We start from the raw sequence: 68,331 nt of genomic DNA on the forward strand, positions 1-68,331 counted from the left end.
GGCCTGTATCGGTTGAAATGTTGGTCAAAGCGGAAACAACAGTTGACAATGCGCTAGGCAGGACAGGCGAACAACCATAAGTTCTCACCTGAGGTTTAGGCCGTCCTAGGATCCGGTATGACATTTTTAAAAATTTACTATATGTAAACAAAGGGAAAGGATAACAAAATTGGTAAATCAACGTTAACGTTCAAAACGGGTACACCAGTGGGTTCAAGTAATTTTTCAGTGAAAACATAAAAATAGGTAAAAGTTAATTTTATTGCACAATTTTCATTGAGCTTTTCGTGCTCTACAACAAAACAATAATGAAACAATGATTACGACAAGGACGGATCGAAGGTAAAAGACTTCGAATGTGTTTTTCAATGTCTACGTTTCATTCTTAAAGTTTTTGTTCAAATAGAACATACCATTAAAAGAAACAGAAGTATGTATCTCGTTTGTTTCAACTGTGCAACATGTTGGATTCTGGAACAGTAAAGTATTATCGTAACATTGAAAGATGGTTTTTTCACCAACTGTCCAATTTCTCTTGGAAGCAACTGTAATTATCAAATAAGAAGCTGGGAAGAAAGTAGTAGCACCGAAATCACATTACAGCACGCAATTACGTACGAGCATTAGCAGTTTATCGAGGCATCGAAACGTTTATCTGACAGCGTTCGGGAAACGAGAAGAGACAAATTTTAACGACTCCACGCCGCCCCGATCATATACCTTCAAATTCCATCCGCCCCAAGCGAACGTCGGCAGCGCGGACAGGAAGGGTTTCCCACGAACAAACGACGTCCGCTCGTCCGCACGTCAAGCCACATTACGGTTACGGCGTGCGATGCCGATGGCGCCAAGCTTTCCGGTTCGAGAAAGGTGCGACAGGGAAAACATTTGGTACGCGACCACGGCGGTATCGGCGGGTGCGAAAAACGTTCCGTTTTTCCGTGCGCCGGAGAAAAGAAAACGGGGCCATGATCGGGACAACAATCGGTCGACGGTGAATGGTGGACGCGATTCGGTAGTGTAACCGCCCACCCCGGATGACAGCAACCGGAACGCATCGGGCCACGCAGCGAAAACGCACTCGCCGAATGAGGTTAGCTATTCTTGGAGCGGCACAGCTTCCCTAACTGGTGCGCACTGTGCGCCGATTCTTCTCGTCCACCCAACTAGATACCCCTTTTTCTTGCCGGCATCGCAAACATTTTTTTTTTGCTCAGAAAACGGTGCGTGCGTGGAACTGGGCCGCCGTCGTTGTCGTGTCCGGCTGCATTACGTTTGGGCCGGGTTCGATCAACGACCTTGCGCGCCGGTTCAAGTTTCCCCTTTCTGCGGGGGAACCACGCAGTGCGGGTGGTCAAGAAAAATACGGCAGCCATCACGGGCAACGGAAGGGAACAATTTGCCAATTTTCACCTGATATGTCTGATACACTTTTCAAGTTTCTGTCAGCAACCGGGTTGCTTGACGCCCTGGCCATACATTGTGAATATAGCGTACAGAGGACCACAAACCTTAATTATTCGCGACTCCGAGCTCCGTGGGGAGTCTGACATCGGCGAGCCCTCGGTAACCCCTTCGATGGGAGTGCTGTCCTCCATTTCTTTTGACATTCCATTTCTTCCCTTTCTGTCCGGTGATAAATCGAATGAAATGCCTCCCGGCAAGGTCGTCGCAAGCGGTGGACTTTTTCAAGGCGCTCAAAATTGGTGTCTACCTGACGCATAGACGGAATGCTCCTTCGACGGTTTCGATTGTGGAATTTACGACCAAAACAGGAACTCATGCAGGAGGTACTTGAGAATGGCGATCGTTAATGGCGTTCCTTTTAATTTTCGAACGAACGAGAGCGAGGGTAGAACAAGTAAACATGAGACTTAGTTATTATTGTATAGCAACATAAGAAAAGTGGCAGATAATGCTCGCTGCTTTCAACAAGCAGAAATTGTATCCTATCTGAGACATACCCACCAAGACCTCTCTAGTCCACAAGCTTGAAGGCATCCACCATCTCTTTTCACATCGTTAAACAACGACCAATCGTTCGTAATAGGCTCGAGGGACAGATCACTTTTACCGATTGTGAACGATCTCTGGTCAGAAGGCCTGCCGCCGCGTTCCACTGAGTTTCAAACTGGTCCGGACATGATTCATCAAGGCCAAACGCCATCCGCCAAGAGCTCCCGCTCCGGAGGAAAAGTATTCGCTTTGGACCGCCAGACTCTTTTGCACTCCAGACTTTCAAACTCTTCACCATCGGTGCGCGCTATGCCGCGTTTTACGTAAGTTCGTTCTTATCCATTCCTTCGGGAGAAAAGCGGATGGCGGTAGAGGAAGGAATTCGAATGGCACAACATTACGTCACTCGCCAAAATTTACGATCCGAAGAAAGTACTACCACCTTTCGAATTGTTGCTTTGCCTCACGCTGATGCGGCCGCTTAACACGTCATGCATACACGCTGGTTACCTCAGCGTCTGGGACAGGTGAGTGTGGTGACCTCGTCATGGGACTGGTCAGCCGATGGGCGGTTAAACCAGACGCGCATAAATCAAACATAATCAAAGTCACGCTAACACCGGCCGGACTACCGGACTGTTTGTGGTGATCCACTCTCATTTCGGCAATAATCCAAGCTGTCAGATCGGCCGTACCGGTTCGATCTGTCAACGATACTCGGCCGAACCACGATAGGAGCAGGCGAGTTATGCGTAATAGGTGCACTTGATTGATACGGTCCATTAAACACGCGCGTAAATGAACCAATCAATCTGACGGCAGGCTATCTGCAACCCTTCGGAGGTGTTGGCCGAAGCTCGATGCCCTTAATCCACATACGGTACGAACCGGTTAGCACCTTATTTCGGCCTCCGGCTAGGGATCTAGTGAGGTGGAGTTCGATTTCTCACACATGACCTCACGGGTCACAGATAACCCTCGTCCCGAGGCAGAGATTATCCTTCATTCCCAGCCGTACGGATGTTGTTCTCCTTGGATGCATCGGAACCCTTTTCTTGCGAGGATCGCGAAAGCGAAACAAAACCTGTTAATTGGTATTCAATGGTCTGCTTGGGTGACTTACGTCCGAACAGGGGGCTTCCAGCCAGTGCGCACCGGGTCCCTCTTTTGCTCGCATTTCCCCGCCACTTGCCGGTCGACAGTCTTTCTCTTTTCGAACTCGATCGGTCCGAAAAAGGGGAAACCAATCGCACTAAAGTCCAGGGCAAGTTCACTTCAGTTCGGGCCCCCGAAGGGTTTCTTCAAGCGCCCAGGAGTAAGCAGGAGCGCAAAACCGATGACGGCATGCCTACGCGCTACAGTTTTTCGGTTTTTCGGGGGCACCAACGCCGGTGAAGTTGGCTATTATGCAATGCCCGCCTGCTGCATGTGGACCCGGCCGGCCCATGATGTCCTTCCGAGATCGAAAAGACACAACCGTTAAGACAGACGTGGGGAAAGGAAGAAAGAAAGAAGGAAAAAAAGAAACAGAACAGCGCGAGGTAAAAGCCCGCCCGAACCGGTGTCGCGAGCGGTGATAATCGGGTGCTTGGAGTAAGTCGGCGGAGGACCTCCACGGCGGAGGACGCCTGGAGGACGAATTCGGCGTGCGCCGTATAAAACTGGAGCAGTGGTACCTTTTTTTGGACAGTACCCAGGGAGTGTCGGTCGGCGTACGTTGGGGTTCAGATTTTGGCGATCGGTTTTAGGGCGAGCGATTCGACGCGGAATCAAAACAGTGACACGCACCATCAAACAGTGATCTTGACCATCGAGTGATCGAAGGCTTCGAAGTGAGGCGAAGTCATTCTTAGTGGATAGAACCATCAGAACCGCACGATGCGTTGCTTTGTGGTGTTCAGTGCGCTAGTACTTGCCCTGGTCAGTGCTCGACCGGAAGGCTACAGTTACTACACTCCGCATGGTGGTTCCGGCTCCGGCCATGGCGCCGCGACCTCAAGTGCTAGTTTATCGTTCGGGTCCGGGTCGGCGGTTGTGAGCGGCCCGAGTGAACTGGAAGACTGTGAAGAGCCTAGCCACGAGCAGTTGAGCCCGTACCAGCACAGCCAGCTACATTACTTCACGCCTCAAGTGACGGCTGGTCATTCGGGATCGTCCTCTTCGTCTTCATCATCCTCTTCGTCGTCGTCGTCGTCGTCGTCGTCGGCGGGCCTGTCGTCGTTGTACCTTGGAGCAGGAGCAGGACATCAGCAACAGCACCATTCCGTGCCGACCGCCCACGTCCAAGAGTCTGTGTCTGGTGGTTCCTCCGCACTGTACCACTATCAGACACAGCCGAAGGTCGTCACGCAGGAGGTGCACCATCATGTACAGCCTCAGGTAGAATACTTCACCGACGTGCATCAGCATCAGCAGTCGCACTATCACCATCAGGACCACCATACACCGGCCACCGTGCACTACGTACAGCAGCCCGTCGTCAAGGAGGAGGTCCACAAGCACGTCTATGTGCACGTCGCGCCGGAGGAGAAGGAAGAGATTCACCAAAAGGTGGTCCTGCCGACCTACACCAAGCAGAAGCACTACAAGATCATCTTCATCAAGGCACCAGCGCCTCCTAGCGTCGGTAAGGTGGTCCTACCGCAGCAGCCGGTCAACGAGGAGAAGACCCTCGTCTACGTGCTGCACAAGAAGCCCGAGCTCGAGCAGGAGATCGTTGTTCCGGCACCGGTCGCGGCAAAGCCCAGCAAGCCCGAGGTCTACTTCATCAAGTACAAGACCAAGAAGGAGGAACAGCATCACCACACGTATCATCATGAGGAGTCGCACAAGGCGTCCTCAGGCGTATCGTACGGAGGAAGCAGCACGGCCAGCAGCCTCAACGTCGGTGCCGGATTCGAAGCCTCGGATCTGACCGGCTACGGAGGTTCGTTCAGCACCAGCTTTGCGCCGATCGTCGTGACGGAGGGCTCGTACCATCATCACAGCAGCACGCCGGCCCCGGTTAAGGTGACCACCGTCCACTCCGTCCTATCCTCGTCGGCTGCCCCGTCCGCCCACGGAAAATCGCAGAGTATCAAAGTGAGCAACGTCGGACTTTCGGGCTACTCGGCCGGTGGTGGTCGCCAGCGCGGTACCAAAAAGCCGTGCAGCAGCAAGTGTAGCAAGTCTACCAGCGCTCCGCTCACGGTCAACGATGGAGGCTCGCTGGATGCCTTCATTTCCAACGTGTTCTGAGCGCAGTCGGCAGAACGTCCTTAGTTACAAGTAGCGATAGTAGCATCCTTTCTAGTACACTTCATGAGGTTCATTAGGAACCAACAGTAGACGACCAACCTCAGACGTACCTTCCTGCTGTAGGAGCTTGTTCACAGTTCTATGGCATCTCCTGCCCAGTTTTCCTCCAGCCCCACGAGTCCCATCTACATTCGTCGTCCATTTCGCGAAGGGTTATGAATAAAATCCTAGCTAATACATAAGTCTTCTGTCACTTCTTCTGCGCTAATCGTATTGACTTGCATCCAGTAGCATCTTCACCCTCGGTACGGTTACGCAATCCGAACCGACAGTTGCACGTGCGTTAGCTACCCAAACGCCTTCCACCGTACAAAATCCACCTGATCCACGCCGAGCCGAGCCGAGTCCGGTTGTGAAAGGGCCCAATGATCGATAACAACCATCCTTTCGGACGAAAGAGAATGCAAGCATGTATGATGACTCGCTAGCCTCTCAACTGTACCTCATCTACCTCGTACAACATACGTACTCTCCTTCCACTGTCCCATGTTGATAATGTTGATGTCCTCCACTTCCCCCCGGACCATTGCGCCTCGTCACCATCCCCGCTTTCCCCAGCCACAGATCGGTAGGTAGGTAATTAGTGGCGCGAATTGACCACGATTTGTCGCCTCCGAAGGCGACGGTGTACAACGTGCGGCCCGACCACGCTTCGGAGGTCATGTTGGTTTTTGTTTTGCTTTCTTTCACCCGTTAAGGGGGTTTTGTTTTTGTCTTCCTCCTCCCCATTCCAGATGACGATTTTTCCAATTAACCTCTCCGAGCTCTTCCCGGGCCGAATCGAATGCCTTGTTTCGCCAATTTCGCTAATGTTTTACTGCGTCCTTCTTGTCGCTCGAAATTGACTGACCTAGCGCAGCCAGCACCCAGCGTTCCCTTCCCGTGTCAGCCGGCGAGCCTTGACGCAACAGGTGCCAGATAACCGAACGACGTTCGAATTTGATGACCGATCACCATCGAAGGTGGCCGCGGCCGATGTACAACTTACTTCACATCATACTCGTCATGTGTGTTTTGTTTCTTTCCCCTTCACTCTGTATCTCTGTTTTTTCGCGCCAAACTCCTTAAGCACGGCGGCCGCAGTCACTTCGTGGCAGTTTATGCCAATTAAACTTCTTCAATTTAGAAACTGATTTTAAAAGAAGCATGCCTCTCTCAACTTTAACCAAAAACCAAATTTTCCATAATACGTTAGTTTATGTAATATTAAAACATTTACGCTCCGTCTTAACGTGTCTTTAGCACAGACCTAAAATATTTTATCTTTAATCTCATTATGAACACTTTTTCAGCTTCAAAGTATACAAAACGAGTAAAACAAATGCAAAAGATTAAGCAAAATATCAGAGAAGTAAAATGGAAAAAGTAAAATGCTAAAATCATGAAACTTTGGTAGATTAGACTACCCAGAAAAAAAATCAATTAAAAGAAATGAAATCATAGTATTAATAAAAAATCTAAAAAGTTGTAAATCAAAAAGACTTGTACAAGCTTTATAAACCTTTGCAAGATATATACAAAAGCTGAAGCAAAATATTGCATAACAGCTACATAGAAAAAAAAAGCTGAAATCATGAAACACTAACACATTATACTATCTAAATTTTGAAAGGTGTATCTTGGCATTGTAATTCATCACTTGAAAGTAAAAGACCAAGCATGTCTATTGAATTTTACCATCGGGTCATAGGTTACCCACTCGCACGCGGTAAATGCAAACAGCCGTACCGTGTTCTAGGATTTTCCAACCATTTTAATTGGAAAAACACACTCACGCATATCCTTGAACATCCATTAACGACACAATCTTTCGGCCGATACAAAACACTCCAATAAGTGCTTCCAATTGGCAACGAATAGAATTTATAATCCGTCCCTCGTCCTCTTCCACCCTCCTCGTACCCAGCGGGCGATCAATCGAGCTTTCAAGCCGATGACGGCAATAGGAATTACACTTTTCCTTGACTCGTCGATTGTTTGCTCTACTGTGATTTGTTGCTTCTTCTTTGTATCGAATAACTAGTTTTCTCACGTGTTGGCCCCAAACGCAAGATATGTTGCGGTCATGCGGTCACGCATTGCCATGCCGCATCTTCAGCAACTTAATTTGACGAAGGTCGGTGCGGGTCGATTGACGTAGAGCATTGCGGAACGCTCTGTCAAGTGCCCTGAAATAAAGAAGTTTATTACCATCCCAAAAAAAAAGGCAGTAAAGAAAACAGAGAAACATTTGTGTTTGTTATAAAAAATTTGTCACCGTTATTTTTTTTATTCTATTCGAGGTGTGCCAAGGGATCCTCCGGAAGGTCGAAGAACCGCCGGCACATCGCTCGGCGTATGCGATATCCTTACATTATTAAATAACAAAATGGTAACGACTATGGCTTTCTCTCTCGCTGATGTTCTTTTTCTTCTCTTCCCCACCTGCCGCTCGAATTAATCGGAAACCCAGTAAGCTGCTGCTGTGGTGTTATCCTTTCGAGATTTTGTTTGTTGTTCTTTCTCCTATCTGACCTCCTAACGTTTTTCTGAAAGCAAGCAGTGCGTAGCGAAGAAAAGGTTCGATCGAAGAAACCGTTGCATGTCAATGTTTTGTGCTTTACGTGGTCTATATACAGACACCAGTCGTAGTCCTTGCCGCTCGTTGACACCGGGAAGCGCCGCAACGAGCGGAAGGTCCACCAACTGACGACCGATCGGGTGCACGGACCACTTCCGTCCCGCGCACCGCGATCGTTTAATCTCGTTAGTCCATTCGGCGAACTGCGCCAAACTCTTTCGCTCTCGCGTGTTCTCGTCCTGAAGTCCGTTCGTGCGTTGTAAGTAGGTTGTGCGGGTGTTGGGAAGGGGACGGGTATACACTGGCCGCAGGGGCGTAGGGATGTGCGTGCGTGCGTGTACCACTTTAGTACGGTCCGGACTGGCCCGGGGGTCCGTACTCGGGCTTCGGCTGCGACTGCTTCTCCTTCTGGGTCTTGTACTTGATGAAGTAGACCTCCGGCTTGCTGGGCTTGGTCGGGGGCGGCGTCGGGATGACGATGTCCTCCGGCTCTTCCGGCTTCTTGTGCAGCACGTAGACGAGCGTCTTCTCTTCGTTCTGCGGCTGCACCGGGATGATCGGTGCCTTCGGGGCCGGCGGGCTCGGCGCCTTGATGAAGATGATCTTGTAGTGCTTCTGGGCCGGCGCGACCGGGCTCACTCGCGGGTAGTAGACCTCCTCCTTCTCCGGTGGCGGCACGTGCACGTAGATGTGCTTCTGCACGACCTGCTGGGCCGGGCTGTAGTTGTAACCACCGCCGCCACCCGAGTTGCTACCTGCTGGCGAGAACGGAAAGGGGCTTAGTTTACGACTCACGTCAACTTAAAAAACGTAGCACTAGTTATTTTTTCTTAAGAGGCTTTGACATTACTATTCCTGAGATTAATTTTACATCACAAAATTTAACCAAATCAGAATGTAATTATTTCTTTTCTAATCTTTTTTTTCTACTATCATTTCCTTAGTTTTGAATCGTACACATATGTTTTTCACTATTCTATTACAATGCCTTTGGTTGGAATTATTTTCGCTGGCACTTGAATGACACTCTACGGACCTGAGTATGGACCGCCGAAGTCGCCGATCGAGGTGAACGACGGTGCGGACGAGTACGACGAGAATCCGGCCTCCGGACGAGCGGCGGCGTACGCCAGGACCACACTTAACACCACGAACACCTTCATCGTTCTGATTCCGAGGGTATTTTTTTTCGAAACGCACTGGAAAACCGATCACCACACACAGCCTGCGACCGAAACTGGGCAACTGTAGCTAATGTTACTGGAACAATGCACAATATGAAACTGTTGCCTAGTCTGGCGGTGCACTGATTATTTATACCTACCGAGGCGGTGATTGTGCGGGGAAAAAAGAAACGAAAGAAAACCCTCGAAGCCCGGCCAGCATCCGAAGACGCGACCCACCGCCGAACCGAACATCGCTGGCTACGAGCATCGTCTCTTTCCCCCCCCCACACAGCACGCGGGGCATCATCTTTGCGCACACAACCACACGGCCCTCCCCGCTCCCGCCACCCCTTCCACGGCGGATTTTCTCGCCCGGCCGGACACCGAGGATGCTGTTGAAGATGGGCTCGGGATGGCATCCACTACCATTCGCGAACCCATCCACCACCATTGCAGCGTGGTATGGAGCGAGTGAATTTGTTTGTGTACCGCCGCGGTGACCCTTCTCCGGCTTCGCTGGGAACCTCTCTTCCCCTTTCCCCCGGTATTTCCCGCCCCCCACTGGCGAAACTCCAAAACCGCAACACAACCGAATTCTGCAAGACGAATCAAACGAAACGGGCTTCAACGGTGAGGAGCACATCACGGCTCGGGGAAGCTCGAAAGATGAATCTTCCGGAGGGTAGGCACTCCACTCCACAGATACCCGCTTCCCCCTGGTGAGATCAGAAAAGAAACGCGCAGGTGGAATTAATCGGATAGTTTTGCTAATCACCACTGACAAATGCGATAATGCAAGCGGGCCAATAAAAGATGACGGCTGTCCGGGGCTCGCCAGTACCAGGTGAACCACGGTGAACGGAACAGTAGCCACCACTGAACGAAAGGGAATCTTCTTCTCACTTTCCTCGCGCGCGCGACGGCGCACGGTGGTTCTCGGTGGTTCTACGGTCGCGGACAAAAAACAAAAAGCGCAACCAGTGGCTCCCCGCTTGCCAAGGGCAGGAAACCTGCTGGCGCGGTCCCGGGTGCGAATTCCCGCCATTCCGACCACGCTTTATGGCTTGCCGTTTCGGTGAAAGGTAACCAATCTCTTCCGTCCCCGACGCGCCGGAGGAGAATGTGCGTTATGACGAGAGACGAATTGGGAAAAAAACGCACACACAAACTCTGCGCGACGCGGATTTAGCATAGACTAAGATTAGGCCGACAGACTTGGACAAGCGGAGAGAGAGAGAGAGAGAGAGTGACAAAAAACGGGCCCAAGTACCGATTACCGATTACGACACAACGATCAAACCCAGCATGTGGATGTTGGATGAATGCGTTTCTAACTAAACGTGCGCTCGCCCGGGCCCACCGGCAACCGGTCCGGCTAATCGGGTTGACATTACGCGATGGTCGGTTGATTGATCACATTCCAGCATTCGAACGCCGCATTCTTCCATGAGGCAGTGTACCAAGTTGTGCCCGTCTCGTCTTCAGCGATTTTGCGGTTTTTTGTTCTCTTGAGAAATGGTCATTAGATTTAGGAAGCATGCTGTGGTTGAACAAATTTAAGTAAGTTATATTTATTTTTCTTTAATTAAGATGTGTCGGTCACTCTTTAAAATGTTTTGTTCATTACGTTTGGCCCGCTTTCAGATTAATGATTGACATCTTTTCTGAAAATGTTTTATTATTAACGTCTAACGTAGTCAACGTTATCAGCGATTAAAAAACTAAATAATTGACCGTATCACGCAACGTTGCCTATAAATATTTATTTTGATTACTCTGAATCCATACAGTTTAATAAAGATTATTTTAGGCTCAACGGGATTCCTTCGAGAGCCTTGTATTAAACGTTAAAATTATCAAACCTCATAGTTAGATCCTGAAAACCCATATTCATTCAAATATAATTTGTATAAGCATGTTTTATAATTAAGGATACTCCGATACGAAGGACACGTTTTGTTAAATGGTATGCGGGGTGTTCACCTTGAAGAATGAATCGCATTCACTTCGAGAAACATTTACGGGTCTTGACACAAGTTATTAAAAATTTGTCTTTGATTTGCCAAGAATATGATACTATTCAGCTGATTGAGCTGCTGAGCCAAATAACATTTTCAACAATCATAGAAGAACTTATACCACGGATAACAAAAACTGACCATACAAATAGTTTATATAATTTATTGTTCATATTACATTAAATATCGGTGAGCTTTCTTTCCTCAGCGTTGCCGGTTGAACGATGCTAACATTTAGAATTGATCCTAATGGATCGATGTTTTATTTGTTTTCCGTCAAATCTCCTTGCCACGCTCTCGTTAACTCCCATTTTCCTTGTCTTTGCCCGCCCATCAATTACCTTCGGTCGCTTTTGTATTCCCTACATGGGCGAACCTTCATTGCAATATTACATTTCCTTCTTGAGCAACCGATTTCCCCAGCTTTTCACTTCCTCTATTATGCAAGCCAGCGTAGGTTCATCTTTCCGTCGGGCACACGAACGCGGACACGGCCCGGTCGGCTAAAGGTCGCCCTTCGAGAGCACTTATCGTCGCGTAAGGGCCACGGTGCGGTATACTTATGGCGTCCAAACACTACCCTGCTCGTCCTCGCCGTTAATGGTGCACCCACGGTCGAGTTTATACATTTCCCGAAGGTGACTTAGATTTATACGACCATCTGACCAAAGGGACCTGGTCCTACAGGCAACTGGTCCTTCTGTTTGCCAAACCGGGTTCTGCTGATGGTGCCATTTTCCTAGCGCTTTGGGGGGAAAAGAAAGATCATTCGCTCTGGCCGAAGCGAAAGATCATTCGCTTTCCCGAGCGTTATGGTGCTGGAATCGGATTGAATAACATCTTTCGAAGCAATGCCAGCCTGTCAGTCTGGCGTGCAGTGGATTGATCGCGACTCCGAAAAAAGACTCCGTTTGCAACAATTCAATCAAACTCTTCCGACCGCTTGGCTTGTATGGGGGGGGGGGAATGCATCTCGTACTGGAAACCGAGGCAAGCGGTTCGACGAAAGCTGGCAGAAAGTTGGCGGCACGAATCACGAGATCTCCCCCTGAGACACCGTGTCCGATTTGCGTTTTCTGCCGGTTCGTGGCCGCCGTTTGACGAAGGGTTCGCCAAACTGACTGGTTCAAGGCGCTGCTATTTTCAGCCAGAAGCAGAAGGAATCGATTCGGGGCCGACCTCGCTCGAGATGAATACCCTTTTTTTTGCACCAATCGCTCCGATCCGGCAGCAAAACACTTCCCGATCTTTTGCGGCCTGCGGATGGGCCGCATTTCTGGCGCTCAGTGCGGAGGCCGCATCGTTTGGGAGACCCCATCCGTCACGCCACCATCGAAGGGTTGTAGAATTTACATAACGCCAGGCCAGGTTACCGGAGCGGACGCTGGAGGACTCGGTGCTCGCCTACTGAACTGATTTTGCTGAAGCCGTAAGTTACGAGTGCAACGCGAACGGTTAACCTGAAAACAACCCTCCAGGTTAACAGACGCACACACACACACACTCGGGCCAAGCACGGTGGCACGACCCTCGGACCGAATTTGGCGGACCCGATCCGCTACGCAAATCATCACTTTGTTCCATCAATCTTTCTTCGGGGGGGATTCACTCTCGAGGGCGCCGCTCGGAGCGAGGATAGGCGCCCCGGTCGGGTCAAACAAACTCAAACCGCCGATGCCGCCGATGCTACCGACGATGATGATGATGATGATGGTGATGGGGATGCCTCCTCGGCTCGCAGTACGCCGTTTGAAAGCGAGAGTCTTAACCGTTTGACCTTGCATAATTACACACTCCGCGCGCTCACCTCTCCGGCTACGCACTTGCTGCGGTGGCCATTTCCCGTGTCTACCGTTTCTTGTTGCTGCATTGTGGTTTTATTATATGTTCATTTCCCTTCACTTGGAGTCCCGCGTTCGGCACCGGCTCGTGCAGGATCTTCCAAGTCGGGTCGGCTAGAATGGCGTAAGCGAAGATCTTGTTAAGCTTAGCAGCGGCGTTGGCGAAGTGTAACGATCACGATCCGGAGGATGAATCCGTAGTGACCAATAATAACTGGCACAGGCTACTGTCAAGTGCTCACGTATAACCGATACTTGAGCCTATTACGGCATTTAAAGCGTTTCGAATACAAACAGCTACATCCGAGTGTGCTGCGTTGGTTGTACTACAACCACTAAACCTTCCGAAAGAAGAACATCGCGCTGAAGTACAGGACCCTCGAACTCTAAACCCCCGGTAGCAACCGGCCTGACGTCGGCCACTCACGGTGACATAAATTGATCCGTCGAAATGCTACTTGAGTGAAGTTTTATTCCACACTTCAAAAACTGGTCCATCTGCAAGCCGGGTCGAGTATTAGAGCGACCGGAGACCTTCGGCGTACCACACGACATTTGGAAGATGTCACCGGCTGACCGATCCCGCGGTCGCGTCATGGTTTTGAAAGGAAAATTTACCCCGAGGGCGCTATGAACCGCGGCCAAGCCATCCATTGCTTGCCATTTTGTACGTTAGTCCTTGGTTTGGACGTTGTGCTTCACCTTTTCATTTTCGCGTGTCTTATTTCCTGCGGAGTCAAGTGCAGCTATGAAAGGGGGTGAAAGAAAATGAAATTAAAGGAAAAAATCCCCTCGCGCAGGGGGGGAGGACAATGCGAATGTCGAAAAGGCAAACACTCGCACGAGGGTGAGCGCAAATTAAATTCAACTTAAACCGTACCGCCAGTGCGGACGCGGATGCGTCGGGTGGTCGGTGCAGAGATTCAAGGTCGAACCGGACAAAAGGACGGCCATCGGATTGACCAGAGTGTTCGAGTTCAACCCGCCTGCCGGACGATCGGCTGCCGAACTCACCGGTGTGCAGGAAGTGGAATTTTCAAGCTGCCACCGGTTTTCCCGCACGGACGGCGAGTGGTTTTCCAGCACTTTCCGCCAACCGCCAGCCGGCAGCTGCATGCCGCTATTGTTACATAATTACAAGCCGTCGATCGAAACGCTCGTGAATGGGGCCCGCTAATGAGCTGAGAAAAAGCTGAACCGGCTGGCCCAATGAAGATGTTCGAGTTTGTGTTCGATCACGAGCTTCCACAGCTCGTTCCTCACTCGTCCAGCTTGATGAGGCGATGCGCAAGGGTTCCGATTTGGAGTGTCCTCAACGCGGAGGAAAACTTATCTTCGGTTGGAAAGCCTCCGTTCGCTCTCCTCAATCAATTAAATTTAAATTGAGCAAGTGGTCAAAGTGGCCCAGTGCCCGGTGGGGTTCACTATTTGCCAGCGAAAGCTTTGTCCACTTCCTGTTTTTTGTTAGAGTCTTTAATTGAAAGTTCAATTTACTTATAACGTGAAATTAATAACAACGAGCGAACATTCAAACTAGTCAGAACCAAAATCTATTTCATTACTTTTTATGCATTTTTCTAATTACTTGAAACTTGGCAATAAATAAAACAAAGATGATTTTCAATTAGAAAGTATGTCACCAACAAATCCTTATGAAAAACGATCATCAGCAACCATCATGCGTTTATCTCCGTTAGTAATGAGAATAGCAACAGAGATTTGCTTGAAACTGAACAATTATCACAATGATTCGAATCTTTTAGCTATTCGTTTGTGGTTTAAAATGCGAAAAATTAGTTATTGCTCGCTACAAGGATTTGAATCCTTAACAAAAATTCGAGTCCCAAAAGAGGTACTGAGTGTGAGAAAGTGTTGATAGTCCACAGCGATTAAAATCCTTTCTTAGGATCCCAAGTAGCGATCCCGGTCACTACTAACGATTCTAATTCCAAAAGTGAGTAAAATCTCTTTAGGGACTCATAAATCTTTCATAAACTCTTTTGTTTCGATCCACTATTACGAATTCGAATAGCTGTTACGAGTAGCAACTCTTTTACCTACTCACTCACTAGTTTTCGATCCGAATACCCTGTTAAAGAATCAGGTCAAAATAATTATCCGATCAGGTTACTACAAAATAAATTTATTTATCTTCTTAACACATTTCATTTCGATAGAAAAACATCATTAACCGGTTTGGTTCAAAGTTGTAATGGAGTGAAATTAAAACATAATTATCATTATCTGACTGGCAGAATTCGCTGTACCGAACGATAAATTTCAAAATTAGCCCAGCACCGCTTCCAATCCATCGACCAGTACCGTTGTGAAACCGGTACCACGGTCCCACAAAGGCCCCTCAATTACGAGCAAATGATCGAGCAGCCATAAATTAAATGACAGAAGATTGGCTAAACAGTTCGGGAGCCCCGCTTTCCCATCCCAAGCTGGCCCCAAAGAAGTCCCACGCAATTACGGCATGCTCGAAAGCCCGAAAGTACATTTTTATTTGCTGCAACACTTCTCCGCTCAGCCGTTACTTTTACCGGCTCGTTTGAATTCGGCTACCTTCTTCTTCCTTGTTTCTACCGCCGTTCAAACAGTGCATAATTTTGGCATGAATAATGCATAACAACGATACTATCTCCCCGCGGTCGGGTGGACTTCCTCCCGCGGCCGTCTAATCAGCGTCGATCTTAACGATCCATCTTTTGGCAAAGAAAAACGGGACCCACCCGCCATCATCCCGACCCGCCCCGCAGCGCAAGGCCACATGCCGCCCACGCCTTCAGCACACCCCCCACTTTGCTCGGCTGGGGGGGTATGGTACAGTTTCGGAGCGCCACAAATTATATCATACTATCGTTCATTAACATTAGCATTACGTCAGCTTTAAGTATCTCGACCATCTACTGCTTCCTATCGACAACCAACTCAACGCCTCCTATCTCGCCCCCACTATTTCTGTGTTTCTCTGCTCTTTCTCTCCCTCTATGGTGCTACGCTATAAACATCCTTTTTTTTTTTTTCATTGTTCGAACTATATGCCCAAGAATGGGGGTGTCATTTTACGCTTTTCATGCTTCACGATCTCGATTACGACGGTACGGATCGGACAGAGAGCACTTCCCTCACCTATGTCCCAGTAGTTGCTGTAGCAAACGTTGAGGCGGGGGAGAAAAACGAATCCGAAACAAACCCAGACCTCCGGCGGCAGCATCCCGCTTCGTTCCCCCGGGGTGCTAGGTGGAGCGAAGCACAATTATTGCACTCGTACCCCGTTGAAAACAAATCGCTCCCATTCCAAGCGGCAAAAGTCGGCGCAAGATCATAATTATTTCGATTTATTTTTCATTTTTATCCCCCGACCGGGGTTTACCTTCTTTTTCCTTCCCCAAATGGAAATATTAAGACGTGCACGTGAAAGAGACCGTGAATGCTGTGATTTACTTACCAACCCTGCCCCACCGCATGGACCCCGCGAGAAGTAAAGGGAGAAAATCAAAGCGGTGGAAACTATCCCACCCGGTGTAATTTAAAACGAAAATAAATTAAACCAACGGAATTAAGCCGACGAAACAGTGAGTGCAGATACAAAGATGAGTTATTTCTTCTGTCAGTAGTTGCTGGTAGGAAAAACTTCGTTTGCTTTCGGACAAACAGACGAAGGAAGCGAAAATAAACCACGACAGAATGATCAAACTGTTTCATCTTGGATGCTACGGGAAGGTGCCGGAAAATGTGTAATTTTTCACAATGGTCCCAACGGTGGAGCGTAAACAATTCATGTTTAGCAGAGCCACGGCAAAGGGTGCTTTTTTAAAAGCCTTAAGAGGCTTTTCGTGGCTTGATGATCCTGTCCGCGGGAAAGAAAAGTGAAGGTGAAAGACAACAAACTACGAGTCGGTAACAGCTCACGAAAAGGGGCGGGAAAAGCCCATGCAGTGGGAAAATTACTCACGACGATCGACAAAAACTGCACGAAAGATAATACGCTTTAAAACCTGCTGAATGTTAACCCTCAAGTGGGTTGTCGACTGGAATGGGTGTTTGTTTGTTTATTTGCTTATGGATGCGCTCAACAATTGGCAATAAAGTTGTTTAGATAATAATAAATGTTCGATTTTTTTCTACAAGATAATGTACAAGTTTATATGAGAAATGATAGGTGGGCAATAGTTTAAAGCTCTATGTTTGTGAGTTCCTCTTTAATTATATCTTTGTTATACTGTTAGAAAAATCTCAAAAACACAACAAACCTTATTACAAATAAATAAGCATTTCAAAGCCCCCCATACTCCAAAGAAAGTACAAGACATTCACATTCTCTGAAGGGTTCGCTGCAAGCCGCAATATGTGTTGAGTGAGCAGACTCAACACCACACTGGGTCGCCAGGGCATTGGGCCAAACTAGGTGATTGTGCCCATATAACCCCACTGCCTGGCACCATAACCAATGCATCCCCAACGTTATGCGCACGTCGGAAGCGAAAACAGCTGAGTGGGAACCCTATGATGGCTCGTGTGTACGTGCATTTAGGATTTGGGAGCATCTTATGCCTAAAATGTGTAACCCTGCCGATCATGCCGAAGGTAACGATCATCTAATTAAAGTCAAGCCGATTTTTCCATATCTGACTGTTTAAGCATAGCTCGCTCAATGTGGCATCATAATTCTCAACGCACTAAATATAAGTCTCATATGCGGCATTGTCCGAGTACGGTGCACTAGTTCAAGGTTGCTCGCTACGTTTCAGTAGGACAAGAGAACAATTCAGTCTTCCTTTTCTCGGCCACCTTTCATGGCAAACTTAGCTGCGGCCAATTTGCAAGCACGAGTTTCTTTTGCTTGGTAAAAGATATAATGGACGGTCAAACGAAAGGCATCAATGCGCTCTAAAACCGGGGGTTCGTCGCTTCAACCGTAGGTTTAAAAGAAAATGGAATAAACATGCATGCAATCGATGAAGGCTACGAGCAGTCCATAATACTGTGTGAATGATTGAAATTGGAAGATGTCAGTAAAATTTAGGAAAAATTAGATTATCCATTAAATTGCTATTTTTTATCGTACCTCCTTTATACACATTTTTCAATAAGGCTGATTTTGTAATCCATCCCATACTGACAAAAAAGGGCATCTAAAACAAGCGATAACCAAAATGCGATAAACCAACAGAAATTTGGACAATAACCAGCGCTAGCCTTTCGTAAGATAGTCGTTTGATTTTTCCTTTCATTTTCAACTTTTCCAATGAAAACAAAAAATAATATACACACACACACAAACCAAGTTTCACATGTTTTTAACCATTTTTTCGGCTAAACGCTTCGTGCAAAAACGATCCCAAGGTGATGGCCCGCTTGCGCTTAACAATGCGTGCGTTTAAAACTGTTTTATTTCGATACGAAAGTGAATGGCCGGCAGAACATTGACAAAAAAATCACTAAACTAAAACGATGCCGACCGACATCTTCTCCTTTCGTGTTGGGCATCGTTAATTTTATTACACACATGCCTGTTTGAAGTTTCAGGTCCGATAAAACGAGCGCGTGAAGGAAAGGGAAATCATCCACTCTAATGGACATCCCATCGGGACGAAAACTGGAAAGCTGGAAGTAGTCAGTCATTCGGTTAGAGTTTTGGCGGTGGGAAGTCGCTTAAAAAGAAGCGAGAAAAATCAAAATTATGTCACCTGCACATTCCTCCGTCCGCGGAGCTTCGAGCCTGCGTCCCCTTCCTCAAGTGTTGATTGTGGATGGAATTATGCTGTACGGACCAACAGTTGTAGCAGTTGGTTGGAACATTGAAAGTACACGATTCGCTGCACCTCACACGGGCTCTATATTTCCAATCGACTCAATTTCGAATAGTCGACATCAATTTCGCAAAATTATCTCTCTTGGATTTTTTTCTCATGCGTGGCAATTATTCAGTCTTACATGAGATAATGTTAATGCGAAAGACTAGTCAAACTAAAATATTGTTGATACGACAACTTACCCTCTAAACCATGCTTTGAACGTTATTTCTACTCCCCTATACGTTTCCTTATAACTCCTTTCTAAAACAGCTTACAAGCAGTCCATACAATTTAAAATGAACCAATTGATTCTCAACGGTGCCTAATTCCGTCTTACCTTAGTCTTCCAGGTCAGTTACAGATCCTCTTGGGTGACATATAACGTTTCGCGGACATAGTAAAGTTGGATGTGGTGTTTTGATTAATTCCAAAAATTTGTATCAGTTTCATATCCAAGCTATACAGCTTGACTTCGGCGATTTATTGGACGAGACAAACGGAGGAATAGCTGAGCGCGTTGGCTCAAGAGACGAAGCGTTGCTCAAATCACGGAGATTATCGTAGGGAAGATCTTACTGAGTGGTAACGGCAGTAAATTGTTATATTTTAAACTAGCAAATATATTACATGGTTCGGTAAAAGCTAAGGAAATCGTCCACTAGGTATCAGAAAATCTATGTAAGAATAATAGAAATCTAGACAAAACCTCTTGCAGGTCCATGAAATGCTCCTATAGTTCAAGTTCTTTGAGAAAATAAGCTAAAACAGATACCAACAAAAGGGAGCTTTACCCTACCATAAGGGGTATGAACCCGTCGAATCTGAGCTACTTCAGTCGCGCGGCATGGCGAATGTTCGCCTGCCAATGCAGAGAGTGTGTCGCTAATGTGTCGGATTATTTCATAATTCCATTATGTCGAACTAAAAAAACAGCTTAGCGAACGTTTTGCTTGTTCTAAACCACGCTGTTTAGGGATGGAGAAATAATTACTCTTTCGCTAAGTGCACCAAACTTATGTCACACTTCGGCCATCGAGAGGCATCTGCTTTCCTTACATAATTAGATAAGATGTTAGATTAGATACATCTTTTAGTTTACAGTTTCAATATCCGCACTGTCTCTCTTTCCCTTTCTCTCCGTTTCTTTCATTGCCCGACGTGTGTTAAGTGTCGGTTCACCAGCCATTTTAACATTTGTGTAGAAACTTCGCTACTTCGCCAGTTAAACAAAAATCCCACGTTCAACTATTACTCGAAGACAAAGGTTATCTTAAATGGCATGCTTCTAGTGGATTATCCAAGAGCAAAGCGCATTTAAATCGTCGCATCTGCATTGCATTTCCGTATGCGCCAGACATTCCATGTTTATGTTCATATTTTATAGGTGTTTTGTCAGTTTACCTTAGCTTTTCCTGGTTCGTTTCGCGAAGTAGCCACAAGACTGCGTCTCAAAACGGCTCGATGGATCCACTCACGTGATCATCATCGCACTACACCCCCATAGTATCATCTACGGCCTCCGGGGAAGCCTCCGTTCCCAGCCTGCGGTCCCAGCCATCGATGCAACCAAGGCACACATAAATCCGAGGCTCCTTTCACGTGTGACGATGCTCGAAAACCTCTTCTTCGATCACGGCGACGTCTTGGACATCCGCCTTCCCGTTTTCGTCATCGACACGCTGACCGGTATCGACTCCCCCGTACGTTATTGCGTACGCTTTGATCATCATCTAGTACTTCCAGCCAGCAGACGTGTGTAACGGAGCCATTCATTGGCTTATCGTGAATGCTTCCGGGCCGTTAAGGACCATTGCCAACGTCGACGCCACCGGAGCTAGAGTCGCGAAGTGAGGGACTTGAAGTGTCGAAGTACGGTATCCGGATGCGTACCATGCCATTCACGAAACACCCTCTCCTGGTCACAGTGCCCAAAACTACACCAAGGGTCACTTTGGCAATTTCGCGATCGATGGACACTTTTACTTTTCGCGATTGTCCAGCGTTAAGTCACCTGCACGTGCCTTGTGATTGAAGCGGCCGAATTGAGGTAATCTTTTTAATTCGTCACTTTCTTTCATCGATTCCTTCCTACTTTGGGTATTTTTAAAGTTTTTTTTATTACTGCTTGATGTATTTTATATAGATTTATTTTTTCTTGTTATTACACCATTCTCACAAATGTTATCACCACTGCTGCCTCTTGGTAGTATCTAGGTTTTTTTTCATGCGTGTCTATTATTCAGTCTTCGATAGGATGATAACAATAAATGAGAAAGACTCGTTGTACTACACTATGTTTGATACGATGATTTTCCGCTTTCGAAGCATGTGAAATATTTATTCTAAACCATGTTTCAAACATTCTATCTATTCCGCTACTCTTATCATTATTACTCCTCTTAAAAACTGTCCCCAAGCAGTCAACAAAGTGTAAAATTGACCAATCGGCTCTTAGCCGGGCCTTACAATCTTCCCTCATAGCTTAGTCCTCGCTGATCAGTGACAGATCTCCTTCGGAGGCATGTGACACATCGCCGCCATGGCACGGCCGGATATGGTACAGCAGCTCGAGCGAATCGTTATCCCGGAGGTAGTGGTCGTCCACGATGGTGCTCAGCGTGACGAAGTCCCGCAAACCCCAGCCCTTCTGGGGGGTGCGATCGAAGTACTCCCGGATTGTCTTGCTGATCGTCTTCGCCGGGTCGTCGTGTATGAGCTGGAAGGTGCATTCCATCCTGGAACAAGAAAGATTATTTGGGTTTAAATGTTAAGGCCATGAAAATTTTTGTTGCTTGCTTCTAATACTTGTAAAAAATGATGGCATGCAAAAATAAATAATGCAAGAGTCGAAAACTGCTTATATAGGAGAAACATCCTTCTTTAAGACGATTATTTCATTTTTAGGTAAAAAAAATTATTCAAATCGCGAAAGATAAATATTGTCAACTATATAGCAGCACAACATGTTGGGAATAAAGTATGGTTATCTTACGTACCAGCAGGGCAAACCCTTCATTAGCTCCAGATAGATGCCGAAATGATCCTCGGATATCACACACCACGCCATGATGCGCCAGCTACGTCCTAGGCAGTCAGAAAACTCGCTCGAGTAGACCACCTTGTTGTCGTCGAACGTGGAAAAATTCTGCACCACGAAGATGCCCGTCTCGTAGATGACCGGTAGTTCGCTGAAAAGAGACCGCCAAGGAAGTCAGTTCACTGAGAAATATCGGCCGTGGTAGCACATCCCCATCTTACATTTTCAAGCTGGCCGGCACGCGAATGTGCTTGAAATCCCGTATCGGCACCGACCGAATCGTATTGCACGAGTCGACCATCTTCGGTTTCATCTGGATCACCTGCGACCGACTACGGGTGGCCATTTCGCACCGCAGCCGCGTCACCTGATTATCGATGAAGTACATCTCGCCGACGATGAAATCCCGGTGCGCCTTCAGCTTCGTCATCTTGTCCTTCTCCTGTTGGGCGAGGCTGTGAATGGCGGCCTCCATCAGCTCCTCCAGCTCGTTCATCTTGACTTCCTTCACGCGCCCGATCAGCTCTATGTTCCGGTCGATCTTGTCCACCAGCGCCTCCAGCTTATCCCGGTAATGCTCCACCTTCTCTAGCTCACCGTTCATTTCGGCCACATGATGCTCGTACGTCACGTGAAGCGTCTTAAACGTATGGTCTCTGTGCCGCCCGTCGTCTGCATCCGTGGCGCACGCCTCGCAAACGCACTCATTGCACGACGAGCAGAAAAAGTTCAGTGGTTTGCCATGACGGGTGCAAAGGTCCTGTTCGGCTTCGGGATCCTCCGGCTGCCGAGTGTTCGAATCAACTCGGTCACCCCCAGTGTCCAGGTTGCGCTGCAGCTTCTCGATGTCATCGAACCAGCGGACCTTCACCAGCTGGTCCATCCGCAGGCCGAGCTTGCAGTTTGGGCAGCACTGGCTAGCTCCGGTCTCGAGCCACTCGTCGATGCAACCGTAGCAGTACATCTTGGAGCAGCGAGGGCACAGGTGGGGGTCGTTCAGCGCACCAAAGCAAATCGTACACTTGAAGATATCATTTATGCTGGTCATCAGCTGACGGCGACTATCCGGGCTGCGGCCACTGCCTCCTTTCCCGGGTTGTGAGAACTTTTTCCGCCGGCAGGCACACGCCACCGACCAGGGGGGCGATGAGCTGGCCGTCTCGGTGTGCGCAGGTGTGGCCACAAACGAAGTACTGCTGCCGGCTGCCGAAAGCGAGGAAGTAGATGTGCCCGACCGGCGGGATTCTCTCCGGGCGCCAGAAGCAGAAGTGGTCATATCGAGGCTCGAGCTGAGGCAACGTACAGGAACAGGACAATGTATTTGTTTGGTTATGTAGTCGCTCTAGTTTTTCCTAGCTACTCTTACCTAGCAAATGATCGATGCATTATTGCAAACTAATTCACACACAAATATTAAACCATTCAAAATACAAATTGATGATACAAAAGCACTATTAAACATCAAACAAAACTATTAAAACTCGATACGTGATACAAACTGACGTCACTATCGCATCGACCTTTCACATCGCAATGGCACCGAGATCACTTGAGGACAACGGATTATCGAAACCTTTGTTTCACGTTCGGAAACCGAGCTCCGATCCTAACGGCAGGGTTCATGTTGAGGGAAATAATATGTCGGTATAATAATTATCGAAATCCAATCCTTGTTCGAAATGGAACCAATTTATTCCAAACTAATAACCAAAAAAATGAAAAATTTAATTTGTTTCTTTTTATGGGAAAACTGTTAATTTTTCATTTCTCACATTTTTAATTATTGATAGAAGCGGTCCACAAATTTACCCATAGAGTGGCTTTGAGTTTGCCCAAGCAATTAGCACCGATCATGTAAACTTTCAAGACATTTCAATTCAATCCAGTTTTTAATGGGACCGCGGTTAATTCCCGCATTGTAAATGCGGACTAAAATGTGAGTCGGGAAAGCAAAGCGCGGTCAACTTCTTCCGAGCAAATGAGGCTCGCGACCAAAACCACCAAAATCACTAATGAGCATAGCTTACTCACTGTGTTACGGCGAAAGAGGGGAACATATTTCTGCCAAGGTATGTAACAACACGACTGGTCATTGCATTGAAGGCCGCAAATTCGCCCAAATGCTAACTAAGTTGAAGATCTGCAAATAGTACTTTTATTTCGTTGTCATACAATGACAGCGAAATCACCTTAAATATGGCCTTGCCTCAGACGGACGTGTAGGATTTGAGACATGCACTATGTAGATGGGTTTTGTAGAGTATGTAGAAGTATCAACATCGTGAAACCGATGTACAACGAGCTCTGCGCAAAGTAGTTTGAACTTCAAAGTTTGGCAAAGTATATGAATACTAATCTATTATAAAAAAACACACACAAGAGACTGAACAAGTCATCATTTTAATTGGAAAGTAAACTGAGCAGCATAAACTACACTTGATTGCCTGAGTAAACATGAAGCAAAGGAAATCAACCTTTCATTAAAAATTGTATAATATTTCCTTTGCAATATATAATTTTTTTTCTAAATTATAATGAATAGTAACTTTAACATATTGGATACATCCTTGGTAGCTAATTATTATATAATTTTGCATTAGAAAAACATTTAAAAATCAATGTTGAATCTGCCGATTTTCGGTATCACTTCGCGGATGGATTTCATGTCTGCATACATTTGTTCAATACTACCCCAAAGGTACTGGATTTATTTACCGGGATTTTCCGACATATTTCCCAATCGCATCATCCCCAGGGCCACCAACACTGCTTCATCTAATCACTGCACATGAGTTAACGAACATCGTCTTACAACAGCTTCACAAAGGCCATCGCCGCGATGCGTGGATCGGTTAATGTCGCTCTATTTCCTTACACGAGAAACGTGCGGATTATCCGCAAATACGCGAGTGTAGAATCACGCGCACGCGTTGGTGTATGTATTTGCGCGGAAAATGACTGCAGCGTGCAGTTTGCGTTTCCCCCCTCCGTTTTCACCGGCACACGCGAGCAAAAACGAAAACGGCGTACCAGGAAGTGATCCCCATCGTGCAAGTTCATGGCCCAAGTGCAATAAACCTTCGTGCACTGCATTAGGCACCGTTTCATGCGTGCTGGAGATATTGATCACGTTTTGTTTCACACGATGATCTTTAGGATACACTACTCTTAAAGAAACTACGTAAAACACTTAAACAAGCATCTAAACGTTTCGTATCCTTATGTAAGAAATTGTACCACATCAAAGAACCACTCACGACGCGTATTTGATTGAAATCACACTACCAGATCAATTGCGTATCCCGTGAAATGATTCCGTTCCCGCGGGACTATCGTGACTGAGAGATCACGCACGATCGCCGGAACGTGATCTGTCGCGACGGGCGTGCGTATAGTGATGCACTTCTACTACCGTACTCGGTTAGACGAAGGACTCGTCTTGATTCTGTTGTTCGGATGCACAAAGCGGTGGCAACAGCTTCTTTCTCTCAATGTTCAATTTAAAGATGACTTGAATGAAGCTTCTTTGTTCTTTAGTTGGATGATCATTTGACTTGTTTGTACGCACGTTCGTACTTTTGTTTAAGTTGAATCATCGCCCTGTAATTTTAGTTTACATGCGTTATGTGATAATAATTCTTCAAAAAGATAACTGCCGTAATTATTTAAATAAAGCTAAATTTCTTATTGTACGTATTTGTGGTGACTCCGATTTATTAACTTTATTTTGAATCTGATCAGTCTGCATGAGTTTAAATCAGTATAACCACGTGTGTATAACCTTGTGTGTTTCATGTTGCATTGTTGTATGATTTGGATTAAACACATAACACAACACATATGTCGTATGATTTGGATCAAACACCTATTGAAAAAATGGATGATTCGGATGTATTGTTTTTTAATGTATCAACATTTCATACACTACAACTCAAGCATATGTTACGATTCCATTGCTAACCAGGAAATAAAGTTAACAAAATAGAACAAAAACCAACTTCCTTTTGCTACGAAACATATAAAAATTTGAAACGATCATAAAACGTACATTTTCAATTCGCTTAAAACCCAGTTTGAGTTCAAACCCGTTCGAATCCTAGGTTCTACCGAACGTACCACAGCTTTGCACTATAAACGTATGGCGCCAGCTGCCATATTTGTAGCTGTCAAATAACTCGTGTGTTTTCAATTCCTTTTATTTACAACCGCGTGTGTGGCGTGCTCGGTGCCGTAAAGTGCATCGAAATAAACCCTAAAACACCGCACAGCCAGCAAAATGCGTATCGAGACGTGTTTCTTCTGCTCCAACAAAATCTTCCCGGGACACGGGATGGTTTTTGTGCGCAACGACTGCAAGGTAGGTGTAATATTTTTGCTGCGACTTTACGACTGACTGAGTTGTTGACATCAACATTCACAAACATTTTTTTTTTACCCTCTTCCCGGCCGTTGCAGGTCTTCCGGTTTTGCCGTCCGAAATGCCGCCGTGAGTTCAACAAAAAGAAGAACCCACGTAAGCTGCGCTGGACCAAGGCGTACCGCAAGACGCACGGAAAGGAGCTGACGGTCGATCCGAGCTTCGAGTTCGAGAAGCGCCGCAACGTCCCGGTGAAGTACGACCGTGAGCTGTGGAACAAGACGATCGACGCGGTGAAGAAGATCAACGAAATCAAACTGCGACGCGAGTGCCACTTCGTTATGGAGCGTCTCCGGAAGGCCCGTGACCACGAAATCCACCGGGACATCGTGGACGTGCAGAAGAACATCGCGCTCATTCGCTCGCCCGCCATCGGAGTGAAGGAACGACGGGCGAAGGAGGAGGCTCAGGAATCGGCACTACTAATGGACATGGAGCAGGACGAGGAGGAAGAGGAGATCCAGTACGTCGATGCCCGCAAACTCGAGAAGCAACTAGAGGAGTCGGCCGGTCTGCTCGAGGATGATGAAGAGATGATGAAGGCATAATAGGGTTTGATTCGTAAGAAACTAAATTTAAGAGCACGGATGTAATATAAACGTGGAATCACTGGTGTGTTGAATGTGCGCCAGTTGTGACTGTAAACAAACGCGTTCGTGAATGTAACCTTTGATGACGTGCTGTCCCCTGATGTAATAATATTCCCTTGTGTACACGTTTCGTTCTAATAGGATTAAGTTGGACGAAGCTTCCACACTCATTCTTAGTCGCATAGGTCATGCAAACAGCAGCTCCACGGTGGTATAGAATTGTTTCCTCCCCGAATAGTAGTCAGTTGACTTTTGGTAAGAGAAGTTGGTGGTACAAAGGCAAGGAGCCGAAAATGAGTTGCCTGAAAAAGTGTCTAGTGTTTTCGCTTCTCGCCACAGTGCTGTTGTCTGCCATTCTTTTGCTGCTGTGGATATGGTTGGGTACGGAAACGATTCCCAATCAAATTCGGGATCCTCACCTCGTTGAGGGACAGGCATTCGATTACATTATTGGTAAGTATACGTGAACATACCTTATTACTCCACTAGATACGAATACCGTTTACATCTGACCTTCTTTAGTTGGTGGTGGAACGGCGGGTTGCGTTCTCGCCAATCGACTTTCGGCAGATCCAAACGTGACCGTGCTGCTCGTGGAGGCGGGCGATAACTTTGGTGCGGCTTCCATAATACCGTTAATTAGTACTGCAATGCAAGGGACCAAATATGACTGGGCGTTTCGAACGACTCCACAAAAGTACTCGTCGCACGGATTGGGCAATAATGTAAGAAAACCGTTGCCCGTTTCGAAATTCGATTTTAAACTTCCTATATTTTGGTTTTCCACAGCAACAACTGTTACCACGTGGCAAAGGGCTCGGTGGCTCGGGGCAGATTAATTATATGCTGCACTTTACCGGCGTTCCGGAGGATTTTGAACGTTGGGAACGGAGTGGTGCATTCGATTGGAACTGGCACGCAATGAAACCTTACATTGATCAGCTTGAACAACCGTCGATGGCCAGGCATCATGCGGAGCCGGAATGTTCGGGAACCCGCGAAAACGTGATGGAATGCCAACAGGACCTAACAGGGGACGATCTTTACCAGGTGAAAACATGTTTAAAACTACGAATTCCGATCGAGTGATTATCACACTCTGAAATCTTCGTTTTTATTTTAGACAAATACTTATGCATCCATTTTGAATCCGGAGAACGATGAGCACGCAAGTATCAGCCTCTGTGCAACGAAAAACCGACCTAACGCCCCTCACGTTACCCGTACCAATGGTTTACTTGTCACGGAAGTTAATCCTCAGGACTCACTTTTGGCGAAGGTGTTCACAGAAGCACCATCAGAACTTGGACGGGAATATCTTTTTAAACCAGCTCGCTACACCATCCACAATGGCATTCGCTGGAGTAGCTATCACGCTTATCTACGGCCCGCATTCGGCCGTCCGAATTTAACCATCCTTACCTCCACATCTGTGGCGAAGGTTCTGTTCGATGAGCGTAAACGAACCAAGGGTATAGCGATACAGGGCATCGAGCATTTGATTGCCGTTAAAGCTCACCGTGAAGTGATCCTCAGCGCAGGGGCATTGCATACACCGCAAATACTAAAGCTCTCCGGCATCGGACCGAAGCTAGAGCTCCAGCGTCACGGTATCGAACTGGTGCATGATTCGTCCAACGTGGGCCAGAACTACTTTGACCATCTCAATCTGCCACTGTTCGTAAGCATCGGCGTTAAAGCTAGCGTTACGCTGGACAAAGTTCTTTCGTTCGAATCGATCGTACAGTATCTCAACCATGGAAAAGGGGTCCTCGCCAATACGGCCATTGCCGGTATCGGTGGTCCACGTGGCGGACGACACGGCATCATCCTGTTCGGGATGGGCAGTGTCGACGAGCAGGCGCTACGTCATGTGTCCAACATGGAGCAGGACACGTTCCGCGCTTTTTTCCCCTTCTACCGCAATTCCAGCCAGGAGGGTTTCCTGTTCCTGAGCACCTGCCATCAACCACGGAGCCGGGGTGCGATCTTCCTCCGCGATCGGCACATTGGCAGTGAACCGTTTTTCAATCCCAACTATCTGAAGGATCGTAGCGACATCGAATGCATGATGGCAGCGATCCGCCTGGTAGCGAGAACCGTGCGCACCGAAGCCTTCCGGAAAATTGGAGCTCAACTGCACTGGCCTCGCATTAAGCGATGTTCCAACTTTGGACCCCCGGACAATGTTGTCCAGCAGCCGTCGGATCGGTACCTAGAGTGTATTTTACGTACGTCAGCCCTCACAGGACATCATCCCGGTGGTACGGCTGCCATTGGGGATGGCGCGGATGCTGTTGTCGATAATCAACTAAGGTAGGTAACCACGTGTCTAGATCTGGAAATATCGAAAAATTAATGTAATTCTCCATACGCAGGGTAAACGGTGTTCATGGACTGCGCGTTGTTGATGCAAGTATTTTTCCAACCCCGGTATCAGGAACGCCAAACTCGGTTGTGATTGCGGTGGCAGAAAAAGGAAGTGATTTGATATTGAAGGGCGACCACTAATTCACTAAATCCTTTCAAACGGAGCATATAATGTACAATCTAATTTTTCTCTTGCATTTGTTTGGGAAGCTTTCGAAAAAGGGAAAAATAAATGTTTTACAATAAGATAAAAAAATTAAATGTGGTGCTTCATTTAATAATCCTAGGGTTCCTGCACCAAAAAAGTTTCATCCTCCCCGACGGGGAATCGAACCCCGGTCTCCCGCGTGACAGGCGGGGATACTGACCACTATACTATCGAGGACTTGTAGAAAATGAGTTTCAAATACAAACGGGTCATATACGTGTAGCGCAAAAATGTCCCTTGGAGACTACCCATTAAAAAAATATATTTCCAAATATATTCTTTCCAAATTAACCATCCAGATGTGAATACATGTAATCACATCATTTGAATCTCTACCATCTATTAGATCATTTGATTGATTAATCTTACGATTATCATTGGAAAGAATATTTAAAATGCTATGATTTGTGTTTAATGACCTTAAATGAACCCACACCGTGCATTCGTGGCTTTAAATTGTAAATAATAACATAATTCAGAAACATTACTACTGCGTAGGTTGGTGATAACATGCGAATCATTTCAATGTCATCGACTCCCGAAACGGCGCAGCTCGTGAACGCGTACGTGCGTTTAATCTCACGCTGTTTTCTCGAGAGGTGTTCGGAAAGAAGCCTCCGGCCTGTGATTGGTATGAATCTGAGGCGCAATTACTAAATCAGCTGAAATGATAAACCTGCTGTTACACCTCAAAACGGTTGTTACGGCTAAAGAAAAAAACACCTTTTTGTCCTCGGTCCTATATATTTTCGGATGTCTCTTATCAAACAAAATACAACATGTTTCACATTGATAGTATATAATGTTCACCAAATTAGTTTTGTCAATTTGTGGTTTTCTCACATCTTAATGTATATACGTTAATTTCTTTGCGATTTTCCGCTCGCAGTTTCCACACAAAGGTGACCGTATCGAAAGTACGCGAAAAAGAGTCTGAGTGGTGTGAGGGTATCCATGCTTTTCGCGCCGGTTTCATTTTTTTTATGCTTATGTCCATGTTATGTTTTAAATTCGCCTGTACACATGTTACCTCCGCGTTCCGCGCACGTTCATCCAACAAGTTTTGGTCAAGAAAGAAGCAACATTTGGTCTTTCTAGTTCAGACAAGTAAAAAAGTAAACCTCCACACCCTCTCTTCCTACTGTCCGCACCTGCACCTTGGTGTGTCTTCTTGGTTTGCGCGAAACGTGGTAGTTTTGGGGCCACATGAATTATTCTTATCTATAGTTTGCTGCTTCGTTTGATTGGATAGTGGGATTCCGGTTTTGCGCGATTCCTAGCTCCCATCGGGTTCTAGATAGTTTGCTTTGTTATGAGCCTCCCAGCCATTGCTGGCGCTTGGAAGGACACTGTTCTGTATGTTCGTCCCTGGTAGTACGTATGTTTATAATTAAGCCCGGCAGGATGCATCATCCGAGGCTGAGGGCGGGAAAGTGTGCAAGAGATTTCGAAAAATTCTATTTCTGGCAGGCTACATCATTTTTAGTTCTTCAAATACACACTTCACTGCTTCGTCGGCTGCAAGGCATTCCTGGTGTCCGATGTTTTAAGACGGAACTTCAAAGGAATGAAATCGAAAGGAAAATAATGCCTTTCACATTACAGTCTGAATGCCAAGATCTGTTTGCATTTGCACACCCAATCGAAGTTTTTGCTTGATCCAATTGTCATAACTCTTATCGTATCGCGTACATCGGCAAAACACAAAACAACAAAAAAAGAAAGCATCAGTCAGTGCATGGAACCTCGGAAACATTCACATTGCGGTAATATTTTACAAAACGAACATGCATACAAAATATATCAAATTGGTCTCTAAAGGGAATCGATATCATCGAGATAAAGGAAACAACCGCCGAAAAATAACTATTGCACGATGGAAGTAAACAAAAACATCTACGCTGATATCAATTGCAATCGAAATCAGTCCAGGTCCGTACTGGGTCCATATCCAGCGGACGAGAAATGTCGGGGAAAATGAAAAGCAAAAGGCGCTTTCCAGCAAGAGGAGTGAGGGGCGGCATACTGTGTACAGGGAAACGGAAAGATCTTGCAGATACAGAGTAGTTGATCGGCGGCCGCGATCACTCTTTTACGCTATACGGATCGACTGAATGATCTGGAATATCGCCGAGCCGCACACGACGAAAATGAACAGTGCCAGCAGCCACGGTCCTACCGGGTACTTTTCTTCGGCGTTCTTCGACGATTTCGGCACGTTGCCACGGAGTGTGATGTTCTTGCTGGCCTTCTCGTTGGCGATGCGGATTCGCTGCTTCGGGGCCATTTTTCTTAGCTGGTTTGTGGATACGCTGTGATGTTCTCTGTACGTGTGTGGGAGGGGGCGGGCAGAGCAAAAACAATCCGGAATAAATATCACAATATTCGGCCCCGTAATGCATGAATGAAAAGGTGGGCTGCGGGTACTTACCTACGTTAGGGTGTGTGGAGCGCTTTTAAACGCAGATGTTGGAGGATTCTGTGCAACACAGGAGGAAAAGAAGAACGAAGCAAACATGAGAACACCTTGTAAATATTTATTACCCACGTAGTGCAAAGAAAGTGTGCTTCAAGACGAAGTTTCTTACACTCCACTTTCACTACGTCGTAACAGTTCCGTCGCTCTTCTCGACCGCCGGAACACTTACCGTCTCTTATTAGCTTATCTTCGCTGCAAAGATGCGTAAATGCGACGTGGTAGAGCGGCGTGTCGTCACGAGTCTCGTAGGCACAAAACTGTACACGTTGTATTTTTCCTGCGCTCTTCACAACAGTGTCCTGTTTGTAGCAAATTGTCGCAACTTCTGGTGGTTCCCGTTCTATTGCGCTCGAGTGCTGTTGTGCGTTGGAAAGTATCAAATGAAGCAAATATTCCAGCCGAACAAGCGAGAGTGACCAGCTAATCGTTATTTGCTTACACAAAATCGAGAACACTAACGAAAGTTCGACCGGACAGGTTTGAGCGAATTTCTACACTGTTGAAGCTGCTGGTAAAAAAATACGACAACGTATGCGACGGACGAAATGCCAACCACACTCCACGTATTCGCATAAACCAAGATCGGTGAAAAGAGAGGTCGAGTCAAAGCTATTTACTGCTCTGCCATTGTTGTGACAGTTGGTTTGAAAAGTGTTTACAAACATGCTTGCAGTATGTGGCCGCGTGACTACATTAGGCGTACCATACCAAAAAACTGGTGCGGCCCAGGTGGTAAAAACCGTTTTTTCTCTTTTTCTAGCGCACCATCGGCTCTGGTACGCTGTCACTCGACCGTACCAAGTTTTTGGTATGGTACGCCTAATGTGGTCACGCGGTGGGAGATATTCGCAGAAAACTGATAACCAAATAGGTGATTGGAAATTCTGGATCACAGTGCCCATGGACTCGCGGATAGAAACTGCTCTTCTGTGTGAAGTTTTGGCATATGAATCCTGTTGGTCGCCATGATATCATTTACTTTCACTCAATTGATTGCTCTGTTGATGAAATACACCAAATTTCCAGTTTTATCCTACTTTCCTGGCAGCTCATAAGGGGTAAATAAAGCTCCAACCTACTATCAAAAATATTCCCACGGACTCTGGTATTCTGCGACATCTTTTTTCATCGATCTTGGCATAAACGCACTTGCTAGCTGTCAAGTGATTTTGATTGAGCTACGCAAATATGTTTATGCTATCGAGTTAAACACCACAATGCTGCCTTCTTAGTTGATATACGTATGCATGCACAAAAAAAAAGGAAAATCATTCAAAACTGCATAAGAATAACTTTAAAGCATACACAAATAATAATGTGTACTGTTATTGGAGTGCTACAATGTAGATTAACCAGAATAACTTTGTTTATTCGTTGGTTTTCGACTTGTGACAAACCTTGTTACGGACGGACGATAGCTCTCGCTCGAATCATTATTATCATCCACGATAGAAAAATTAACATCCGCCAACGAAAGGTGCACGAATGAAAGAACAACCTGTTTGAAAAATTTTGACCAAAAAGAGTAAATATATTGAATTATCTATACCCAATCCCGGGACGGGGTAGTAGTGACGAGAAATATTGAATTATCGATCTCCGTTAATAGTACGGATACGAATCTGTGCCACCAGAAAACGTAATAAATCGGTTTACTAAAATGTTTGAGGCTGCAGAATGAGAATTCCTTGCAACACCAGCGAGCAGATAGGAAGCGGGCTACACATTTCGAACTTGGAAATACTCTTCAAACTCACATTCACGGCCTGAGGGCAGATACTTGACGCTAACATTTCTATACGCCAAACTATAAGTTGGGAAACGCCTGTAGAAATTGTATCTAGTGTAAACATATAAATCGCAGTACAACGCCATTTAAGAATTCATCGGTAGTCCTTCATCTAGGACACATCGCCGTACCGCTCACTCATTCGCAGTGCTGGAAATAGCATTCAATTTCAAACGAACATAACTGAATCCTGTTATGGGCGAAGTATTGTAGCACGTTTCCCAACATTGATGTTCTGTAGAAAACTGATTGCTCTACATTCCGTTTATGATGACAGCCTTTGCGTTAAGGAATTTTTAATATTTTCCGTCCTAACGTATCCTTTGAGCAATGCAGGATTCGCGGAAGCAGACAATCCCCATATTGTCATATCCTTTAAACCAGCTAGCCTTTTGAAGAGTACAGTCGGCGTCTTCTGTTGCAGTCAAATACATCTTGAAAAAAGTAATATTTGAATTAGATAATAATACTGGAATAAACCCAATCGCAAAAGCAAAACATTAACAAGCAGCTAATTTACCAACTTACCATTCCATGGTATCTACACCGAAAAGTTCTGGAAGTGTTGTAGTTGACCAAGTCTACTCAGGGAACTGTAACATTATCGCAATTTTTGTAAACATTGATACGAAACGTCTTGAAAGTAAAAGAATATCCAAAATTAAACAGAATGCAAGTATACGCAACGGTGTGGTATGACCCACTATTGACCATCATCGCAATCTTTTGTTTTCGGCCACAAAAGGGATCCTGCATCACTTCAGTACAGCTAAAAAGATAGTCTTGTTTTCTCAACTTTACACAGTAAAAATAAACTAAACCGTACACTTCATTTACGAGGTACAAGATCCTTCCAGGCAACTTGTATTTCATCCAGTTGTTGACATTCTTGTATGATTTCCTTCCTCCACTTGGCTCAATTTACTCATTAACCATTACAATCCTTCGCGTTCTGCCACTGACCATCAACTGCAACATGCAGCACACATTCCGGTGGCGATCAAGCAGCTCGGCCACAGACGCTGCACCGGCACCACCCTGTTGTTGTTCGATGACGCCTTATGATCGTGGACGTTCCTTCTTCTCCTTGTACAGCGCCAACAGCGAAACGTTGGCCACCTTCACCACCTTGAAGCGGACTCCGGGAATATCACCGACGGCGTGACCCTTACGACCGAAACCGGCAACCAGCACCTCGTCGTTCTCCTCGATGTAGTTGAGGCAACCGTCCCGGGGCACGAACGCGGTGATCTTCTTGCCGTTCTTGATCAACTGCACACGGACGCACTTGCGGATGGCGGAGTTCGGCTGCTTAGCCTCGACGCCGACCTTTTCCAGCACGATTCCCTTGGCGTGGGATGCGCCCGCGAACGGGTTGGACTTCCAGCGGGTACCCAAATGGGCCTTTTTGTAATCCTTATCCGCCCAGCGCTGGTCGCGACGGTGTCGGATGTGCTTACGAGCGGTACGAATTCCACGTGGTTTACCCATTGTCAGTAATGGCGTCTGCACGGAACGAAAACTTGCGATGAAAAGGGCTACCAGCGGTTTGACAACCGTCTACCTCGACCGCTTTGACAGTTTGCAGGATATCGCTGTCAAACGTCAACTGCAATGAGTGAGGTCGATGCTGTCCAACCCGGCGAGTGCAGTCAATGCCGACATCAATCACTTTTTGCCTCTCAAAATTGTACAAAAACTGATGTTGGTGGTAGTAAATAATTTTAAAATACACAAACAATTATTGCTAAATTATTAAAACTCTTCAAAAGTGATTTAAATCGATCTCTATTTAATTTTTTACAGTTTCGAGCGACATTTTTATCGCTTTACCCACGGTTATGAGTGAAGAGCTATACGACTGACATAAATATGGCGACGTAGGCTTATCTTTCTTATAGCAACCTTATGCTTCTTTGTGCAATAGTGTTCGTGAGATCTCATATAAAACCCGGTCCCTGCGTAGACCTTACGAATGGTGTGTGTGAGTTTGTGTGCTTCAAACAGGTTCGCAAATACACACACACACACAAACACACGTAGGCACGCGAAACAGGAGAAAAAAGAATCGAAAGAAAAATACAACCGTTTCGTATCACACAGTTCTCGAGCAGCGGGGTCCGGTGGTGTGTTGTATCGTTACAATTCTTCCAGAAATACTTTCTCGTCTGCTTTTGGGACGAAATGCACAGAACTTTCATGCACCGTAACAAGCATAACTTGGAGTGTAGTTAAAAGAGAACGCGGAAGTGGTAGCTTGCAGCTCGGCGCGTATTCGGGGTTTGACCTGAAAAAGCAAAACACGCTCCGAATTCGGCGTAAGTGGTGTGTGGTGTGGCGACTTGATGATTTCAACGGAAATACATTGCCCATTAGTGTACCCCCACCACCGTCTCACGCATCTGTGCCGCTCCCAACAAAGTAACGCCACCTTGGCGGTAGTCCCCGACGTGTGGCGACGTGTGGTTGTGGCCAAAGTATTGTCCGCTTGGCGGTGGTGGCCATTTGCGCGCTGGCAGATGCGTTAGCATGCAAATTTGCCCTTCATCATCGCAGGGAAGGTGGAGAAAACGCACATAACAACAACAGCCCGACATAACCGAGTCAGGTATCGCAAGCAGCGAGAGAAAAGTGTAGTGAAAACAAACCAAGAAACCGTCGTATTTCGTTGGTTGGTAGGCAGCTAGCAGCTTCGAGATGATAAGTACGGTCACGGTGGAGGCCCACTTTTCCACCAACTACGTCGAGAACTATCTCGACTCGGTGGAAAACCTTCCGGACGACGTGCAGCGATATCTGTCGCGGATCCGCGAGATCGATGTCCTTTACCGGAACCACCTACGGGACGCGAATCTCTACTACGAACAATGGCTTCTGAACCAGCCTCAGAATGGTACGGCAGCGGCGGCGGCAGCAGCAGCGGTAGAAGGCGGACCGTCCGGAGATGCCAACTCGACAACATCGTCCTCAGGTACTGGATCATCGTCCGCGCCGTCGGAGCAGATCGCGAAGCGTGCGATGTCGCGGATACAGACAAGCCTGATTGCAGCCCAGGAGCTGGGCGATGAGAAGCTGCAAATCGTGCAGCTTCTGCACGACCTGATCGACCACAAAACTCGTCAGCTAGATCAGGACTTTGAGAACCTGGGTAGTGAATTCTTCGCCCGGTGTGACTTCTCCCGCGACGACCGAACACTGGACGGGGGCAAAGATGGCAACGGTATGAGTCTGGGGGGAGGGGTCGGGGTAGCGAATATCAACAGCAGCAACAACGGCCCCGGGCAGTACGGTGTGGCGGGTAACGGACCGGGCCCGAACGGTGCGATCGGAAATCATGGTGGCAACGGTGGTGGCAATGGGACTGGTATCGGAAACACCTCGTCCCATCTGCTGCACTTGGCCAACGGTACGATGGGAGGCGGAAGCGGAACAAACCATCACGGCGGAAGTGGTGGTACGGGTGCGAGCGGCATGTACGGCGTAAGCGCGGGAGGTAACAACGGTGGTGGCGGTTCGGCGTTGACCAACGAGCGGAGCTCCAAGCGAGCGAGAAGGACACGCAACGAGCCAAACAGCAGCGGGTCGGCAAACGGTTCTAATACGCCCAATTCCGTGTGCGGCGTTAGTGCGATGGATATTGATCCGATTGAGATTGGCGGAATCGGTGTCGGTCCGGGCAGTGGTGGCCTCGGTAATGGCGGTAACGGCGCTAGCGGTGGTGTTAGTGTCGGCGGTAGCGGTGGCAACGGGTCCAACGGTGGGGCCAATGCGATCAGTGGCGGCAACGGAGGAGCCGGAGGAGTTATAGGAGGATCGGTTGTTACTGGGGGGTTGAAGCTGGATGTAGCATCAGGCGTCATTACCGGAGGGGGTAGCGGTGGAAACGGCAGTAGCGTGGGTGGTGTCGGTGGTGCTGGTGGATCAGGAAGTGGCCATAGTAGCTTAAGCGGAGCCGGACCCAGTCAAGGACAGGGTTCGACGATGGGAAGTGGCGGTGCAAAGAGTGGCAACGGTGGAAACGGCAACAATAATAACACCAACAGCGGTGGCCCCGGAGTTGGTGGCAGCAATGGTGGCGGTGGAGCTGGTAGCGGTAGTGGCACTGGAGGAGGCGCGGGTAGTAGTGGCCAATCGAATAGCGCGAATCAAACCGGCAGCAAAAAGGGCACGGGCAGCAATAACACTGGCAGCAGCAGTGGAACTGGTGGGGCGAATTCGGGCAAGAAGAAGAAACGAAAGACCGGAGGCCGGGGAGGCAATCGGGAGGCACGCGAGGACACTCCGGCGGCGGAAGAAACGATCGATCCGGATGAACCTACGTACTGTCTGTGCGATCAGGTATGCGATTTCGATTCCTTCAAAAGCTATTTACTTATGCTATGTTGAACTTTCTTACTAACTTCCTTTTGTTTCCCCTGTTTACTTCCAGATTTCCTTCGGCGAAATGATCCTCTGTGATAACGATCTCTGCCCGATCGAGTGGTTCCACTTTAGCTGTGTGTCGCTTATCTCGAAACCCAAGGGCCGCTGGTTCTGTCCGAATTGTCGCGGCGACCGGCCGAACGTGATGAAACCGAAGGCACAATTCCTAAAGGAGCTCGAGCGTTATAACAAGGAAAAGGAGGAAAAGACGTAGACCATCGTCCTTCCCTTCGTAACCGGCACGGCATCATCATTCTTTCGGACGTCTGTGCTACAGGCCACACACCAACAACCCCCCCCCCCCCCCCCCCTCTTCTGTTTTGACTATCCAACCTTGTACCGATAAGTTAAGTTGATTATCCTATTGTTGCGGTTTTTTTTTTTAATTTTGTTTCCCACAACCAAACCACATCGAAAAAACCGCGTAAGGACTTGAGATAGATCGCCCCTCTGCTAGGTTCATGTGAGAATCGATAGCAAAAATATACGCTTTCTGCGTTGACCGTAATTTAGTGGTAAAACAGATAGTAGATTTTATTGTTTTTTTTCTCGCTATTATTGCTAATTTTATTCTTTACCATTACACGTAAATTTCCCTGCGGGAACTACCGTATCAATCTGAGTTGGTAGGCATGAAAAAGAAGAGTGAGATACGGTGGAAATTAATTTTGAATTTCGTTAAGTTTGCTTCATGCAACGCCTCGGCCAGCAAACGTATGCAGAACAAGGCGGAAACGAAACTGTAAAGGATAAATCATCGGTTCTTTTATGCAGTATGGCAACTCCTCCGCTTCCGGCCCCTCCGTTCGTGCTTTCTCTCACATATCTGCCCCCCACGTTTCAATCTACCCCGTAGCATCGCGGAAAGAGATGCTTGTAAAAGATAAATTCAATATATTTATGACACGGCAACCGATATGTAAGGAAATCTTAAGAATGAAAAATGATAATAACAGCATTTTTTGCGGAGAAAACGATGTAATAAAAATTGAAAAAAAAAAAATCTTTACCAATTGGAGAATTTAAACTGATTTTGAAAACGGTACTCGGTTGTCTGTTGTGTGCATTCTTATTAATGTTGTGTACATCCGACAGTAGAAGTTGTTGCATAGTGTATTGAATTCAAGGCCACCGGATTACATCGCTAGAAATATGGTTTATGTTCGCTCGCTGCGGTAGATAGTTGTTTATTTTCACCTTACCACGTTTGTTAGGGAGGAATACGAAAAAACATCAAACAGGCATACTTGTGGACGACCCACCCTATCATGTAAGCACACTGAACTGAATGTTTTCGCAACCTTACGTACTGTGGAAGGCACGTATCTTTTTGGGCTATTTACCCAAGCTAAGTCGGCGGTTAAACTAACGGACCGTTTAGACATTTCGTCTTCGGTTGTTCCAATTTCTATGTTCAAGCTAGAGCTATGTATTTTGGCAACTTTTTTGTTCGTGGATTCGCAACCATGGGTGGTCCAGAAGTCGGATAGTATTAATTCTCGAAAAAGCCACCTCGACATTTATTTCCCTCATTAAGCGCTTTGCACAGGTTGGCCGTTATGATCAACGACGTTATTCCGGTTGACGGCTCATTAGCAGTGATGGGCCGTTCTGTTGATTTCCTTAATAAGAAAGAAAGATGATCCAAAATGAATTTTGATCAGAAAGCAAGTGATTCTTTCATTATGCTTTTAAAAAAAAGGGACTGAATTTAATCTGATTTGTATTTAAAGTTTGTCATGTTTTCAATTGATAACGTGTCATCTAGCAACTTAAATTATATTATGCAGGAAACATTAACAATCAATTGGCAAATAAAAAATATTCAAGTTGGTTCATATCGAAGAAAGCAAGATGGTGGGAATAGTAATTTGCTTAATATGTATCATTTTGTAAAAAATCAAAAAGCAAGAAGAAAATCCATACTTACGCACGAAAACCTGTTTCTGAAATTCAATTGCATTACTTCCGTTAGGGTCGGTACCCTGGAGCTATCGGCCCACGCAAAGTGGTTCTGCATTCTGTTGTCGATGACCCACATCTTGATGCGTGTACCATGAAGGCATTTCACGAGGCAGCATTTATTCGTGTTGTTGTCTTTTCACCCTACGTGACCCTTTGCAGTGGTCTGCTGCTTTTACCAGAATCGTCGACCTTCTTTCATCCTTGACCATTTTGCTTCCGTACGCGATGAGGTCAATTTTAGGGGTTCGTTTTCGCGGCCACAGCCTTCACTTTTCCACGTGAGCCCGATTGCCTATGGCTTCACGATAACTCACGATACCAGTAGTCGACCACTCTTCAGGTAGTACGTAAGCTTTTGCAGCTTTTGTGGGAAGCTTTTTCGTGCGGTTCGTCGATCACTTCCGTTCCATGTTGGGTTTCAAACTTTCTTCCATCCCATTCCGTTGATTTATAGCAGGCTGTTTCGCGAAGAAGTGAGAAGCTGGCGGTGAGAAATAAGAAAGTAGCCATCGGTGGGAGCCATTGGCAACGGTGTCCTGTAAACTTCGAACGCGCTTTAACAATAGGAGCTAAAGAAAGCATCTCACGTCTTGGTAGGAAATGCTCACGAAGCCGCACACCTCGGCGCTCTCGTTGCTGGAGGGGGCAGCGACGCACGCCGCTCGGTCACGAGAGGGATCCGACCGGCGCGGTCTCTGGCAAAGCTGCGCGCCACAATCGGCAGTCCAATAGCGTCGCTGGACGCGATCGTTTGGTAACGTATCGCCTTTGCACGCAGACACACGCGCCCGCAGGTTGATCTGCGCGCGGGCTCCAACTTTCGCGCGGGTCGCGCTCAGCGCGCGCGCACACGCGTTCCCGTGGCATCTTTTTTTGTTGCCCACGCTGCAAAAACCAACCGCAACCGGGAGAACCCATCCTCCGTCGGGAGATTCGGGAACAGCGCCCGCTGCCCCGCGGCAAACGATCGCGAGCGCCCGGAACGGTCGGGTGTATAAAACTCCATTCCAACCCGCCGTTAGGTAACAGTCCGTTGTGTAACGTTGCCGGGATCGGGAACGAAGCTATCCCTCGCGAGGATCTTGTACATCTCCACAGGCCCAGGGGCAGGTGATCCGTAGTTTCCTCGGTGCGTGTTATTCCAGTGTGCATGTGTTGCAAACCGATCGCGTGAAGGGGCAAACAAGGGTGGCGAAAATTTCGCGGACTCGCCAGTGATAACCGCAACGCAACGGACAATTGCGCCTGCGTTTGTTTTGTGTACCCGGTGAACAAACTTTACAGAAACTCTCTCTTTGCGGCGATTAGTCTGCCTGGTGGTCAAATAAATACTCCCACCGGCCACAGCCTCCAACGTCACTGGTGTGAAGATTGGTTGAACTCACCACGAAAGGTCGCTGGACGCACGGCGAAGAAAGTTTACACAGCAAACGGTTGCAGTTTCTGGTAGTTGGTCGCTTCCGGTGTTTCGGTGCCACTTCAAACGGTGTCTTTGGTCAGCCAGCATGGCCTCGTCGCGATCCTTATCGATGCGTAAGTCACTTTCGTTTTGCAATTAAATTTTATCAATGTAATTTATTTGATCGTGTACCGAACGGATGTTTTGTAAGTGCCACAGAGTTGGAGTATTTGGTTGGAGTGATGTTGGTCATTCGAATGTCGCGATTAAGATATGGTTGGAGATTTTACGTAGTACTAATCAGATTTCATACAGATAGTAACTAGTAGTAATCAGTTTTAAACTCTATAATGTGTTGTCTGTTGGGGCAACCAAAAAAACTGATACATTTCTGAACAAAACGGAATTAAAAACTACCTTTGTAAATGTTGATCATTATTCCATTGCGAGTTTGGGTGAAAGCTTATTTGTATGCATCTAACGATCACAACATACGTTAGCATAACCTTACGGATAGTGTCCATGTACTTCTAAAGATGGCAGATCGAAGTTGTTATACTTTTTCCTAGGTCCCTAGGTTCCTAGAGGACAATTTATTAAGTCGTCTCAGCCATTAATCTCTTTGAGCGGTCGGCAAACAAACAACAGTTTGCAACTGTCTCAACACTGCTCGCTGCCTTGGAAAGATTCTAATAAATGCTTGCGTGCGATTTTGTGATCTCACCATACTGTTCTACGTACAAGGTGGTAAAACTAACATCTTTCCATTACCATTAAAATGAACCCTCGTTTGTGTGGTTTTCTGTTTCTGTCGGTGCTGTTGTGTGTTCCTTTTGCGCATGGTGCCGGAAACCCTTCGAAAGAACCGCACATCTGTAAGCACAAACCGCTGAGTGAGGTACAGCGACAAGTTGGCGCTTGGGTAACGAGGGCCGAGAAGTGTCGACCCGGGAGTCGCTGCGTAGACCAAGCACACATTTCGCAGTACAAGCAGGTCCGAGCTGTTTGCGGTAAGATTAAACCTCAGCAGCAGAGGAAGACACTAGAGAGCCTCTTACCGGGTGTTGTGTCCGCTCTGTCGGCCATGGAGAAACTATATGATCCGTTCAAGGCGGACATAGGCAAGATGGCCCAGGAGTTCGAACGACAGCTGGAAAGCATATGGACGACACTGGAGGACCTCCAGCGGGAGATGCTGTACGCTTCGATTGGTTCTGGACGCGTTGAAAAGGCACTCCATTACAGGGCTATCATTAGCAACCACGTTACGAACTTGAAGACCCATTTCACAGCCGCCAACGCCGAGGAGTTGCTCCAGTACGCGTGGAATCTGGTTCCGTGGCCGGAACGCCAGAAAAATGCGTACCGGGCAATCGGAGATATGGTCAGATCATCCGAGAATCCTCTGCTCCAAATGGTGTACGCAGTCGATCTGGCTAACGTCAACCTTCCCGAGGACAAAGGCTCGGACCAGGAAACCTACTCCAAAGGTGTGGAGCTTCTTAGAGCTAATCTGACCTCGGGTCACCTGGACACACTCCTGGACCTCGCTCGTCGATACCCGCCTCGGTACGCCTACGTGAGGGAAAATCTGGGAAAACTGTTTGGCGATAAGAAACCTAGCCCCGCAGAATTGGTGACCATCGTGTCGGAGTTCGCTCGGGAGCTTCCAACCGCCGACGAACGGCTGCTTACCCTGAAGGCGATTGCCCAGCAGTATCTGACCGACAATGCAACGATCACGCCCGAACCCGGATACCTCTATCCAATGACTATGTTGGCACACGAGCTGGCCTCCTCGATTGGCGATCAAGCTGGTCAGGTCACTGCGGGCGGTGCAGGGGAGACGACGATACCGAACAGCAGCTTGACGGATATGTTTAACACCCCGATCAGTGGACGATCGGTGGAGTACTTCACCCAAAGCCTAGCTTCCAAGGCATCCGGCTAGAGCGCCTTCTGTGCCGTCCATTCCGAAACTCTCAATAAAGCAATTTCCAATTACTGGTTCCGTTTCATCCAACGATTAGTTTTGCGACCATCTCGGACATATGCTAGAGTGCTCCGGTTGCATTCAGCCTCTTCTATGGCTTCCAAAGCGGCAGCGCTCCAGGCAGGTCGATGTTTATTCTTACTTTTTTCACCTTCCCCCGTACCCACGACGTTTCAACCGTGTTGCCCTTAAAAGTTGGCCTGCGTCGATTGCATGCGAGTAGATGATATCGCAGACCGTTTGGTTGTGGTCTTCCAAACCGCATCTTCTCGGTGGCTTGGGATGCTGATGACGCCACACCACCAATTATAACTGTACTTCGGCTTGACCATTTATCTCAACCGTTGCTGGGCACGGAATGGGACAGCTTTCCCTCCACCAAACCCCCCCGGCACCCGGGAGTCATCCCTCGCCCTGTCGCCGGGATCTCGGGATGTGTTGGATGATCTCGCGTGCTGGAGATCGCGTTGTTCCGGGCCTGCGATATAAAGTGGTTTTATTTCTGTGCGTTCACTCCTCCCTTTCCTCCCTCCCCCAATCAATCCATACCACGTACGCTACAACCCGTTCCCTTCGGCAACGAGCATTTGACCAGAACCTGTTTCGACGGTGTGAACCCTTTCCGTTGGCTTCGACCGACCCTCTTTCTCTCCTTCTCGCTGTGAGGCTCCGTTACGATCTTTTGAACCATCGGATCGATCTCGTCGTCGGTTGGGGTTGGTCGACATTCGGCGAACGAAGGTGGTCGTGGAAGGAGTGTCAGTCCTAAAGCGGGTCAATAGCCCGCGCTGGGGGTGGACGGGAGGACAACACGAGCTTAAGAATGTTATAAACCCTGCCCCAAGGTCTGGCCGGTGGCGCGAACGGGAGAAGTAATCTCACATCTCAACAAGGTTGCTTGCGATATCTGTGATATCCCGAATTGGGCATAACACAAACCATCCAAAGCCCTTGCGTTTCTTCCCCATCGCCCATCGGACGATTCCGCACATCCCGTAATCTTCGGTTGCATTGCGGGAATCAGCCTCTCCCCTCGGAGGGGGATGCTTCTCGATGTGCTAATTTGCCAGTTCTTGAACCACTCCCGGAGCGACCATTCTGGCCCGACCCGGTTTGTTGTTATATCTTTTTTATTTTATCAATTCGTTTTGTTTATTTAGCTTTTTCCTCCCCGCGCAAAACACGATCATTCGCGAGCGCTAATTAACGAAACTAACGGTGCATAACCGAACGGTGCTGGCCTTTGCGGGCCGGACGGTGTCTTTTCGTTTCGCCAAGACCTGTCATTTCCGTTCCTACCCGCGTGGGCTTTGGCAGCGGATGCGAAAGTAGGCTCGAGAACTTCGACTCTGTGTGACACCGTGGAACTGTGTACTAGTTTTTTTTTCTTTTACCTTAAGTCTTCCGCGGTCTTCAATATTTTGGCCTGACTACCGAAATGTGTTCCGGCGGTGGAAACCCGTAGTTAACTCCAACGTAGAACAAACACACGGAGAGGCTCTATAATTTGGAAAATTGTACAGCACCGCCGAACAGAGGGAGGAAGGGAAATAAAATGTCCCCAATTGGAAACACGATTGGATCAATTAGAAAAAAGGGTGTCGTATCGTTGCTTTCTTTGTCGTTTCAACATTTAAATTTAAGTTTTTCTTCGACTGTAAGCTTGTTTGTCGTGTTGACGATACTAATCAACTTTTATGGTTCCTTCTATCATCGCCCATCCAAAAGATCGTTGCATTCACTTGTGACACTTGGGCTTATAAATTTAATGATAAATTTTTAAACTCCATTAGCTGCACAATGGTCGCGTAGTAATTAATCCTCCGACACCCAGCCCGCGCGCCGATTCGAAGGTTTTCGAAAGGAAAGGTTTTAAAGCTAATTTGACAATGTGGCAGTTTGTGGCGAAAAACGGCACACGGAAACGGGCAGAACGAGCGCCGCCCCATCCCCTTTTAGCGGTCGAACGGTCCCGCTCCTGCTCGTTCAAATTAATGGGTCATGGTCGTCAAAACTACGGTGGTTTCCGGCAGCAGGTCCCGTTGTTTTTCGGTGATGTCTTGAAGGTGCCATTGCGCCGCGCAATCGGTAAACCCTCCCCCACCTCCTTTCGAACCGGAACCGGGGCCGCTCGGTCGCCAAATCGATCAGCGGGAGAAATGGAAAGAAAAAACAACCACAGCAACAACAGATACACAAAACACACAAGCAAAACGAACGAGCCGCGCAACCAAATGGTCCTATGGAAATCGTCAACATCGATTAAGGTCATCAGCACGGTTTTTGGCATCGGGAATGGGTGGAAGCCCGGTGAGGGAGCGGTAGGTGTGCCTCCGGAAAGTGTTTTGTCCAACAGGCGCAGATCAAGCAACGTCTTAAAAAAAAAACAATGTGCGCGCATTTGAGTACGCAAATTTTGAGGCGTTGGTGCACGAGTCGTTTAACGCGTGATTCGTTTACTGCCGGAAAGTATGGCAAGATGATTGGTCATGGTGAAAAGGATATGTTTTGCTGTATTTATCAGGTAGAACATGACCTAACTGTAAATTGTAATTTACCCTTTTTTTGGATCATGACTTTAGATCACTGGAGCATGATGAAGTATTTGCTTTACAAATGTCCAATGCTATTTAAGTAGATTTTTAGTTACTGCCGTTGTTGTCCCAAAGTCCACCGAACTGGTATCCTTTTGTTAATTTTTTTGCGCACATTAGTTTTATTTTCATATTTTGAAAATAACTTTTTTATATTCTTTTCAATGACAAGATAAAGATTCAAATTATGACCTACTCAATCACAAATTAAACAGTTTCTATCGGACGATAAGTGAACGACTTAATAGAAAGAAACGTAGATACATAAAATTCGCCAACAATTTTAGTAACGAAGGTATTTTTACGTAATAGTGCGTTCTTTATTTACCAAATCATCTTTTCCGTCGTTTCTGTATTTTCATATATTCAATCTACAATATGATCATTAATTTGTTTGATTGAATTTTTATTATATACTTAAATTTTTAAAATCATTCTCCTGTTGACTTCTTCTGGAAATCTTTTATACCACATATTGGAAATCCCTCATTGCTATCTTATAAAAATTTAAGAAATTATCTATGGCTTTGCAAAGTCTGTGCCATTGATAATTTTCTGAGGAACTAGAAAACCAATTAAAACTTGTAAATTAAAAAATAAAGTAAAAACCCAATCTAGCGATGAACGCTGTGCGGATGAAATTTAAAACCAATTCAAGCTAGAGAACACAACACCATCATAGTCGTAGAAAAATAAGAACATATATGAGAACACAGGCGGACAACTCTTCCCGTTGCTCCAGTAACACTCAAGATGATCGATTTTTCCTACATTTCCTCCCCGGGAGTGGAAGATAGTTCTGGCCTCGATGCGCAACGATTGAACTAGAAACAACAGTAACATATAAAATAAACTGCCCCCAAGGCCCGAGCGAGTTCTCGAACCGATATCCACCTTCGACAGTCGCGGTCCAGTTGCTCGTTTGTCTTGAGCAGGGAAATGAGATCTTCATCCGTTCGTGCGATGGTTGTTTATCCATCAAACACATGGCTCGCAGGGGCACTTAACGATCTGCTCTACACCCATCACTGCAGAGCCAGCAATCTGCACCCATTGGGTGAGGCTAATAGTGGCGGTAAAGCTTGTCAGATGCAGCCTGTGTTTTTCTTCTTTACAACAACAACCGGAGAGAATCGGCCGTATAAGCCCTCGATCGAAACATGATCGATCCGTTGTTGTTTCAGTGTTTGATGTTCGCGCAATCGCGCAGTGGTACGTTGTTGTTGTGTACGAATTCTTCTGGATGCAGGTCAGTTGTGTTTGGAGCCAACCGGCTCGAAGTGGATCGTGGCAAAGCGAAACAACAAACCCGAGTGAAACTTTCAACGAAAGTTCTGCAGATAACGGTGGCATGCCATGGTGCCAACCAACCTGGACGGCCGACGATACCGAGCATGGTGCGGCGAACAAACGATACTGAACATGATTTTTATGTTATCTGTTATTTGATTTAGTATCACTTGCTTTCCTTCGTTAATGTCCGGAAAGTTGGCTTCGAAACGGAGCTCCCTCAGCAGTCGTAAGCTACCCAGTTTTAATAATCATAGGCACAAATATAACTGGACGAAAGAAATAAAAACGATAATGAATTAGTTTTTTCCCTCCCATCGAAATACATATTTATGCGCCGGCGTTTACGTTATGGACAAAGAAAAAAAGGGTTTCCTCTTTCAATCAAACCAAATTGCTTCATTTTTCTACCCATTTAAACACATTATTTTCTTCCATTCGGCTTTGCATTATCATTCGGTTCGTTTGGCGTTTGGGCTGCAAGACTTCACATCCTTGCCTTCGTTGAAGTTGTCCGACGGTTGGGCGAATAGTTTTGTAATTTTTACCGCACACCCCGCCTTGGTCCATTGGCCGACGGCGACGGCAGCGCCCAACTAATCGTGCGAAAACCGTTACCATAAATCATACCCTAAATGCCCGGACGCACCGGACGGGGCGAGGGCAGTTTTATTTCGTTAAATAGCACAATGGTAAAAACGCATTAAATCACCGTTTCATCACACTTTCGCTCTCACCTGCCGACGGCCGCGGGGCCTCGACGAGGAAAAGTGGAAACTGCGGGCATGGAGAAAGAAAACGGCGTTGATCAGCTTTTTTCGGGCGATCATTTCGGCGAACCATCATCTTCATTTAGATCGGTCCGGCAATGAAATGCGATACCGGGTGGGAAATGAAAATTCGGTGGGAAAAAAAAACACTGAACTGAACCTGATCCAGCTGCCCGATTCGGACGGGTTGGTTGTGGTGCTCGGCGGAAAATGCATTTTCCCCAGCTCCTTGGCAAGGTTTTTTCATGTTTGGTTTTAAACAAATAGCTCGCAGTGAACGTGATGGTTTTCACTACACTACAACTTTCCACCAGATGGCGGAGATGGGATGCTGCAGTGAAAGGAACTGTTACGCCGTAAAGCGGGGCAGCGTTAGGCCAATTTTTCTTCAAAAATTTCGAATTCAAAATTCCAACCTTGCTGCATGCCGGTGGTCGAGGTTTCTTCTCTTCCGCACCCCTTACCATCAGGCAAAAACCTCTGAAATCAGGTGTTGCCGGGTGGGTTTCGAAACTGGCCCGACTCTTCTTCACCCTAGCCCTACTATCGTCCCGGCATCGTCGTCGTGAAAAGGCCACCGGTGGCGCGTGACGAACGGAACGCAAATCGACAACCGACACTGGGTGGCCGGCAATCGGGCGGAATGTGGGCGTGCAACGAACCAAACAGTTTGCGCATAGATTGCATCTCGCTGGCCATGACCAAAGATGGCCACCCGGCCGAAAGATGAGCGTATCCGATGGATTCCGATTGTGGCAAGCGTTGTTTGCCAATCGGGCCATCGACCGTTGAAACATTCTTTACTCTTCTTATGGCCTTTGTTTTGGTTCCTCCTCCTCCTCCTCCTCCGTCACTGAGCGAAACTTCTCGAAAGCAACGAACATCATGGAGAATGGAGATTAAGACCTGACACAACTCGCCCTCGCTGCAACCCACCGATGCATCGATCACCGTTGCCTTCCTGTGATGACCTCCCTGTGGTGAAGTAATTCGTGTCGTTTGCAAGATTTCCTCTCGTAAAGCATGGTAATATAGCGAGCTAATGACATACGGCCCGATATGGGTCAGCTAAAGCGATTGCTCGGGGCGCCATTTGCTAAATCTATTTGCAGTGAAAGCAACTGTAATTGAATGTTTCGTTATGCACCTGAAACACCCAACAGTAATGGTTTTAGTTGACGCTGTTGCTTTCATTTCCGCGTACCAAACTCTTCAGCTACCCTGTAGCTGCTAATTTTTTCCATCGTCAACGTAATTGGAAAGGGAAATCCATCGGCAAAGGAATGTAGAGAACATTAGATAATTGTGCCCCAGCAACAAGGTGATGTTTGGAAATATTTTTGAATTTTCAAAGGGAAAGAATTTTTTTCCATGAACACAAACATTTCACATATCAAATGTCCACGGCAATATGGTTACCTTATTTTTTAAATCTGTTTTGTATATTGTTTTATCTTCGATGCAGTACTTTGTTATTTTACCACCGCTTAAGTTCTAATAAAACACCGTTGAAAGGAAATGCTCTTATTCCATTTTGTTCATCAACATAGAAACGGTTTTACAACTTTGTAATGTCAATCCTTTTGCAGACGAAGGAAAACAATCGGATGTAATAATAACAGTAGGTAACAGTAGCGCTTTGATTGTAACAATAGCAATACAAACTAAAATGTTCAGAAAAATTGTGTCTTTTCGACATGTGAGTGGTAGTTTTTACCTAAGCTATCATTTATTTAAAAACGTGCTGTTCAAACTAAACACATTTCAATATGTCAAGCCATATATTTTTTTCCCAAAATTTCCTTCATTCTAAAAACAAATAAAAAATCATCAGAAAGTGTTAGAATGAAGAAGGTTGAACCTCAAAAATGAAGGTTAGGAAAAAATCATGTTACGAGAATTAATAAAATATTGTTATGGGTTGAAGTTTAACGGGGTTTTGCAGTGAAGTATTTTGCAATATTTCCTATAAAACACTTCAGGGCTTCATAGTTAAAAAATGAACTTTTTAATCATTTTTGCTCGTAGCCGTTCCGGAAAAAGTTAGCAACTTCTGGCTCAAGGTGTCCAGGTTAATTCAAACGTTAACTTTTACTGTATCCTACGAGATTTACTTTTTCGTTTAAGAAGTGGCTCGCACTCGACACGCGTACACATCCGTCTCATAAATTCGTGGCACGTTTCCTGCTCGCCTCGGAGGGATTATATATGCAGCATTCTCAGCGATTGTCAATTTGTGCAACCGACACCGTTGCTTTCAAGTGCCTCCGAACTGATTGCTAAAGGTCGCCACGGGGAAGGGGCGGCCCGGCAGGCGAACTTCCTCCCGCAAGTGGGCTGCTTTCACTCCGACCCGGTTGGATGGGAGGAAAAATAAACAGACCAACCAACAAAATCCTCCGCACGGCCGATCGATGGGGCGCCAATGTTTATGTGATCGACGATTTAAGCTTAAAGCTTCAATCGAGAGAGAGAGCCTTGGGAGGTTGCTGATTGGAGGAGGTAGGTGGCCGGGAGGAGGGTGGCGGAGGTGGCGTTTCTTACAGGACGTGTCCAAAATATGTTCCCACCTGGAAAGAGCCGGACGTTGGGCGACCATCGTAAATCCCAGCCAAACGCAAACGTCGGCAGACGGAATGCAAAATGGCAAATTTGGGCTCCGTCACCGTTAGCTTTCACCGTGTTCTGCTTTATTCTGTTTTTGGTTTTACTTCTGACCGACCTGAGTGTGAGGTAAACGAGGAAGGAAAAAAACAATCTCCTCCATTGTTTTTTTTTTCACGATCGGGATTTTCCTCCATTTGTTTGTTTTTGCCCTCGCGGAAAACCGGGTTAAATATTTGCCAAACGAAAAGATTTATGATGACCCAAAGAGTGCAGCACGTTACCAACTCCTCCAGCGGGCAGAATGTACGATGGGAGTTCGGTAATTGGCATCTGTTGTCGATGAGATTTACGATTCTCCGCCCAACGATTACTGTGGGAATGGAAGAACGATAAGAAGACCGTCGCAGTGTTGAAACAGTTGAGTTTCATGATTGTTTCTAAATGAATCTGTTTATTATGAAACACATTTGACTCAAAAGACTCGTGAAAAGTCTTTCTGTTAAACCTCGTTTTCTTCATCGAAAGTGCAAACTTTCGTTTTCTCAAATCAATCACCTTTTTACATCAGTTGTGCTTAGTAAATTTGTACACAAAACCGTCTGGAAAACGATCAAACTTCGCTGCGCCCGTCTGGCGGGCAGTCAATCAGACACACACACGCTTTCCCTAGGAAAAAAGCGCACTAGAAAATGAAATTCAACAACAACCAATGTTAGACATGCTTTTCCACAAAAACGCTTCTCACACATGCTGCAACGCGTCGCAACAATGTTCACACTTGGTTAAAGAAACAATAGAACAGACGGACCGAATGAAACATTAATCAATCGGTTATAAAACGGTTTCACGTTCGTCTTTCTTAAAACTGACTTTTATGTTACTTTAAGCAAGACAAGAAGCAAGAAACAAATTTTCCCTAAAGACACGATTGTTTTAAAAAACAATCATTACAAAGGAACAAGTTGTAAGGTTATAATAATTATTTTCGGTGTAAAGTTATTGTAAGGGCAGCATTTTTTGTGCGCATACATTGCCAACAATTATCATAAACTCCAAAATAAAAATACAAAATTTTTGCCAAATTCTTCGTTTTTCATTTTTCTTAATTGAAGTCAAACGAAATTGTGCAACTTTTTTAAAGATACGATCTATGATAACCGTTATTTACAATCGATATTTGATGTGTATTTACAATGATATTTGTTTTAAAAATTAGACACAAACAATTATATACGAAGAGCTCGCAAAGAAAGTTATTTTGAATTATACAATGGTTATAAAGAAAAACAAGTTGTTCACGTGATCTACATCATCAACTCCAAAATTGCTTACAATCAGATACTACTGCCCAGTTATGGTGGGATTCGTGCAGATTTTCCTTGGGTCAATTTCTCACGAAACATGAATATTTCGAGGTCCAACAGTTTACACTGTCGTGCTGGCGTTCCATTTCTATTAGCGGCTAATACTAGTGAACCGTTAGTAAAATTAACATTTTTCGTCGATCAACTGCAAAGAAAGCTTTACCGTACTGCGAGGTTTTTCGTGTTTTTGTTTTGATAAAGTGATTTGAATTAATTTTATCACACAGCAACGACACGGCGGATAGTTGAACGATGATTTCTGATTATTGTTTTATATCTCCTTCGTTTCTATCTCTCCGCCCGGTTGGTGGAGTTGCGTGATGTTGGCTATGATCATGCTATTTCTGAGCCACGCTTCGGGTTTTCTTTGCCCTGGGTGTGGCAGAGATGCAATGCATCATCTCACCCCGTTGTTGGTGAAATGCTCGTTTTTTGCTCGCTCATGGATCAAACCGTGGTAAAACTTACCGCACGATTCGTCAACCGCTTCCGGACTTTCACCGCCCTCCTTGGTCGGATCGAATGGGAAACGTTGAATAATGCGTGCCAGCCGTGAGAAGCCGTGGTGGAAACACAAAAAAATACTGCCAAAGTGTCATTTGCACCGCAAACGGGTGCGGCGCGGTTACAAATCGGCCACTTGATAGGAAGTGCAGCAGCACGACCCCAACTAAGCTGCTCTATTTGCTGGTGGAGTCCGTGGGTGTAGTTTGGCCGAGGCTTGGCACCAAAGTCACGCCGCCATCCGCGTTCGTTCGGTACTAATGGGCTACCGATTCGCTTTTCCCGCTGGGTGGTGATTTTACGTGGTGCGATTTTCCTCACGATGAGAAACATTGCGGCCATTATGAAGCAAACGGGCTCAAGATAGGGCAGTGCAATACATCAGATTAGGCAACGCATTGGGTGAATTTCCACCCTGAGGGAACTCTGGGAGTGAACGGCCAGCTCGGTGCACCGGGTGATGGATTGCGGAAGCGAGTTTCCCACAGCAGCTGAACTTACACGTCTAATTGATTCTTATGCATATTGATCGTCCCTGGCAGTGTTGGTGTTCACCGTCATCGTTGGAGTAGCGGTAACGCCTGCCTGTTACGGTCTCCCGAAGCAGCGTTTCTCGCGTGACGGTGGCGAACCTCGGAGTTTGGTGGGCATAGCGACCAACGTCATCACCAGCAGCTTGCTGAAGGGCGCCCCCGAGATCAACGGCAACCATGTGTTTTCGCCGATCGGCTTTTCCTCCATACTGGCCATGATCAGCGAGGGTGCCGAGGGTCAGACGCTGAAGGAGCTGTACGATGTGTTCAAGTTCCCCACCGATCGGGACCTAGGTGAGTCGTAATAGGACACCGGCGAATGTGTTTCGATCGCGTTACCAACTCTGTGTTTCGCTTTTTCTTCTCCCGGCAGTTCGAAAAGCGTTCGACATGTCACTGAAGCGACTTAGTGGACCGAACCCGACCAACGAGCCGCAGTTCAAGACCTGGTTCTACATCTACAAGAACAACAGCGTTCTGCAGGCGTACAAGGATGTGCTGGCGCAAAGCTACGGGGTGGAGGTGCGCGATATCGAGCGGAACGATTACAACTTCGACGAGCCGAAAACCTCGCTCGGATCGATCGTAGACGAGGAGGAAGAAATCATCGAGGAGAGCAATGGGGACGAGCTCGCCATCACCGAGCAGGCGCCCGCCAACAACAGCAACAGCAAGGACATCGTGGACTTCGAGGTGCTCAAGATCAAATCGGCCCTGCCGGTGGAGGATGAGCTGCGGACGGACACGGGCATCAGCACCAAGTACGACGAGGTGGACGACGACAATCCCAAGTTTGACAAGAACATTGACGATAAGGAGTATGTCGATCCGACGAAGATTAAGGAGGAGCTGGCAAAGAAGAAGCTCGAGGCGATGAATGAGGTCGTGGCTGATACGGAGCTGAGCGGGTCGAAGGTGAAGCTGGCGGCGGATGTGGACGTTACCAAGACGCAACCGGAAAAGATTTCGCTGCCGCTGAAAAAGCTTGGTCTGGACGATGAGCAGGAAGTTCTGCAGGCGGTCGAAAGCCAGGGTTCCAGGAGAAAGGTAGGCATCCGCCGGATTCGAAGGTTTAGGTCAATTTGTACTAATTCTGCCTGTGTTCGGCAGTTCAATGTGCGCAGATCATTCCGGACGGGAGACATCGCTTCAGCGCTCAGCGGAAATTCTCTGGTTGGCCGAAAGGCTAACGCGAAGGCCGACGATACCGAGGTCAATGAGTCAAAGATGCTGCTCTTTAACGGCCTTTACTACAGAGGAAGCTGGGAGACTCCGTTCCAGGTGAGATATTTTTTTTAAATGTTTGGTTCAATTACCTTTAGCCAAACGGGGTTTCAATCTTTCGACAGCAACTGCGAACTGAGAAGAGTACATTCTTCACGAATACGGACGAGAAGCCGGTCATGATGATGCGATCGCGAGGAAACTTCGGTGTCGGAAAGGATGACCAGCTCGATGCCAAGTTCATTGAACTTCCTTACAATGTAAGAATGTCGAACGGAAGGGATCGTGGTCACGCAGTCGTTACATTTATGAAACATTTTCTTGTAGAACTCTCGCTATTCCCTCCTGCTCATGGTGCCAAATACCAAGGATGGCTTGAAGGAGCTTATCAAGAACTTTAACCCAGACACGCTGAGTACGGTGCAAAAATCTTTAGTTCAGATGCCAGTGCAGATCAGCATTCCCAAGTTCCGCATCGATACGACGAGCCGCGCGGAAAAATCACTGGCAAAGGTTCGTGCCCACTTTGACTTGTTTGGGTCTTTAAAATAAACCTAACGCCTTTGCTCCTCCCTCCCACCACCAGCTTGGCTTGATCACGATGTTCACGTCGAAGGCTGATCTGAGCGGAATTACCCGCGAGCAAAAGATCCACGTTGACGAGTTGGTGCAGCACGTGTCGATCCGTGTCGACGAAGGTTCCAGCAGCGAGAACGCGCTCTCCGCCACGAACACCATCGAGGCCAAAACGATCGACGACGACCAGGAGCTGTTCATCGCCGATAAGCCATTCCTGTTCTTCGTGCGTGACATCGTGGACGACATCGTGATTGTGGCCGGCAAGATCACGGACATACCGTACGCGGAGTAGACGCGGATCCTGGAACCGTTACTAGTTTTAGGCGTTTGTAGAGTACGGCACTACCCGCACATAGTCACTACGTGATAGCACAGCAGAGAACTAGTATTCTTTGCGTTTCCGTCCGCCGTTTTTCACCGCTCGGCGTAACAACGGTGCGGGGACGACGAACGGGTTTGGTTCTGTTTGTCCTTGGGCGGGAGCGACGAGCTTATATTGAGCTCGTTTGCTCGGCTTAATCCCTTTGAATGCTGAACGGGTACTCCTCAGACGGTTTGCAGATGCCATGGGATGGTGCTCCGCCGGTGCAGAACGATGTAGCATTAAACAGACAAGTATTTTAGTAACGTTAAGTTGAGAAAAAAAAATGCTCGAATGCACTTGTGGAACATCCATACCCAGACTTCGAGCCTCACTCAACACCAGCTTGCGCCCTAAAATCTCCAACATAGGTGAAGGTATATTTAAACCGCGCAGCGGCTTATTGGTACCACTCCGAACATCTCTTCTACTGGAATGAACCTCAAAGATTCCACTAGATGACGATCAACGACGTAGCGAGAGAGGGACCGCAAGCGAAGATTTTTGGGCCACCGAACGCACGAAAGCGACTGTCATCAACATGATCGTTTCAAAATATGGTACAGTGGAAAGTATTTTGAAATCGTACTCAACCGTTTGACTCCGACAGTCGTGTATCGGTCCGCCCACTGAGCTCGGCGACTCTGGAGTGAGCCCAATGCAGTCCATTCACTGGGAAAGAGCTTGCCGAAATGCGATCCGCGGGGCGGACACGGAGTATGTGTAGGTCGAAGTTAGGATATGTATAGAGATCTAGGTAATGCGACTATTTATGATTATTTAATGTAAACCCGGTCTAATTTTATATGAACAATTTTCATAATAAAAAAACAAGCGCATCATTTGTGATTCGGACTGTTGCCTATATTATTCAATATTTATTTAAGTACTGGAAGGATTATACGAGTATGTCAGATGCAGGTTGATGGAAAATTTAGTCCTTTTACTTCCAGCAAGAAACTTCGCAAACGGGGTGGGTATATTTTTCAACCAACTATCTTTTGTCAGTCATCATCCTAACAAACGCTGAAGCTGGTCATACAATTGTTAGAAGGTTCTAAGTGAAAAGTATCCTCTGTCTCCTTATCTGTATGCAAGGGAAAACCCAGCATGGCGAATGCCCTGACAACAATTGTTCAAACCTACTCGGAGATCACTCAGGTTATCGGAGATTTGAATCAACCAAAAATTTCCCCTAGCATGAGCTAAGGAAAACACCAGTAGAAAAATCTTGGTGCAAATTTTAGGGAAGCCAACTGCAATAATAAATGTTGTCGAATCTCTTTTATTCTAAACTCGTGAAGCTGTTACTATAAAACATTCAACTCAGTCATAGATTGTATAGCGTGAGTAGACATGAATAATTATGAATATGAGTATAGATTTACCTGCACTGGGTTATCTTCTTTTACATTCAGCATTTTAAATGTACTGCAGAAAGTCACTCCTAATAGTTCACGTCTTATGCAAATTGTACCGATTTTCATCATGACATAATCATCCTGAAGGCTAAGAATTCATTTAGCGAGGCTGGTTTTCAAGGTTCTTTTTAACGAATCTAAAAAATCTCAAATGATGCAAACTTTGGGTGTGTTTTATTCATTTTACATGTTTTTTGCTTTTAAAACATCAAACAGTTCGTACCACTAGTCAGTTTCGGAAGCTGTTAATTGATGTTCGGTATTTATTTCGTGAGTCGATGAAAATGTTAGTTCAGGCTGAATGTTACAGATAGCATTTTCTCAAGCAAGCGTGTTGTTGATGAGGCGCTCAAGGTGCCACATGTTAAATAATGAAATTCAAAAAAGGGATACATATCGTTGGGCAGTGAGTCCATCGATTCCTGGAGAAAGGAACATCTGGTGATGATGTATCAAAATTTCCAAACAAAATCTTCCATTTCCTAGCATTTTCCTCATGTGTGTTTCCATCTGTGTAACCCTAACATAACATTGCAATCGCCGTCCGGCGATATTTACAATTTACACCCAGCCTTGTGTCACACATGGTGTCGTTCTGTTTTATGACTCACAGCTGCATTTGGTGTAAGTTTGACTCCTCTACTGCGCTGGACCATTGGACGCAGGTACCGAGCGAAAACTGAGGCCGTTGTTGTTTCAGATTTGGGCTGGTAAGAGAATCTCGCAGCGTAACTGGTTAGTCCGGGTCGGGACCGAAAATCCCGCGGTCCGGATGGCCAAGCCGGTCGTCGACGGCACGGCACGGTTCAGTCCGTCCGCGCAGTCACAGCACAACCACCAAGCGGAGCAGTTAATACAGCCCAATCTGCCGGTGGCCCTCACGAGCGCGACGCAACTGGTAAAGTCCACAAACTGGTGCCGTCTGCACCACTACGAGCGAACGTCGCAGCACAGGAAGCGGCCTTTTTAAGTGTCGGGAAACCCGTGCGGCAAAACCTGTTCGCGATCGCGTCACCGCCATTCGCGATCGTAAGATCGCGCTTTACAGCCGCCTACTGAGGCGGCCGTCGACAACACGGTCAGTCCCCGCGCGCAGAGCGTACTGGAAAGGTCATCCGAGCAGAGTGAACCCGTGAGCGAGACCGGTGGAAAATTGGTCCGCCAGTGTAGCTGCAATTCCGCAACGGAAAACCAAAACACACCAGCATCATGAACGTGCCTGAATTTCGGGTGCCTGCGTTTGCGGTCAACCGTGGCCAGGTCTGCTTCGTTGCATCGCTGTTCGGTAAGTTCAGTTCGATGAGAAACACATCAATCGTTCGTAGCGATTTGTTGATAATGGAAAGAACACACTGGGCTCGACAAGTCCGTGACGGGCGGCTCAAGGTGGCACAGTTCTACAACGCACAGCTATAGGAAGAGCCTCTCGGTGAGCATCTTCTTTCGAACAGGCCGGAATGGTGTTGGTCGTCGGTTTGTGTGATTCCAGTGACTCGAAAGACGGGTTTTTTTAGTGCGTCTGTTAATTTGCATCGAAACGTGAAGATAAAGCACAGTCGGATGTCAATGTTTCTGTGCAAGCGACTGTTGGTGGTGGCGGGCGTATACCGCTACACACTTATAGACCATGAATTGGTTTAGCTGTTGAACTTAGCTGATAGCAACGTCTTGGACACAAATCTTCTTCGCACGACATAGTTTTCGACGTTACGTTTTTCCCTTTGCCGATGATTCAAATATAACGCCTACACTCATTGGGTCTCTGTTTCTTCCGGCAGCCGCTCTGTTATGCACCTTCCAGCAATCGGGTGTTTATGGAAATCCCCAGATAAGAACATATCCCACTTTCCCTGGACAAGTCGTTTATAGCCGATTTGACCCGGACAATCAGCGACAACCATCCGACTATCCCATACAATTTCCCAATCAATATGACCAGGAGCGCGAGGTCGAGGATCAGAAACCACATGTCGGTCCCTTGCATTTCGCTTTTGACATGCTGAAGGTAAGGATCTATAAACTGCCAACGTCGATTGGTCAATAAATATATATTTGTCTTTCCTTATAGACGTACGTGCTTCCGCAGCAAACAAATGCCGCCATCTGCCCGATACTGCCGCAAACCTTGCTGGCCACCCTGTACGACGTGGCGGACGGCGGAGCCAGGATGGAGCTGCTGTCTGCGCTAAAGGCGACCCCACAGGCTCTGCAGCCGATTGTGCAGAAGCAGCTGCTGGCTACCAACCGGTCGGGGGTGAACGAGCTCGACTACGCGATGGCCTATTTCATCGGCGCCGATACAAAGATCCAGCAAGATATCTATCGCCGCGGCGTCGAGAACGGTGTCTCATTTCAGAAGGTCGACTTCCGCAAACAAAACGAAGCGGCCAGTATCGCCAACCGCTGGGTGACGGATAAAACAAGAGGTCTCATCCGGGAAATTGTTGCGCCTGGTAAGTGTTTGTGTGGGAGCAGCACGTGAACGGGCGTACTAATGTAATTCTGTACTGTCCTGCATAGGTGGACTCGATCCTGCCACCCGTCTGATGATGGCCAGCGTTATCTACTTCAAGGGAAAGTGGAAGTATCAGTTTATCGACACGAAACAGGCACTGTTCGAGACGGCACCGGGTGGACAAAGAACCCTGCAGGTGCCAATGATGTACCAGTACAATAAACTCCGGTACGGTGAGGTCGATTTCCGCGATGGCAATGGTATGCGCTGGGTCGAGCTGCCGTACGAGGGTACTAACGGGTTATCTATGGTGCTGATGGTGCCGAAGCAGCGCCACCAGCTGGACCGGTCACTGGAGAACCTATCTCTGTCCGATATGAGCAACGTCATGGAGCAGCTGACAGCTCCTCGGGTGACGAACAAGGTGCATCTGTACGTGCCTCGGTTTAGCGTGTACAGCTCATCCTCGTTGGTTCCGGTGATGAAGAGTCTGGGCCTCCGGTCGATCTTCGATCGCTCGACTGCCCTGAGCGGTCTGTCCAACGAGGAGCTGGTTGTGCGCGATATCACCCAGCGGACATTCATCTCGGTCGACGAAGAGGGCACGACCGCTACCTCGGTGGTGTCACTTTCGTTTGTCGCTCTCAGTGCCGTCACGCCACCGCCGGCAATCAACTTTACCGTTGATGAGCCGTTCCTGGTCATGATAGTGGACAAGATACACTCCTATCCGATGTTCGTGGCAAAGGTTGCAGTGCCAGAAAAGTTTTAACTCGCCCTCCTCTTTGGTGGATTTCATCGACAGAATCGCCACTAAATGTACCTAGTGTTAACTAACGCATTTAACGAACACACACCCTCGTTTGTTTATATCATATTACTCCTTGACATGTCAAAGAAATTAGTGTATATGTTACTTCAGTTGAACAAAAATATAAAATAATATCACAGCAAATCACTCTATTTTATTTAAGAAATATAAATATTTTACATTTTACTTGTTTCCTTGTCTTTATGTGTAAAATGAGGCTTAGGCTGGGTAAGTAAGTACAAGACTGCATGGATTTCATACATGAGCGGTTGACTATTAAAGTTCTACAACCTCAGCACGGACTTCGAATGAATCTGATCGAATCGAGCTGTCGATTCATTCGATCGAAGTCCATGCTGAAGCTGGTTGGCTTCTTTTTAGTAAAAATTGCAGATATACACGTGTACGTATGGCAGCTTATTTCGTCCGTTCTAAAAAACTCAATACAATCAAATCATTACAATAATTGTACAATCTTTGAATACATTAATTTGTACATTTTTCCATCAGTATGAAATTCTAAATAAAATATTTTTTAAAACCTCAAATAATGTTTTTGATAACCTCTATTAGCTTTATCCCTAGCCCTCTCATATAGTATCGTAAGAAAAAGGCGATCATTTTTCTGTATACAATATCTGATTGAGTTGCTATGTTTTTTGGTTGCATAATCTTCAAGTGTGAAAGAAGAATTCTTGTCGGATTCAGATTTTCAGGGAAGAGGGAGCAAGAAAAGCTGTGTCGTATGATTTTCTTAACATATCCCATGCCTGCTACACCGACGAGATTTGAAACCTTTGCAAAATTTGTTACCGGTTGCAGATAATACATATTGCTGTTATTTTAAAGCATACGTTTCACACACCTGCAAAGCTGTTTAATTTAAGGAAATAGACAAAGGAAAGACTTATTATTGTGTAAAGAAAATACGAGAGGGAAAGAGGTATAGAAAAAGCAATGTAGAGAGGAAGAGAGCCAGAAGGAATGGCATTTTTAATTTTATGGTCATCCATATATTCCGGGAGTTGAAAAACTGGTTTGTCCGACCAGTTTTATTAGTGAATTTAGCTGTAAGATATAATATTAAAGCCTCAAATGTATCAACAGACCCGTGGATTCGTAGTTTTAAGTTATTTTAGTTAAATTTTCATTCTACTCAGAATGAATCCAAACGAATAAGTTTACACAACAAACAAAAGATTGAAAATTTGAAAAATATTCAGTCGCTTCTATTTGGAATATAAATTAAAAAACTGCTTGAGGATCCTAAAAAGTTCTGTTAATGTACTATGTATTTCCCCTTCATCCGATGCGACCGGTGATTTGGAGCGGCAGCCATGGATCCTGGAGAACGATTGGTGACCAGGCCATGTCGACGTGCTCAACTGTAGGCGGGCCTACAATAAATAATAAAATAATAAGAAGAATGTACTATTGATGAATGAGAATAATAAGTTATAAAAGAACACCTGAGTTTTTATATCCCTTTTACAAGATGGTCAAACTATAAACTGCATTTTGTCGAATGTCAACATGTGTTAGAGCATTTCTGCTTCTTTGGGACTAAGCTTGAAAATCAAATCTATCAACTACTAGGAACTATTGTCTAAAACGGAATTAAACTAGGGTTACAGTAAATCATAAGACAACATCTTGATCAGATTCTGAAACAATTATTTTTAGTATGTTTATGTATCTTAAAGTTTACTGATTCCAAAAAAAAAAAACAATTTTATTTTTTAGAATTGCCATTTTGAAGCCTCAGAGCCCATCGGTTTTCTCTTTTATTGGGGATAAGACGAATGTTTTTTTTAAATCCACAGATTACTTCAAATATTCGAAAAATGAATTTATAATACACAATTATTTCATATATTAACTATTACGTTTCAATTATGTGTTTGTATTCTTTGATTCAATTTGTGTTCCAAAATTCTGATGTTTAATGAACAGAACAAATGCAAATATCTACCATTAGAACAACTTGCATCTGAAAAAATGTTAACTGAGTTTGTGTTTGATCATGTCTTGGGAGATGGGGTCGAATTATCCCTAGTATTTGCCTAGTAGTCAACTTTCCTGTATTTTTACTACTTTTAGGAGTGTGTTAATGTTTCTTAAACTAATTTTAATATTCGTTGACATTTTATAAATATCTTAAAATTGTCCTTGAAGATGTTTCGGATTTGTTTGTTTTCTTTTTCATAAACCGTTTTATTATGTTTGTTCACTAACACAAACAATGCAAACGCTGACGCACGCCAATCGCTGCACGCCAAGCATTTCGAAAGACGGACGCCAAGAATGATCACGTACGATCGGGGTGTGTTGTGAGCATGTTAGATGGTCATCTCGACGGTCCAGCCCCATTGTTAGACGATCCGCGATGTTGGTGTGCGTGCTCGATGATCTCAAGTGGATCCGCGGTCGGTTCGCGGGTGTACGTTGTATTTCCGCCCGTGAGAATGAAGCAGGCTTCAACATATATAGTACTCCTCGCTGCTTATCTTCGCAGTAAGCAGTTCGTTTGGAAACGATCGTGCGATCAGTTCTACGACTGCCGCCAAACCGATCGGTGGCACTTTTGTTTGCGTTGCACGGCGAGATCAGTCGGGAAGTGATCAGTTTTCAGTACATTTTAGTCGGGTACGAAGGGCTCGCAAATGCAAGCCATGATTTGGGTACTGCTGTTTGCTGGTAAGTAGAATAAGAGTGCACCGTTTTGCTCAATCCCTTCCCGTAAACATTGTGTAGTACATCAGCAATATGTGCGTTAGTGGCTTATCAGTGTCGTATCTTGAACTATCATCGTTCTATTCTTTTGACCTACACGAATCGGTAAGCTTTCGTGATTGCACTACGCTGCTGTGTTGATAAACCCTAGAATTTGCGGGAATACCCCGAGAAGGATGATAGCGTTCGTGCAATTGCGGCGTTAGTCTTGTTGGTTTAGTATGCTTTTTGCTCATCGAGCCAAAACCGGATTGTTGATTAGCACAGCTTTGAGCCTTATTAATGCAGCAAGGACCGGTTCTACCGATTTCGGGGTTTTCTGATTCACGTTTGACCGGTTTTTTGTCGCTATGTTGCATAGTTTAGAGGCTCATCTTCCTTCAATGTTATTTTTCAGCTCTAGCAGCGCAAGTTTCCTCCCAAGGATTCACCGGAAGTTTGGTGGTAACCAAGGACGCTTACTGCGAGAAAAACAATATCGGACCCCTTAAGGAGTGCGCCAAACAATTCAAGGCGTTCCTCAGCGAACGTCCAGAGCTGAGAAGATGCCACCGAATATGTCCCATCTACTCGGATAATTGTGAAACGTTGCCGCTGGAGTACATGGCCTGTGGCGGCGATGGTGTAAACTCGAGGGACCCTTTCAGGGAGCCGAAACCATCGACCGTACCGCTCCACACTAAGATCACGAATTTTACGCTAGAGCTTTTCAAAAAGGCCCTTCCTAAGGGATATGATCAGAACTACATTCTGAGCCCGGTTCTGGTGCAGTCACTGCTGTCCTACCTGACCGAGGGAGCATCGGATGAAACGCAGACCGCTATGGAAGCCGTGTTAAAACTGAACAGCAATGATCTGGAGAATCTTAAACGCTCCCTCGAGCCGTCGGCTGAGGTACAGACTCCCGCGAAGATCAAACTTGATATAGCCTCTCAGATTTTCCGATCGAGTCGCGTCGAGCTACTGAATCCCTTCAGGCAGTCCCTCAAGGATAAGAAGGTGACTGTGGACGAAATCGATTTCTCGAATCAAGAGTTGGCTGCGAAACAAATCAACGATTGGGTGACCCAGAAAACGCGTGGAAAAATCAATGGAGCCGTCGATGCAGGTAAGGAGCGCGCACCAGGTTTTGGACGCTTGTCCTATAGCGATACGTTTAGTTTAACTGCTCTCATTAAACCCTCAATCTAATCTACCCCAGCTTCGTTGAATCCGGACACCAAGCTCATGCTGCTGAATGCTCTCTACTTCAACGGTACATGGCAGTACAGGTTCAACAAAACCGTGAACGACGTTTTCCATGTGGGCGAGAACGAACAATCTTCCGTCCGGATGATGCATCTTACCCGTCATTTGCGTAGCGGATACACTCGGGTCGAGAAGGGCTGGGATTCGGTCAACGGATTCTCGTGGGTCGAGCTGCCGTACGACGGTGACACTTTTTCGATGATCATCCTTATGCCGAAAGAACGCTTCCAGCTGGACCGAGAGTTGGAAAAGTTCAACGAGGCCGACTTGGCGTACATTCTGTCGGAAATTGCGCAGAACTACCAAGACGAAGTGAAACTGAGGGTTCCCGAATTTAAAGCTGAAAGCACGGTTTCGTTGGTGGAACCGCTTAAGCAGGTAGGTGATGTTTGCACGAAAGCAACGGAATTTATTCACATTTCCGGATTTCTCTCCTCCTAGATGGGCCTCAGCAGTGTCTTCGACGGGGAAAATCCGTTCGATAAGGTATCTAAAGATGTCGTGAAAGTGTCGGAAGTGAAGCAGAAGTCCTACCTGGCCGTCAACGAACGCGGAACCGTAGCAACCAGCGTTACTTTCGCCGCCGTCGTTGCCCTGAGCCTCCCTCGGTCCACGCTGTTTAAGGTTGATCAACCGTTCGCTGCGATCATCATCGACAAGCAAAATAGATTGCCTTTGTTCCTGGCAAAAATTTGTAAGCCGGAGAAGTACAAAGAAGAAAGTGCATAAATAACAGTCATTTAATCGGCGGATAAAAAGTCCAATTAAAATTCTTTTTCCAAATAAATTTTGAATTCTAATTTAGAAAATTCGGTATTCTTTACAATTCAGTTTTAACCGGCAAGTATTATATACTCATTTAAAACTTTGAAGAATAATCTAAATTAATTCATCAACATAATATCCCAATAATATAAGATCATTTTTATTTTCTTCTTCTTCCTGTTGAAGTCTCTTTTTTAACGAGAATCGAGAGTATTGAACTAAATAACATACTGTACAATACAAAAATATCTGCCTGTTGTAAATTGACATAATTGGTATGACAAAACGACATGTCAAAAACACTGTAATTGATTATCACGTCATTAGTGTCGATAACCATAGCAGTTGTGAAAGTCAACCTTAATCTGATCGTTGAAAGATGAAATTCAGCTAAATGCGCTAATTGTGTGTTCTCTTCAATCTAGTGTAGTTCAATATAGTAAAGTTTCTTGAACACGTTCAAGAGATCGTCATCGGTTGTGGTCCGGTAAATTTCGATGTGTTTCAAGTGAATACCCAGATCAAAAGTGAATGTAAATATAACGATTGACCAGTTTGGTAGAGTTCAAATCAATTTGAAGATTTTAAACTTCACATATCACCACGTTCAATGAATGGTATGTGTACTCTAAAATATAGAAACATTGCTGATTTTGCTCCAATATAGCCATGATTATGATGGAACATCTTCTTTGGCAGGGAACGTTGTTTACAATTCTAGTATAAACACGTAATTAACACAAACAAAGCACTCTCTCAAACGCCCTGATTTGATTTAACCTTTCGATGATCATTCTGATGATAGTGTAGGGAATGTTTGGAAAGTATATTAATCGTTGTGCGGAGGGTCTGCCTGAACATCAGATTTTAACTAATCTGTGTGAAACAAACAAAGAAAATATTGTTTGACGCTAACACCCTCATGTTAGGCATGGATTTGTAAGGTTTGCCTGAAGTGCAAAAATACTGAAAATTTCAGTTTTGCTATCATGATTTTTCGTTTCGTGTAGACGTTAATTTTCGTGAGCCGATGCAAATGAATTCGCATTCAACGTGGGTGATGACTGAAATTCGGATTTTATCGGATTTTTAGTTTTTCAAGCATTTTGTGTTTTGCAAAGGTTGCTTTGCGCTTCATGCAAGCCTAGCATAGCAGTCTTATTTTCTGCAAATTGATGAATTTTCAAAAAACTCGTTCAACAAGTTTGTCTAATCAAGCGCCCGAAACAAAAACCGGTTGTACGTATGGTGATGAACTCTTGCTTAAGGAAAACCAGATTTTAGGCCTAGTGTACATCCCAAAGCCATAAAAACGACTTAAAATATTCTCTGGCCATGCCGTTAAGTAAGATATAATTTAGCATTTTCAGACTTTAAAAGCAAATATTTTGTATTTCTACAAAAGCTTTCTAATATGTTGTATTTCAGCTACAAAATACACACATAGGCAAATACAAAAGCTTTTCGAACACATTGTAAACTAACTGAAATTCTACAAGATGTATGAAGATATGGATGTTAGGTTTGCTGCTTTTTAGAAAATATTAACATAAGTAATTGAATGTGGCATACCCACTTCCGGATTCCTACTATCATGAGAAAGCCCGAGATAAGGCCTAATTGTAGAGAGGAAATGCTCTAAGAATAAAACAATCAGATAGAGCATGTTGGCTCTAACAATACGGCAACGTCCATAAAAATAAATAAATAATTTATTGTGGCAATCGCTTTGAGCAGTTACGTTAACATGTTTATACATGTTCCTTTGGGATCTAATTTATTAAAATGAAGTTTGTAGAATACGTCCTGATAAACTGCTGACGATGTATAGGCAAAATGAAACATTACATTTAAATTACCAAAAGAGGTACTACAACAAGCGTTTGTTTTTTCCCAAAAAAATCCAAGGAAAAAAGGCCCATCATTCTTCTTCAAACTATGATACCTTGTTTGAACTGGCTGGCTCAACTTTTCCACGCTTTGTCACCGGGAAGCTTCTAACAGCTTGAAGGACGGCGCCAGCGTTGCAAACATTTTCGGAAAATCTTCCAGCATGCTGAAGAGATACCAGGACCGCTCCCTGTCCCGGCACACATCTTCCGGCCGGCCGGTTTATTTGCCTAAATCGAGTGCTTTGCCGTTGGGGGAAATTTGACAACGGTACAGACAACCTTCATTTTCGGCGGCTTAGCCTTTTCACGCCTCCACGGCGCATCTCGAGCGATCCCTTTCTCTGGGAGCGGGAGTGGATTTCCGAACCGATAGATTTCGGTTTTACGGTATGTTTACGAAGCCAATCAGTGCGGGCGGTATGTTGTCGACTGTTGCCTAGCAGGGGCATTCCTACTCGAAACGCAAATCCGGCCTAATCTATGGGCCTCAAACGGTTGGCGTTGGGTCGAATGGAAACATGAAGTTTTGTCGCAAACGACCCACAGAAAAAAATAAGTCAAATGAAATTCAATCATAGTGGCTGCGATTTTATTGTTTTAATCAACGAATTCCAAAAAAGTTTCCTTCAGAAAGGGTTTTCTTAGCCTATTTTTTTAGTTGTTTTAAATATTTGTTTATTGTTTAATTTGTTTTATTTTGATAACATTTAATGCAATGTTTTGTTTTATTTTGATAACAATAGAAATACGAAACTGCTATTACACATCCCCACGCAAAAAATGCAGAGGCCTGTGGCTGTAGGAGTGAAATAATTTGCCATGCTCTTGTGTTGGTACAAGATGCTGGACAAAGCAACACGCTTAAGAAAGAATTGAGAAACCCAATTCGTCAATTGATTAAAGTAGATAGCAATTGGGTGTATTCCCTGTCCTAACCAAACATTGGCATTCAGAACGTGCAAGAGGCACCACTCGTGGGCGGCTGGGACTGCTAAGGAAGCCCATTAGCTGTCGATCCCATCAATCTTACCGCTTTATCGGAGCATTGGCAAATATTTACACACGGAGGACATGGTTTACAACTGCTTCGAAAACTTAGTACGGTGTAATCTACTGGGGGAGTATGCTGACACATCCGAAATGGAGCGGGATGAATTTCCCTACACGTGTTTGGTTGGAAAGATTTTTTGCTATCGCAAACCGGCTCCATCTACGCTGATGTTTTCAGCGCTCAAAACATCGCTCCCATACACGCCAGTGCTCCCATCAGATGGACTCTTCACTCATCTCTATGAGACTCTCCAGAATGCCTACTGCAGTTGATGAACGTACAGCCGTACACGGTAAAATGAAACGTGTACGTTGAAGCCGGCTGTTTTCCGGTGCGTAAAACAAATTTCACTTCGCACTGGGTCCAGCGACGAACAGGATACCCACTTTTCCGGCGGGAAAGCCCTTAATCTAGTTCATTTTTTTTTTTCTCTCTCTGCTTCTCCATACCGAACGGCAACCTTGTGGTTCTCTGTTGCTGCGATACTCGTATACTACTAGAACCAAAAAAAAAGGTCTTTATTCTCATGCTTCCAAAACATTCTACCATTCATCCCCGCGTACTCGGGAAACTCCCACATCTCGCCGAAGCAACGATGGCGTCCGGACATCATCGTATTCGTCGTCACGCGAACACGAGTATTTTCCCGCCGACCCGCCTGGTAAACGAAACTGAAAGCTTTTTCCCCTCGAGCTTCGCCACGCCGTTTCGAGCCGGTTCCGTTTTCTCTTATCACACCCGGAGAGCTTTTTACGATCAGCGCACTTCAGCGGTGGTCAACTTCTTTTATGCGAATGGTGAACCTATAGAACAGTTTT

At 46.1% G+C, this 68,331-nt stretch overlaps 12 protein-coding genes and 1 non-coding gene across 13 annotated transcripts; 8 read left to right on the forward strand and 5 right to left on the reverse strand.

Annotated features, from left to right (window-relative positions):
- Positions 1-3,834: 3,834 nt before the first annotated feature.
- On the forward strand, positions 3,835-5,193 carry LOC131289768 (uncharacterized). The gene has a single exon (XM_058319078.1). The coding sequence runs from the start codon at positions 3,835-3,837 to the stop codon at positions 5,191-5,193; it is 1,359 nt and encodes a 452-aa protein (XP_058175061.1).
- A 2,965-nt stretch (positions 5,194-8,158) lies between these two features.
- On the reverse strand, positions 8,159-8,976 carry LOC131289769 (probable cell-surface antigen I/II). The gene is made up of 2 exons (XM_058319079.1): positions 8,850-8,976; positions 8,159-8,568 (listed from the first exon to the last, which is right to left on the reverse strand). The coding sequence occupies exons 1-2, from the start codon at positions 8,974-8,976 to the stop codon at positions 8,159-8,161; spliced, it is 537 nt and encodes a 178-aa protein (XP_058175062.1).
- Positions 8,977-21,061: 12,085 nt separating this feature from the next.
- On the reverse strand, positions 21,062-23,145 carry LOC131286933 (E3 ubiquitin-protein ligase TRIM37-like). Its single transcript, XM_058315944.1, has 4 exons — positions 23,046-23,145; positions 21,901-22,968; positions 21,639-21,830; positions 21,062-21,377 (listed from the first exon to the last, which is right to left on the reverse strand). Exons 1-4 carry the CDS (start codon positions 23,063-23,065, stop codon positions 21,125-21,127), a joined length of 1,533 nt encoding a protein of 510 aa, XP_058171927.1. The 5' UTR covers positions 23,066-23,145; the 3' UTR covers positions 21,062-21,124.
- Positions 23,146-25,888: 2,743 nt separating this feature from the next.
- LOC131286807 (probable ribosome biogenesis protein RLP24) lies at positions 25,889-26,735 on the forward strand. The gene is made up of 2 exons (XM_058315809.1): positions 25,889-26,036; positions 26,135-26,735. Exons 1-2 carry the CDS (start codon positions 25,956-25,958, stop codon positions 26,642-26,644), a joined length of 591 nt encoding a protein of 196 aa, XP_058171792.1. The 5' UTR covers positions 25,889-25,955; the 3' UTR covers positions 26,645-26,735.
- A 244-nt stretch (positions 26,736-26,979) lies between these two features.
- Positions 26,980-29,197, forward strand: LOC131288675 (neither inactivation nor afterpotential protein G). The gene is made up of 5 exons (XM_058317833.1): positions 26,980-27,139; positions 27,209-27,411; positions 27,476-27,736; positions 27,810-29,002; positions 29,065-29,197. The coding sequence occupies exons 1-5, from the start codon at positions 26,980-26,982 to the stop codon at positions 29,195-29,197; spliced, it is 1,950 nt and encodes a 649-aa protein (XP_058173816.1).
- A 172-nt stretch (positions 29,198-29,369) lies between these two features.
- Positions 29,370-29,441, reverse strand: Trnad-guc (transfer RNA aspartic acid (anticodon GUC)). The gene has a single exon. It is a non-coding gene; the product is annotated as a tRNA-Asp (tRNA).
- A 1,630-nt stretch (positions 29,442-31,071) lies between these two features.
- LOC131286533 (stress-associated endoplasmic reticulum protein 2) lies at positions 31,072-31,584 on the reverse strand. Its single transcript, XM_058315496.1, has one exon. The coding sequence runs from the start codon at positions 31,549-31,551 to the stop codon at positions 31,357-31,359; it is 195 nt and encodes a 64-aa protein (XP_058171479.1). The 5' UTR covers positions 31,552-31,584; the 3' UTR covers positions 31,072-31,356.
- Positions 31,585-34,370: 2,786 nt separating this feature from the next.
- On the reverse strand, positions 34,371-35,101 carry LOC131289891 (small ribosomal subunit protein uS12). The gene has a single exon (XM_058319231.1). It carries the CDS (start codon positions 35,021-35,023, stop codon positions 34,592-34,594), a length of 432 nt encoding a protein of 143 aa, XP_058175214.1. The 5' UTR covers positions 35,024-35,101; the 3' UTR covers positions 34,371-34,591.
- A 610-nt stretch (positions 35,102-35,711) lies between these two features.
- On the forward strand, positions 35,712-38,244 carry LOC131286350 (PE-PGRS family protein PE_PGRS47). The gene is made up of 2 exons (XM_058315299.1): positions 35,712-37,870; positions 37,962-38,244. The coding sequence occupies exons 1-2, from the start codon at positions 36,230-36,232 to the stop codon at positions 38,166-38,168; spliced, it is 1,848 nt and encodes a 615-aa protein (XP_058171282.1). The 5' UTR covers positions 35,712-36,229; the 3' UTR covers positions 38,169-38,244.
- A 3,852-nt stretch (positions 38,245-42,096) lies between these two features.
- On the forward strand, positions 42,097-43,269 carry LOC131284517 (uncharacterized). The gene has a single exon (XM_058313375.1). It carries the CDS (start codon positions 42,097-42,099, stop codon positions 43,267-43,269), a length of 1,173 nt encoding a protein of 390 aa, XP_058169358.1.
- Positions 43,270-53,188: 9,919 nt separating this feature from the next.
- On the forward strand, positions 53,189-55,068 carry LOC131286103 (serine protease inhibitor 88Ea). Its single transcript, XM_058314971.1, has 6 exons — positions 53,189-53,267; positions 53,347-54,020; positions 54,084-54,254; positions 54,323-54,457; positions 54,525-54,710; positions 54,784-55,068. Exons 1-6 carry the CDS (start codon positions 53,189-53,191, stop codon positions 55,066-55,068), a joined length of 1,530 nt encoding a protein of 509 aa, XP_058170954.1.
- A 2,699-nt stretch (positions 55,069-57,767) lies between these two features.
- On the forward strand, positions 57,768-59,785 carry LOC131284518 (neuroserpin-like). The gene is made up of 4 exons (XM_058313376.1): positions 57,768-57,843; positions 58,337-58,563; positions 58,627-59,011; positions 59,079-59,785. Exons 1-4 carry the CDS (start codon positions 57,768-57,770, stop codon positions 59,783-59,785), a joined length of 1,395 nt encoding a protein of 464 aa, XP_058169359.1.
- Positions 59,786-62,368: 2,583 nt separating this feature from the next.
- Positions 62,369-64,599, forward strand: LOC131289325 (serine protease inhibitor 42Dd-like). Its single transcript, XM_058318556.1, has 4 exons — positions 62,369-62,521; positions 62,955-63,665; positions 63,759-64,183; positions 64,247-64,599. Exons 1-4 carry the CDS (start codon positions 62,488-62,490, stop codon positions 64,532-64,534), a joined length of 1,458 nt encoding a protein of 485 aa, XP_058174539.1. The 5' UTR covers positions 62,369-62,487; the 3' UTR covers positions 64,535-64,599.
- Positions 64,600-68,331: the final 3,732 nt, after the last annotated feature.

This window comes from Anopheles ziemanni, chromosome 3 (genome assembly GCF_943734765.1).
Source record: "Anopheles ziemanni chromosome 3, idAnoZiCoDA_A2_x.2, whole genome shotgun sequence".
NCBI classification, from domain to species: domain Eukaryota; kingdom Metazoa; phylum Arthropoda; class Insecta; order Diptera; family Culicidae; genus Anopheles; species Anopheles ziemanni.

Coding starts and splice junctions, on each gene's coding strand:
- LOC131288675 (XM_058317833.1), top strand. CDS start 26,980: ATGAGTTGCCTGAAAAAGTGTCTAGTGTTTTCGCTTCTCGCCACAGTG. Junction 27,412..27,475: donor CGCACGGATTGGGCAATAAT/GTAAGAAAACCG, acceptor GGTTTTCCACAG/CAACAACTGTTACCACGTGG. Junction 29,003..29,064: donor GTTGTCGATAATCAACTAAG/GTAGGTAACCAC, acceptor CTCCATACGCAG/GGTAAACGGTGTTCATGGAC.
- LOC131289325 (XM_058318556.1), top strand. CDS start 62,488: ATGCAAGCCATGATTTGGGTACTGCTGTTTGCTG. Junction 63,666..63,758: donor CAATGGAGCCGTCGATGCAG/GTAAGGAGCGCG, acceptor AATCTACCCCAG/CTTCGTTGAATCCGGACACC. Junction 64,184..64,246: donor TGGTGGAACCGCTTAAGCAG/GTAGGTGATGTT, acceptor CTCTCCTCCTAG/ATGGGCCTCAGCAGTGTCTT.
- LOC131286533 (XM_058315496.1), bottom strand. CDS start 31,551: ATGGCCCCGAAGCAGCGAATCCGCATCGCCAACGAGAAGGCCAGCAAG.
- LOC131286933 (XM_058315944.1), bottom strand. CDS start 23,065: ATGCATCGATCATTTGCTAG. Junction 22,969..23,045: donor ATGCATCGATCATTTGCTAG/GTAAGAGTAGCT, acceptor ACGTTGCCTCAG/CTCGAGCCTCGATATGACCA. Junction 21,831..21,900: donor GTGCCGGCCAGCTTGAAAAT/GTAAGATGGGGA, acceptor GTCTCTTTTCAG/CGAACTACCGGTCATCTACG.
- LOC131286103 (XM_058314971.1), top strand. CDS start 53,189: ATGATCAGCGAGGGTGCCGAGGGTCAGACGCTGAAGGAGCTGTACGAT. Junction 54,021..54,083: donor GCCAGGGTTCCAGGAGAAAG/GTAGGCATCCGC, acceptor TGTGTTCGGCAG/TTCAATGTGCGCAGATCATT. Junction 54,711..54,783: donor CGGAAAAATCACTGGCAAAG/GTTCGTGCCCAC, acceptor TCCCACCACCAG/CTTGGCTTGATCACGATGTT.
- LOC131286350 (XM_058315299.1), top strand. CDS start 36,230: ATGATAAGTACGGTCACGGTGGAGGCCCACTTTTCCACCAACTACGTC. Junction 37,871..37,961: donor CGTACTGTCTGTGCGATCAG/GTATGCGATTTC, acceptor GTTTACTTCCAG/ATTTCCTTCGGCGAAATGAT.
- LOC131289769 (XM_058319079.1), bottom strand. CDS start 8,976: ATGAAGGTGTTCGTGGTGTTAAGTGTGGTCCTGGCGTACGCCGCCGCT. Junction 8,569..8,849: donor CTTCGGCGGTCCATACTCAG/GTCCGTAGAGTG, acceptor TCTCGCCAGCAG/GTAGCAACTCGGGTGGCGGC.
- LOC131286807 (XM_058315809.1), top strand. CDS start 25,956: ATGCGTATCGAGACGTGTTTCTTCTGCTCCAACAAAATCTTCCCGGGA. Junction 26,037..26,134: donor TTGTGCGCAACGACTGCAAG/GTAGGTGTAATA, acceptor CGGCCGTTGCAG/GTCTTCCGGTTTTGCCGTCC.
- LOC131289891 (XM_058319231.1), bottom strand. CDS start 35,023: ATGGGTAAACCACGTGGAATTCGTACCGCTCGTAAGCACATCCGACAC.
- LOC131289768 (XM_058319078.1), top strand. CDS start 3,835: ATGCGTTGCTTTGTGGTGTTCAGTGCGCTAGTACTTGCCCTGGTCAGT.
- LOC131284518 (XM_058313376.1), top strand. CDS start 57,768: ATGAACGTGCCTGAATTTCGGGTGCCTGCGTTTGCGGTCAACCGTGGC. Junction 58,564..58,626: donor TCGCTTTTGACATGCTGAAG/GTAAGGATCTAT, acceptor CTTTCCTTATAG/ACGTACGTGCTTCCGCAGCA. Junction 59,012..59,078: donor CCGGGAAATTGTTGCGCCTG/GTAAGTGTTTGT, acceptor TGTCCTGCATAG/GTGGACTCGATCCTGCCACC.
- LOC131284517 (XM_058313375.1), top strand. CDS start 42,097: ATGAACCCTCGTTTGTGTGGTTTTCTGTTTCTGTCGGTGCTGTTGTGT.